Here is a 62,000-nt window from a genome sequence, read left to right as displayed (position 1 = left end):
CCACCTGTATAAAATGTTGTTTTGTGGGATAAATGCTATGATAACGTATATGTTTCTTTTTAACTAAGTAAGCAAGGGACTGGAGAGATGGTTCAGTAGTTATGATCGTACACTGCTTTTGAACGACCTGCGTTTAAGTCCCATCATGCACACTGGATGCCTCACAACCTCGTGGCCCCAGAAGGAGGGCACCCACACTCATTTGTCCATACACACACACAGATACACACGTGTAATTTAGGGGGAAAAAACAAAAACAAAAAAAAAAACAGCAATAACAGGAGAGTAAGACCAAATACAATTAACTATACTATAATTAATTATACTATGCATTACAGTTACAAGCATCACTGCTCCTGTGTTTGGAGCCCTTCAGTGTAGTCAGACTTGTCTTTGGAGCGACAACTCACAAATAATAACACAGAGTCTTGATATTAATTATGAAAGCTTTGCCTTTAGCTTAGGCTTTTATCCTAATTACAACTTAATTAACCAGCATTTATTAATCTACCTTTTGCCACGTGGCCCAGATACCTCTTCTCTGTACCATATGTCTGACATGCTCCAAGTCTCGTTGGTGTGATCTCAGTGCACAAGCCTAGAGTCCTTCACCTCTCCCTCTCTCTCTCTTAAGTCCCACTTATCCTCTCCTGCCTAGCTATTGGCCATTCAGCTCTTTAGTAAACCAATCAGAGGGAAGCATGGCTAAGGCACATCTTCAGCTCAGCATACAAAGAGATTATTTCACAACAATGAAGACCAAGATTACTTGAGCACAAGTATTGTAATACCATGACAGTCAGTCTGGTAGCTGAGATGACAATTTAGTGACTGACAGGCCGGTGCTGTAGTTGGAAGTCATGACCTGTGTATGTGCTAGAGGATGAACAATAAGTCCTAAAATTAGCCAGGCATGATAGCGCACACCTTTGAGTCCAGCATCCAGGACAAAGGCAGGCAGATCTCTGAGTTCAAGGACAGCCTAGTCTACATAGTGAGTTCTAGGACAGCCAGGGCTAAATAGACAGGCCCTGTCTAAAATTAATTAGTTAATTGAGTGGTTAAATAGGTTAATAAATAGATACGGGTCTATGGTTTGCAGTGTTGTACTGGTCCTTTTAAATACCTAAGGCTAAATAGCTTATATTAAAAAAAAAAAAGAAAAGAAGAAGAAGAAGTAGTAGTAGTAGTAGTAGTAGTAGTCGTCTGGCCTGGCATAGCAGGGTGTGCTTTTAATCCCAGAACTTAGAAAACTGAGGCAGAAGAATGTCTGAGATAGAGGCCAGCCTGGTCTACAGAGCGAGTTCAGGACAGCCAGGTATGGTGAGAGTTCCTGTAGTGATACTTTGTGTTCTGACAAACAAAGCTTGCCTGAAGATCATCGGGTGGAGCTAGCCACTAGCTTTTACCCCACTATCTGACTCCAGGTTTTTATTATTAAGACTAATTAGAATCAGTCTTCATCTGGCACCCAACATGGGGCACAAACTCACGAAAAAGCCACTTCCCTGTGACTTTGCAGCTGCTGACAAAGGCCGGAGCTGCACATGGCCTGAGTCAACACCCTGTTGGCTGGGTTCTCTCCCCCCCTCCCCCCAAACCCTCTGAGCTGGTCTGGGTTTTTCTGTTGTAGCCTCACTACAGAAAAACTCCACAGGTACTTGGGCTCCAAACACTGGTGGAGTTAGATCCTCACTATCAGTTGGGTCTGGATTTAGGCAGCTCCCGCTGCATGTGTTTCTTCCCCACAATCCCTTGTGTGCATTTTTCAGACAGTGGGCTCTTTCTCTTGGTGGGTTGTGGGCTTTTCCTGGACTCCCTCCTTGGGCTTCTGCCAAACTAAGTCACTGTCTTGACTATCGGCTCGGGCTTCTATGGTTCTCTGAAGCAGCGGTCAGGCTCATACTTCATCATCTTCATCTCCATTGTCAATAGATTAGGTCAGACAATTGGGAATTCTTAAAGGGGGGAATTTAAAAAAAGTTAAAAAGAGAGAACATTTTTCCCCATGTTGAAAAAATTGGAAACACTATTACAATGAAGGGAGTTAGGTCTCTGTGTGATTACACAATGAATGGTTTAAATGGAACGATTATATGAGAAGATAATTAACTTAGAAGGGATTTACATAATGTGAATTATAAACATTATCAGTTTGACTGTTCTTGTTTTATCCCTAAAAATGTTGCTAATATGAGTGCCAAGATACAAGTCTTAGGAAAGCTTATTAAAACAGATCATAGAAATATCCAGATTTAGACAGGAGTTTAAAAAGAACCAATCTCAACATTGCATTATAAGGTTAGAGAGGAACAGTCCAAGGACTTCAAACAATCAGCCCTAATTTATCCAATCACCTTACAGGAACTGACAGACGATGGGTATCCACAAAGCTATGCAAGATTCCTATGGAAGTGTTAGATTTGGGGAGTTTTAAGGAAGTGATAGTCTCATATGGTATGCATTCACCTTTTGGGAAGCAGATGTTCAATTCAAGGTCAACTTGTAACAGAATTTTCAATCAAGACTAGAGAGGCTTGGTTACAGCAGTATAGGAACCTGGTACTCAGTTACAGTGGAGGACCTGGTATAAAGATGAGGTTAGGACTGTTGAAGAATGAAGTAGGGTTAGAGGTATTGAAATCTCCCAAGACCAACTTCTTGGGGAGGGCATTTAATGATGACTAGTAAGCTGAGCAGTGATGGCTCATGCCTTTAATCTCAACAGTTGGGAGGCAGAGGTAGGCAGATCTCTGAGTTCAAGGCCAGCCTGGCCTACAGAGCAAATTTCAGGGCAACCAAACTGTTACACAGAAACCCTGTCTTAAAACAAACAAACAAATACAACTAGTAAAATAGGCACAGCATTCGGTATATTAACCTTATAGTATATATTTCAGTAGTATTAAATACATTCATGTTTGTGCAAGGCATTTCCAGAACTCTTGCCATCTCACACTTAAACCCTAGGAGCATCTTCCCTGCTTCCCTGAGCCATGACAGTCAGTATTCCATTTTCTGTCGCTATGAACTTGATTGTTCCATATATTTTACATATATATGTATATATATACATATATGAATATGCAAATAGTATATGGATATACAAAACATATGTGTATATGCATATAGTATATGTATTTTTGTGAATAATTTTTTTGATGTTTCAAGACAGGATTTTGTAGACAGTTCTGTCCAAACCTCCTGCTTCCAAATAACTGATACAGAGGCTTAATATTACTTATAAATGCTTGACCAATAGTTCAGGCTTGTTACTAGTTAACTCTTACATTTAAATTAACCCATATTTCTTATTTATGCTTCGCCACATGGCTCATGGTTTGTTACCTTATTTTCTACACATCCTGCTTCCTTGGTGGCCAGCTGGCATCTTCCCTGATTCTACCCTTCATCCCAGTATCCTCAGTTTGATTGTCCCACCTAACTTTATCCTGCCTTGCTATAAGTCAATCAGGTTCCTTATTCACCAATGAGAGTCATGCATATTCACAGTATGCAGAAGGATTATTTTACAGCAGGGTTTCTCTGTATGCATTTCTAACTCTCCTGGAACTTGCTCTGTAGCCCAGGCTGACCTCAAACTCACAGGGATCCACCTGCCTCTGCCTCCTGCGTGCTGGGGTTGAAGTCATGTGCCACCATAGCTCATCATGATTTCTCTCTTTTACTCAGCATTGTTTTCTCAAGGCTCACTCACATTGCAGCATGTGCCAAAAAACTTCCTTTAATGTTCTTTTAATATTACATCATGCATAGAATTCATCTTATGTTTAGATGCTTATTTTCTTTAAAACTGTGCTTCACAGATGCACTGACCCACAGCCAAGCTCTGGGCCGAGCTCCTGGAGTTCAGCTGAAGAGAGGGAGGAGGAATCATCTGAGCATGGGAGGTCAAGAGCATGATGGGGAAAACCACAGAGACAGCTGACCCAAGCTAGTGGGAGCTCACAGACTATGGACTGACATCTGGGGAACCTGAATGGACCAAACTAGGCCCTTTGAATGTGGGTGACAGTTGTGTGTCTTGATCTGTTGTGGAGTGCTAGCAGTGGCATGAGGACCTATCCCAGGTGCACGAACTGGCTTTTTGGAGCCTAATCCCTATGGTGAGATACCTTGCTCAGCCTTGATAGGGTAGGGGCTTAGTCTTTCCAAACATTCTTGACTTGCTAAGGAAGATCTTACCCATTCTGAGGAGTGAATGGGGAGTGGGAAGGGGGGAGGTGGGGGCAGAAAAAGGGATGGGAGGGGAAATGGGGTTGGTATGTAAGATGAAAAGTAAATTTTTTAAATAAAAAATATGAAAAAAAAATTGTGCTTTGGTTGGGTGCTGGAGGCATCTTCCAGCACTTGGGAGGCACAGGCAGGTAGATCTCTGTGAGTTCAAGACCAGCCTGGTCTACAGAGCGAGTTCTAGGACAGCCAGGTCTACACAAAAAAACTGTCTCAAAAAATACTTGTTTCACTTTTCATATTTTAGAGTTTTTTCCAATCATCTTCACTAACTGCCCAATTTTTTTATTTTCTGGTTTCATGAAGTTAATTGTTTAAAGCTCTGTTTCAGCTGTGCTGCACACAGAAACCTGTGAACACATCCCCCAACATTAAGATTAAAAGAACTTGAGCGAGCCTGAATTTGAGTCCTGGGACTCAGTTGTTTTCTTCAATCATTTAACCTAAGCCACGAAACTTGTAGGTCCTTGCTGTGTGACACATCCTTGTTCCTGTTTTCTCTCCTAGGCAGCTCCTGCTTTATCAGGGAAGGGGCAACACTATAGACTTAGTTTTTTAAAGATTTATTTATTATGTATACAACATTCTGCCTCCATGTATACCTGTATGCCAGAAGAGGGCGAGAGATCTCATTACAGATGGTTGTGAGCCACCATGTGGTTGCTGGGAATTGAACTCAGGACCTCTGGAAGAGCAGTCAGTGCTCTTAACCACTGAGCCATCTCTCCAGCTCCTAGACTTATTTTTTTAAAAAAAAATTTATTTATTTATTATGTATACAATATTCTGTCTGTGTGTATGCCTGCAGGCCAGAAGAGGGCATCAGACCTTATTACAGATGGCTGTGAGCCACCATGTGGTTGCTGGGAATTGAACTCAGGACCTTTGGAAGAGCAGGCAATGCTCTTAACCGCTGAGCCATCTCTCCAGCCCCCTAGACTTATTTTTAATATATGTATATTATGTATACCTTTACCTATATTAATCTCCCCACTAAACTAACCTCTATCATAATCCCTGACTACATTTGTCAAAAATCCATAATCATCAAAATTCTATCATTGTATAAAATCACTACTTTAGTTAAACAGTATTGCATAAGAGGAAATCGTCTTCATAATAATCTACAGGTATAAACCTCTAGTTGATGGAGAAGCTTTGTTAACCAATTTTCTTTAAGTGGCTTTCTGGGAACCAGGAGAAAAACGGGTGAGAGGCCCAGGTGTGCTCTCTCTCTCTCTCTCTAGTTCCCTCTCAGCACAGCTGAACTTGGACTTCTCGTTCCTGTTTTGTGAGTTTTCCCCTTATATTACTATATAATTGCTTTATATCTTTTAGCTAGCCTGGTTATTTCCTGAATCAAGCTAACTTCTACACCCAGTAGAATGGGATATTTCCATGAAATAATCACACTACATTAAAGGCAGTGGGGATCCCCCACCCCCATCCACACCATGCCAGGTACCAGAGAAAAATGGCAGCAGCAGCCAACATGTAAAGGCACAGCAGTAGCAAGAAGCATTCTGGAGCCGAAGCCCTCGGAGCCTTGCCTATGCGGGACTTACCCATCAGTGCCTTGCATTCTGTTGGCCTGTCTCCTGAAGCTCAATTGCTACCTGCTGCTCCTCTGACTTGGCCACTGGCATTTATTGATTGTTGCACAAAGTTGTTTTCTGAGTAAACAAGTTCCTCGTATGGGGCTGGAGAGATGGCTCAGAGGTTAAGAGCATTGCCTGCTCTTCCAAAGGTCCTGAGTTCAATTCCCAGCAACCACATGGTGGCTCACAACCATCTGTAAAGGGGTCTGTTGCCCTCTTCTGGCCTGCAGGCATACACACAGACAGAATATTGTATACATAATAAATAAATAAATATTATTAAAAAAAAAACAAGTTCCTCGTATGTCCCTGATCTGGAGGAAAGCAGCACACCCCGCCACTTTAGTCTTTATTGTGTACTGTTTGTAACCCAAAAGCTTCAGCTGTGCCAGAAGTCATGCAAAGATCGTGAAGCTCCCTAGAAAACAACTCTATAAATCACAGAAAACAATCACGGATTTCCACCAAGACTTCTTCAAGTTTAAAGTCTAGCAAAGACAATTCTGTTCTAATATTTATCTTTGATACAGTGACACTGCTGGATTCCTACAACACTTACTTCTAATTTTACATCTCTGGGAGCAAATACCTAGCAAAGCAACTTAATGGAAGACAAGTTTATTTTGGGTCTCAGTTCTATAGAATATGGTTCATCGGGACAAGGAAGGAGTGGCAGCTGGAGCATCTCCAATCGAAGCTGTTGTGTGAGCAGATCAAGAAGCAAAACACTTGGACTGTGACCAAGAGCAAAGACACCTCCCGCCCCAGCATTGCTTTCAAGGCCTCCTGTTGGGATCCACTTCCACTTGGCCATCATCCCCAAAGTGCCACAACTTTCACAGATTGTGCCACCAGAGGTGGAAGCCAAGTGTTCAATCAAAAGCTTGTGAGCAACATTTCAGATGCAAACTGAAGCAAGCATGCAGATTGGTTCACTTTGGGGCTGTTGTAAAGCCGCTATGATGATGGGCACATTTACATTCCAAAGCCTATTTCCAATTCTTTTATCTATTTATTTTTGAGACAAGGCCTCAAAGTATAGCCTTAGATGGTCTGGAACTTAACTACACAGACCTGGCTGGCCTCAGATTCACAGAGATGCACCTGTCTCTGCCTCCCTAGTGATAGGCTTAAAGGTGGCTCCAGCCTTTTTTTTTTTTTTCTTTGAGACAGGTTTTCTTTGTAGCTTTGGAGCCTGTCCTGGAACTAGCTCGCTCTGTAGACCAGGCTGGTCTCGAACTCACAGAGATACACCTGTCTCTCTGCCTCCCGAGTACTGGGATTAAAGGTGTGAGCCACCACCCCCTGGTGCTCCGGTCTTATATAATACAAACTTCATTGTCTATTCCAACTACATCCCTGCCACCTTCTCCCACCCTCAAGAATCTCCCACCCATAACTGCAGCTTTGGATCTCTAGATCTATGCAAGAGGACTTGGCCCCTGGTGACCCCTTGGTGCCTCAGCCGAACTTACCTCCCCCACGTTTCCATCGTCCTTCTGCAGCTTCCTTGACCTCCCAAATCTCATTGCCTAAATAGTTGTTGCCCTCCCCTAACTAGTGATAGTTCATTTGTATTTTAATAAATAGTGCTTGCCTGAAGATCAAAGAGTAAAACAGGCATAGTGGTCAGCCATACAGACGAGGCAGTGGTGGCACACACCTTTAATCCCAGTAGCCACAGTAGCTAGCCATAGAGGCTGGACAGTGGTGGTGCGTGCCTTTAATCCCAGCACTAGAGAGGAATATAAAATGGGAGGAGACAGTCTCATTCTAAGGGTTCACGGAGGCAGGGTCACCATTTCAGTCTGAGGTAGAGTAAGAGCCAGTGGCTGGCTGCTTTGCTTTTCTGATCTTCAGGTTGAACCTCAATATCTGTCTCTGGGTTCTTATTATTCGTGCTGCATCTCACCCTTCCTATATCTGCAGTTCTTTAGCGCACACACCCCCAAACATAGGTCCCTCCACGTTCAGGTTCAGATCATAAACTTGCTCCCATCCCTGCCATTTTAGTTCCTGTCTGGGACCGTCGCCAAACAATCTGTATAGGACAGCCCCTTCCCTGCTGAATTTCTTACTACATTAGCACAAAGAAGCCTAAACAACTTTTGCCTCACTAGATTTTTTGGTTATCTAAGGGGGGGGGGGCTGAGAAAACAACCCTGAAGGACAATCAGCAGCTGTACTCACACGCTGTCCCTAGAGAGGCAGCTGCCACTGATGGGGCCAAAGGACAGGAAGCCTGGGGGATGTGTTTGACAGATTGGGTGATGATGGAACTGAGCTTCTATGCAGCCTGGCCCTGTTGCAGCTGCTGGTTCTCACGGATTATAGTGGAAATTGTTTGAGGCTCACAGTTTGTCCAAGTACTTCATCTGGAAGATCTCCAGTGGCACAGTGGACCTACGTCTCTTGCCGTCCTGTATCTCAAAGGCTTGAAGGGGGATTAGATCTAGCTTTTCTGCTGCTTTTCCCCATCAGCCTTACTATAGTGCCCTCTGGATCTCCTGCTTTATGGAATCTCTGCATTATCAGCCTGTTCAGGAAATTTTCCAATCACTCTTGTCCGAGTCACAATGTGGGGCCCCTCTTCTTGCCTTGTGGACTTCCCTGCTTTCCTTATCTCTATCAACAGGCCTAGAGAGTGATGGGTATCCTTCAGGAACCCTACAGGCATGAAGGGGTTAACTCAATATCAGCACTAGGGAGGCAGAGGCAGAAGTATTTCTGAGTCAGCTTGGTCTACACATCAAGTGCCAGGCCAGCCAGGGTTACATAGGGAGACTTGGATGAGAAAGAAAAAAACAAGCTACAGTGCAACAAAGTATAAAAGTATTGGTGAGCAATAAACACAAGACAGAAACAAATAACAAATGCTAGGTATAAATCTAATCAATGATTAAATTATATGTGAATGGTATAAACTCTACAATTAAAAGGTAGAGATTGGCAGAGTGAATTTTTAGAGGCATGACTTAATTATGTTGCCCATAAGAGGTTCATTTTTTTATACAAGGACATAAATAAATTAAAAAGATACTAATGGAAAAGTATAGACCATGCACATCGTAACCAAAAGGGAGCAGGATGGCTGAACACAGCGCTGCATGCTTATATCCCAGCACTTGGGAGGCAGAGACATGCAGAACACTACAAATTTGAGGCCAGAGGGGTTTGCATGTAAGTTCTAGGTTAGGGAGACATACACAGCAAGACCCTGTCTCAAAACAAAGAAAAGTAAAGAGAGGTGGGGAGAGGGAGAGAGGATCGGGAAGACGGAAAGTTGTAATACTACTGGACGAAACAAGTACGAATCTTGCCTCTACTTATATTCGTTCTGCGACCTCAAAAACCTGCCTCGGTTTCACAATATATCAAAAGTCTGACAACCATTGTCAATCAACGCGCTATTTAGAGGAATCAAAGGAAAGCCTATCTTTTTGGAAATCTCATTGGCAACCTGTAGAAATCGGCCCCAATCAGGTACTGCCGCGCGGAGGCGTGGGGTATTTAGGGACTTGTAGTCCAGGCGGCGGAACTCGCAGTCCCGGCAGGCACCGCGGCGGCCTCCGCTGGGCTACGTGGCTCGGCCGTCTGCGCCTGCGCAGGCAGGTGGGGCAAGATGGCTACCGAGCTAGGCATGCGGGTTGTCGGGACCCCACCCGGACTATCGCTGGGAAGAGGGATGCGGGCTTTCCTGCTGCTGTTGTGGTTTGCAGCCCGTGGAGACGCGCTCTATTTCCACATTGGGGAGACAGAGAAGAAGTGCTTTATTGAGGAAATTCCGGACGAGACCATGGTCATCGGTGCGGGGGCGAAGGGGAACGTTTGGGACAAGTCAATGGTCTTGGGGCTGGGGGATGCGAACTGTCTGAGGTAGCTGGCCTGGCTCTGCCCTGTCGGGAGCCAACCCCGCGCCTCATCGAGCTCCTCTCATCTTCCCTTTTCCTCCTGTCTGCAGGAAATTACCGGACGCAGCTGTATGACAAACAGCGGGAGGAGTACCAGCCTGCCACCCCTGGGCTTGGCATGTTCGTGGAGGTAAAAGACCCGGAGGACAAGGTGAGCTGGCCCTTACCCGCGTCGAGCAAGCTTCGGCACTTCTTTTTGTTAGTTTCCATATCTGGTCGAGTGAGGGTAGACAGTTGGTGATGTGGAAAGATGCCGAGTTTTCACCACAAGCTTGGGCCGCGCGCGGTTGCTGGACAGGTAGCTGTTTTCAACTTCTCAGTGACTGCTGCCGGATTCCTCCAAGTCTTTTACTGGCCTTGAACCACTAACCTACCTCGTGAAATGGAAGTTCACTTCTCTTATACTAGTGACAAGTGGATTAATTGTAGTGATGGGTATCAAAAAGTTGCTAATGCTAAAACTGTTGTTAAGACCAGAACTCCGTAAAACAAAGCACTTTCCAAAAAAGGAGTACCTTTTAATTTTGACAAATAATTTTTTTAAAAACGAAAAACAAAGTAGTTTTGTTGTCAGCATCAGAATAGTTGTAGTAGTCAGTTATCGTCACTGTTCATCAAGGGCCTGGAGAGTTGGCTCAGTGACATTTAAGAATACTTGCTGTTCTTGTACAGGTCCTGAATTCAGTTCGTAGCACCCACATAATGGCTCACACCCACTCATAGGCATGTTGTAGAGCACATATATACATGTAGGCAAAATACATAAAGAAAAGACAGTCTTGCAACAAGGTGGGCGTGGTGGAGCATGCATTTAATCCCAGCCCCCAGGAGACAAAGGCGGGCAGACCAGATATTTCTGCACCAGCAAAGGATACATAATGAGATTCTGTCTGCACAACAGCAACAGGAACAGTGAAGTGACACGGAAGGAGCTAAAAAGGAGTAGAGTCAAGTCCTTCCTGGCAGCAGTCGCTGGCTAGCCTGATGATGGTCAGACCCTTCAACCCTGCTGGCAACTGCTGTTGAGAACTTTGGCTCTTTTGGTGTTGTGACATCATTTGTGGTACTTAGAAGAGCCTTTATCCTGTTTTTTTTCCCAGCCTCCCTATAGCATCACTAACTGAAACTCCTCCCCTGTCTCCAGGTCATCCTGGCCCGGCAGTATGGCTCTGAGGGCAGGTTCACCTTCACCTCCCATACCCCTGGTGAGCACCAGATCTGTCTTCACTCAAATTCTACCAAGTTCTCTCTCTTTGCTGGAGGCATGCTGGTAAGTACATCTGTGTGGGACTAAAGGCCAGCATAGCTTGGTCAAGGGACCAAGACAGGAACTTTTGGTACTGTAAAGTGGTGGGGTGGGTATTGGGTTTGTGTCTTTTATTTTTATTTATTTATTTTTTTTGGTTTTTTAAGACAGGGTTTCTCTGTGGTTTTGGAGTCTGTCCTGGAACTAGCTCTTGTAGACCAGGCTGGTCTCGAACTCACAGAGATCCACCTGCCTCTGCCTCCCGAGTGCTGGGATTAAAGGCGTGTGCCACCACCGCCCGGCGGGTTTGTGTCTTTTAAAGCCATTGGATTTCCAATGGACATAAAGAACAACAGTGACCGGTCAATTTGTATAGCTGTTCCTTAGGTCCCTAATAGTGTATTTTAATACAGTGCATACATATCCTGCTGTATGCTTTATCATCTCTAGATTACTTGTAGTTCCTAATGAAATTTTTATGATATCTATGTATCTATTTATCTATCTCATACTGAATTTAGAGAACGACCAGAAAAGTCTCTATACTTGGTACAGATATATGTATTTTTAGAGTACGTGTTTTTCCTTTTTGATGGGCTTCTGATCTTCAGAAGCCACACTTACAGAGAAGAAACTGTGCGAGCTTTAGTCAGAGCATGAGCCCACATGGACTCTTTTTGCTAGTATGCCCACAGCTCCGAGTGGGGTCTCAGTATGTGAGCTGATTAAAAAAGGCCAGGAGGTGGTGGCGCACGCCTTTAATCCCAGCACTCGGGAGGCAGAGGCAGGTGGATCTCTGTGAGTTCGAGACCAGCCTGGTCTACAAGAGCTAGTTCCAGGACAGACTCCAAAACCACAGAGAAACCCTGTCTCGAAAAACAAACAAACAAAAAAACCCAAAACAAACAAACAAAAAAGCAGGGAAGTAGAGGGCTCAGCTGCCAGTCAGGCATTCAGAGGCAACAGGACTGCCTGACGCCCTTATCTTGCTTTTGTGTCCCCAGAGAGTTCACCTTGACATCCAGGTAGGTGAGCACGCGAACGACTATGCAGAAATTGCTGCCAAAGACAAGCTGAGCGAGCTGCAGCTGAGAGTGCGACAGCTGGTGGAGCAAGTGGAGCAGATCCAGAAGGAGCAGAACTACCAGCGGGTGAGTGCTTGGTGGGGAGTGGCCAGCTTCTCAGAGGTTGCTGCTGGTCAGCCGGGACTTACAGGAAAGATTCAGTATCAGACCCCAGGGGACTTACCTATGGCAGAGTGCAGGTCTAAAAGGTGAGTGGCTGTTACAGAATCCATCTTGTAGTTGAGCTACGCTAAATGACAGTCACACAGAGAAGAACAGCCTGGCAATTAATACTAGCACCTTGTGCTGTTTTAAAGGTCCTAGGTGCTGCCAGAACCAAGAACCTCTAAATTATTTATGACTAGGAACCAGACAGGTACCTTGAATGAATCTGTCGCCTTAAGGAGTTGTGAGGCCGTGACCCATCTAAACAAGGAAAACTATAGTGCCTGCCAGGGCCTCCTTACAGAAAATGCGAATCTGAGTTTTCAGCATCCCACTCTCCTCCCAAGAGCTAAAGGTCTGGGGAGATCCACCTGCCTCTGCCTCCCAAGTACTGGTATTAAAGGCCAAGATCCAGATTTTTATGTGAAATTTTCCTGATTTTTTTTTTTTTTGAGACAGAGTTTCTCTGTGTAACATCCTTGACTGTCCTGGAACTCGCTCTGTAGACAAGGCTGGCCTCAAACTCAGAGAGATCTGCCTGCCTCTGCCTCCCAAGTGCTAGGATTCAAGGTGTGCGCCACCCTCCTGGCAAATTTTCCTGATTTTTAAATGTTGACAAAATGCTGTGTGGTGACAGGCATGGTGGCGTACACCTTTAATCTCAGCGTTCTAGAGGCAGAAGTTAAATCAGTTGCAGTTTGAGGCCAGCCTGGTCTGTATAATAAGTTCCAGGCCAGTCAGGGATACACAGTGAGACCACATCTTGAAAGAAAACAATACAAGCAAAAACAACAACAAAAGTATTGTGTAAACCAAACAGTCTGAATATATGACGTATATGATCTTGAAGGAGCAGATTGAGAGACCTGGACAGAAGTCCACACTAAGCACTCCAGGACACCTCTGTCCCTTGGGGTTGTCACCACCACCTTACTTCTCTAAGTGTCAGGAAGGGTCAAGTGAGGACTGTAGCTGACAGATGAACAGACAGACTTAGGAGAAATGCATTAGTCTGCTGGCAGTTACCTGCCTGTTGATGCTGAAGGTAGTCCATGCAGAGTGGGTGGCCCTGGGACATCCTTGCCAGCTGGGAACCCAGTGGCTTTAGCAGTCCTAAACCTAAGACTTGCTATCATTTCCCCGACAGTGGCGGGAGGAGCGCTTCCGACAAACCAGCGAGAGCACCAACCAGCGAGTGCTGTGGTGGTCCATCCTGCAAACGCTCATCCTTGTGGCCATTGGCGTCTGGCAGATGCGGCACCTCAAGAGTTTTTTTGAAGCCAAGAAGTTGGTGTAGCTGTCCCAAGCCTCGCAGGCAATCTTTCTTCCAGGCTCTTGGGAAGGACCTTCTGGAACTGGCTCCTCTGTGGGAGGAGGACTGGTTTTCAGCCGTAGATGTTCTGGAGGGAGAGGGACTGCAAGCATGCCCTCGCTGCTCAGGCTCCAGCCGAGGACAGTACTTGCCTGGCTAATGCTGAGTGGGGGTGGAGGGTAGGACAAGCCCTCCCCACCTCCACCTCTGGACCTTTCGCAGTAATCACTCAGGAGCTGGTGATGCCCTTGGTGTCTTAGATTCTCAGTGTTACTGATCAGGGATGTGGGGCTGCTTTCTGGGGTAGGATTGGGAGGGAAGTGGGTGGGCCAGCCAGCAGTTTTCCTTCTGTCTTCCTTTGTTACATGGGATTTTGAGCAGGTCATGGTGTATCAGTGCTTGTTATTCCAGGAACTTCGCTTTCCTTGCCTTTGGCGTAGACCAGCCTGCTGATCTAGGATGTATGTGTGTTGGTTTAAGGGTGGGGTAGAAGGATTGCAATGCAGGAAAGGGGCCCAGAGGTTGACTTGGGTGTCTTATAGTTGTCCTTTCTGGGGTTTGAGCAGCTGGCAACACGCCAAGCAGAGACTTTGGTGCTGGTTGGAAACGGAGCCTGCACTAAGTTACTGAGTTTATTTTCAATGAGTTCGGGTTTGTTACATTTGTTTCCCAATTAAAAAAAAAAGAGAAAAAATTGTCCTGTGTACAGTTAACTCTCAGCGGGTATGACAATACATGGACTTGCTGGGTGGTGGCAGCGCACACCTTTTGAATTCAAGGCAACTTCATCTACAGAGTGAGTTCCAGAACAGCCAGGGATACACAGAGAAACCCTGTCTTGAAAATGAAAAAAATTAAAAATAAATAAAAATGAGAAAGAGAGAGAGGAACCTCTTGCAGTGGACACAGGACTTCACATTCCAGGGTTACTCTCCACCTGTGAACATCACGCTCTCTATCCCTTGCATGTTTGCTTGTAGCAGATGTATGGTAATGAGCTTGTCAAAACCATTAACAAATTGTGAGGTTGCTGGTATTTTACTCCTAGTTTTTTGAAAGGAAGACCCAGAGTGCATTCTTACCATAATCATATCAAGGATGTTCACTATCAACATGACATAACTGAATGCTGTGATATAAAATGGGTTCATTTGGGTTTTATGTAAAATTTAATCTCTTGAGATACTGAGATCACATGGCCTTGTATCACTGCTCCTCAGCGGCCTTACCTAACTGGTCTCCACAGGAAGTCAGCCCTGCCTTCAAGGTCGACCACATCAAGAGCTGAATGCTGAGTTTGTGGTGTAGAATGCAGAGTCACAGGGTGGGCAAGAGTTGTGTTGCTTGTGTCAGGGCCTAAGAGGGGAAGGAGTTGAAGACAGCTGACTTCTCACCAATAGTGGAGATATCCTGAAGCAATGTGCTTGAGATTGTAGATGGTGGGTGGAAAAGATGCAGACAAGCCACCTGATTAGCCTGCGTCTTCACAGTGGAAACAGTGCCTGCTTGTAAGGACTGAATAAAAGGGTGCAGTAGTAAAGAATTAAGATAATGACTGCCAACTGGGCAGTGGTGGCACACGTCTTTAATCCCAGCAGAGAGGCAGAGATAGGCAGATCTCTGAGTTCAAGGCCAGCCTGGTCTACAAGAGCTAGTTCCAGGACAACAGGCTTAATAGACATTAAGTATTTATTAGGATATTAAATTTTGCTTGAAGAGCAGAGGTCAAGTCCAGTAACTGTCTCTCTTTTCCCAGGTAAAGGCTGGCAATGGGTAAGGGTGATGGAGTGGATATAGTCACACAAAGACGGGGCAGATAGGGAGCTCGGTCTCCTGCTCATTGTTTCAGCTCTCGTTAAATACTGGACAAAGCATTTATATAGTGGTGACTGTGCCAAGCACTGCACCAAATCTGTTTACATTTTCTACAATGACCATACAGAATGAGAACAATTTGGGCTGGAGAGAGAGATGGCTCAGCGGTTAAGAGCACCAAGTGCTCTTCAGACGTCCTGAGTGCAACTGCCAGCATCCACAGGGCAGCTCACAACCATCTCGTAATGAGATCTGGTGCCCTTGGCCCGCAGGGACACATGCAGGTAGAACATTGTATACATATACATAAATCATTTTTTAAAATGAGCAATTTATATCCCTAAGTGGTGAAACAGTTCCAGAAAAGTTGACTTGCCTCAGAACATAGTTGAATTGTCAGAGAGGGCTTGAATTGCAATCAAGCAGTCTTCAGAGCTCAGCTCCTATTTGGTGAGTCTACCGAACCCAGCTCTGAATCCTGAACTGATCTCTCCGTGCTCCAAGTTTATGTGCTTATTCTTCTGCGATGCTGCCAGCTTTTCCTGGGGAAGAGGAGGAAGCTGCTCCTTATCCCAGAAGTGCTGATCTGGAGTGCACGTCTAGTCCCAGCTGTGCTCAGCTCGTTTGGGGACCCTTGGCCTGGATGAGGGGAGGAAGCTGCCTTTTTTGTGACATCTAGTTGGTCCCTGAGACCCGCCGGCGGCGTGTTTCTCCTGGCAGCAGAACCTTCCAGGCGGCGGCGCTGGGGTGCAGCCGGCTCGGCCGGAGGAACGGACCTGACGGACCGCGGGGCGGGGCGGGGCGGGGCGGGGCGGAGGCGGAGACGCCGCGTAGGCCGGGCAGGCCGGGCGGCCGGGCTGGGAGCGAGAGCTCCATGTCCAGCCGTGTCTCCCCACGATGTTGCCCTCCCGGAGGAAAGCGGCGCAGCTGCCCTGGGAGGACGGCAGGTGAGCGGCGGCGACCAGTTGGAGCCGCGTCTTCTTGGGTGCCATTCTTTTCCTGAACGCCGATAGAATCCAGGAGCCTGACGCGGCCGCGTCTGAGGTTCTGGGGGTCACCCTGAGGGTCTCCGGTTCTTGGGGAAGGCGTCATTGGCATTTTCGCATTGACTGCATGGCTCTCTTTCTCTGCCAGCTTCCATTCCGCACGTGTGACCCTCTGTTCCTGTGTCTCGGTTACTCTCTCTGTGTCTTCCTCTCTGCCCTGATCTCTCTTTGTGTTTGTTCCTCTATCTAGTCTCTTTCTCCCATGTGGTGTGGTGTGGTGTGGTGTGGTGTGGTATGGGTGTGTTTCTCTCATTGCTTCGTCTGTTTTCCTGCGGCACGCTGGTTCCGTTCACGTCTTACAGAGGATCTCTCTATTTTATTGCACCGAGTGTCTTTATTTCTTTTCTGCCTGCCCCATCACATCCTTGTGACTTCAGATCCTACCTCCTTCCTTCATGCTTCTTCATATTTTGCGGTTAGCCCGGAAGATCACACCAGACAGAAGCTTCCTATGTTCTCTGCGTGGTTGGTTGGCCATTGCCTCGCTTATCCTAGACACACCCATTAGTTCATTTCCTGTGCTGTGGTACTTGCCTGGGTCCAGCCTCGAGTGTTAGGTGGTGAGTCAGGCCCGACCTGATGAGTTTAAGATATTTCTCCCAGAAGCAGAATAGGGGAGGTGATTTCTCTGCTTAGATTTATAGGGACAATATACTTCAGGCTTGAAATATGCTCCCCTCGGGGCTGGAGAGATGGCTCAGTGGTTAAGAGCATTGCCTGCTCTTCCAGAGGTCCTGAGTTCAATTCCCGGCAACCACATGGTGGCTCACAACCATCTGTAGAGAGGCCTTGTGCCCTCTTCCGGCCTGCGGGCATACACACAGACAGAATATTGTATACATAATAAATAAATAAAATAAATATTAAAAAAGAAAGAAATAAGCTCCCCTCCCCCATCCTTCTTCACCAAAACACACCTTAGTAGATATTCATTTAATGAGTGACACGTTTAGTAGGTATTATAAGATTCAAGTTTAGTGGACACAATTTTTTTTCCAGATTTGGTGTTAAAATGTGACGATAACATGTTGTCCAGAAACAGACCACTTAGTTTTTCTGACCTCAGTTTTCCATCTCTGAAGTGAGGAATCATATTATCTACTTGGAAGGGCTCTTTGAAGTTTAATGAAGATCATATATGGAGGAAATGGAGGAGAATTTCCATCTTACGATCTGTTTCTTTTATTGTGTTCTTAGAAAAATATATTGATGTCCATTCTGTGTTTTTGACACAATGGCAAAGATCCACGCAACAAGTATAAAGTTCTGTAGTAAATGGGTACTAGCTATTAAACAAGCCTGCTTGAGTTTGAAGCACCTCTAATTAGCCCTAGGCTTTGATTGATAAAGGAGACCAACCCTTTTTTAAAGTGTCCCTCAGAACCTGGGTGTGGGAGCACCTGGGACTGCAGTTCTGGAGACTGCCACCAGGTGGCACCAACAATATCTTCTCAATGTTCACTATCATCAGCTTTATTGATAGACTTGGGACCCTTAGTGGATTAGGCCTTTAGAGCACAGAGTGAGAGTGCCCTTGGGTACTGCGATCCTCGTAGAAAGGGCAAGTTGGATTGAAGAAACATCCCGAGCAAGTGCATGAAGTGTCCAGTCCAAGCCATACTCCTGGATAATGGCCATTGCTTATTCCCCTGAAGGAGGTCTGGTACCCATTGTCCCTCGTCCAAGTCTCAACCCCGCTCCCAGAAAGAGCTCAGAGTGCAAGAAAGACTCTGTAAAGATTCCAGGCTTGTCAGACCTTTTGCAGGTCTGGGCTCTACTGCTCCACAGTGGAAATCATCAACACAAGATGATGGGGGGTAAGTCAGAAAGCCTGGGAGGGCTGTCCTACTGGGCAACCTCACAGCTGCATGTGGGAGCTGGGCCTGGCTTCAGGGCTGCTGGCTTCCAGATTTGCACTTGTGTCTTTAGAGAGAAGGTAGGCGTGGTCGTGGCTCCAGTGTGTGACTTAAAGCATGCTTGAAGTGCTTCAACCCTTCCTTAACTCCTCGCTCCCTGACTGGGCCTGAGCCATAGAGAAGAATAGGACACGTGCTGAAAGTAGGCTCATGCAGCTCACCACACATGAGCGATGTAAAGAAGGAAGTGCCAGGTACCCTAGCAGCATAAAGCAGGGAACTTGGGAACTTGGTGCAGGCAGTGATGGCCATGACATGAATCTTTGGCCTTGAAAGATTGCAAGGGAACCGATACACGATTAAAGTAAGGGGGTGTCAAGTAGGAGAAGCAGGTGGGGTGAGAAAGGACTGGAGCAGGAAGGAATGTGGCAAGTGGAAAGGGCCCTTGTCGCTCAGGGTGAGCGGGAATGCTTGTGGAAAATGGAGAGGTGACAAAAGTCTCAGGCACTTTGTCAGAGGAGTCTGACTGCCAGACAAGGATCTTGACCTTGTAAACGGAGGCTGGACAGATTGAAAGTGAAGAACAGGGCAATGACCAGGAGTCAGGATGATTGCAGGAGAATTTGGGAGGTAGAGTCCAAGATCTGATACCCGGCCAGGTGGTGGTGGCACACACCTTTAATCCAAGCATTCGGGAAATAGAGACAGACAGATCTCTGTGATTCTGAGGCTAGCCTGGGCTACAGAGTGAGTTCTAGGACAGCCAGGGCTACACAGAAAAACCTTGTCTCAAAAAAACCAACCCTGCCCTCCTCAAAAGACCTGATAACTAATTCCTGACTCTTAGCCTCTGAACCATCTCTCCAGCAAAGATTTATTTGTTTATTATGTTCCAATTCCTGACTCTTAGAGTTTATAAAGTAGATTTCTTTACTGGTCACTTGGGCAGTAAGGCAGGAGCAACTGTAGAGGGAACTTCCTTAGATTTCTCAGAGCCATTCCTGGTATCCTCAGGAACTTCTAGAGAAGGCAGAGGTGAATTCCACCATTTCTTTTTTTGCTTATTTGTTTTGTTTGCTTTTGAGACAGTGTCACTATGTTACCCAGTTTGACCTTGAACTGGAAATGCAGGCAAGGCTTTCCACATGTTCTGTTGTAATTGTTACACTGAAGGGCAGTTTCCCAGCATCCCCCAGTGTCTGAGATATTCAGCTGTTTGTCCAGTTTCTGACACAGCCCTGTCCTCTATCTTTATCTCCCGTCCTATGGGCTACCTAGTGGTCTGCCACTATCCACTATCCCTTTGTACCTTATGTTGGGCAGTTTTGAGCTTCTTTAGACTAAATGCTGGCCATTTTGCCTGGGGCTTATGTCAGCACACACACCTTTTGTGGGGCTTTCTGAGTACCTTAGCAGTACGTTTAGAAATCAATGCATTGAATTTTTCTAAACTGGAACCCCTGCCATTGGCTAAGGACCTCAAAACACTGCCCTTGTGAGAACACATACGGCACGGTGAGTGTGTCCTTTCTCCTGAGCACTCTGACTGGAGTCCTCAGAGTGTGAGAAGTCATGAGAGAACTAGGGTAGCTGTAAGTGGTCTGAGAGTGTCCCGGGGTGGGGAGTGGGGGAGTCGAAGCCTGCTCCCACAAAGTCAGCTATGTTGGGGGGTCGTTAAGAGGAAATGTCAGATGAAAGAAACTGAGACAGAAAACACAGCATAGAATCAGGAGGTCTGTTTGGTCATGTCAAAACAGCCCAGAGTTTATTTCAGAACTTGCTTGTATGCAAAAGCAGAAGAAAGCACGGCACAGTCAGTCCGTCAGTTAGTATCCAACCACGATTCCTGGCCTTGAGTGAGCGGCCTCCTAACTAACATGTGCTTGCTGCTCGGAAGCAGCCTCGCTTTCTATCTTGATGTTCCTGAGGTTTGACAGCAGCAGTAGTCTTTCTGCTAGACAGAGTGTTCTTTTTCACGGGCAGAATGCTCTTTCCCATGGGCTAACTCAGAAGTTTCTCACAGTCCTCAAGGTTACTGGAAAAAGCAGGGCAGGCAAGCTTGACCTCAAGTGACTTAAAAGTCAAAACTGACTCCAGATGGAAACTGAGTTGCACGTGGGTTACCCCAGGACAATAGCACAGGCTAGACCTACAGAGGTAAATGGTCTGAAAGTGTCCCAGGGATAGCACAGGCTGGGCTTACAGAAGTGAATGTGCTGATCATAATTGGTAGTAGCATGAGCAAAAACATTAAACATTGCTTCTGCACTAATTGCCCGGTATTTAGGGAAGGCTAGTAATTTGGCCTTAGAGAAGGAGGCCAGAGAAAGGGCCTTGGAAGGATCTTAGCTGGCCTGTCCTCCTGACCTCCTTCCTGCTCTTATCCTAGGGCCCGGCTGCTTCCTGGAAGCCTCCGGCGGAAGTGCTCCATCTTCCACCTCTTCATTGCCTTTCTCCTGTTGGTCTTCTTCTCCCTGCTCTGGCTGCAGCTCAGCTGCTCTGGAGACATGGCCCAGGTGACCAGGGGACAAGGGCAGGAGACCTTGGGCCCACCTCGGGCTTGCCCTCCAGAGCCGCCCCCTGAGCACTGGGAAGAGGATGCGTCTTGGGGACCGCACCGCTTGGCAGTGTTGGTACCCTTCCGGGAACGCTTTGAGGAGCTCCTGGTCTTTGTGCCCCACATGCACCGCTTCCTAAGTAAGAAAAAGATCCAGCACCACATCTATGTGCTCAACCAGGTGGATCATTTCAGGTGAGGACCGGTCCCTGAGCCAGCGCCGCTGGTCCCAGTGCCTCTCCTTGCCCATGGCTTAGTGTTTATTCCTGTTGCTCAGTGGGCTCAGGCCTGTGAGGAGGGGCTACTGGGAGGAAGGGCCCAATGGTGGGAGGAGATCAGCCCCTTTCCCTGGGTATAGTGGGAGCCTTTGGGGTGGGCCCCGATCTGATGTCTTCTCCAGGAAGATCACTGTATGTGGAATAAGTTGTATAAGACCACAGGAAGGAGCGATGACATAGAGTCCCTGGAGGAGCACTTTCCTATGCCCCTTCCATCCCCACTCTCCTCCCAGCAAGCCCTGTCCCAGTCCTCTCTGCTCCTCCAGGTCAGTGCTCTAGCCACAGGGCCTCTTCTACAGAGTCTGCTCTGCTCTTTTGGTGATTCATGTCATCATGTGAGCACATAAATGCACAGAGATAATGCCCCCAAGACAATTGAGTGGAGAGTCGAGAAGCTTGCCACCAAGCTTGATGAATCCACACGGTGGTAGGAGAGGTCTGACTCTCACAAGCTGTCCTTTGACCTCCACCACTCTGGGACTTGCATATATACTCAATTAGTGTTTTAAAAGGAAGAATCCAGGAATGGCGATATACTCCTTTAATCCTGGCACTGGAGAGTCGGAGGAATGGTGGGTCTGGGAGTTTAAAGCTAGGTACATATCCAGTTCCAGGACAGCCAGGGCTGCACAGTGAGACCCTGTCTTTAAAGAGAGAGAGAGGAGAGAGAGAGGAAAAAGAAGGGAAAAAGGCTTCTCTGTCTGACACCCCCCATTGCTATCACCCCACTTTTTTATTCACGACAGGGTTTCTCAGCCGGCAGTGGTTGTGTACATCTTTAAATCCCAGCACTCAGGAGGCAGAGGCAGGTGGATCACTATGAGTTCGAGGCCAGCCTGGTCTACAGAGTAAGTTCCAGGACAGGCTCCAAAACTACAGAGAAACCCTGTCTCAAAAAAACAAACAAAACAAAAAAAAACCCAAAAAACCTGAAAACAAACAAAACAAAACAAACAAAAAAACAAGACATGGGGGCTGGAGAGATGGCTCAGAGGGTAAGAGCACTGGCTGCTCTTCCAGAGGTCCCGAGTTCAATTCCCAGCAACCACATGGTGGCTCACAACCATCTGTAATGAGACCTGGTTCCTTCCTTGCCTGCAGTACATTATATGCTTAGTAAATAAATTAAAAAAAAAAACAACAAAAACAAGACAGGGTTTCTCTGTAGCCCTAGATGACCTGGAAAACTCAATCTTGTAGACCAGGTGGCCTAGAACTCGATCCACCTGCCTCTGCATCCTGAGTGCTGAGATTATCTTCAATACTGTTTTTTGGTTTTTTTTTTTTTTAATTTTTCAAGACAGGGTTTCTCCGTAGCTTTTGGTTCCTGTCCTGGAACTAGCTCTTGTAGATCAGGCTGGCCTCGAACTCACAGAGATCCGCCTGCCTCTGCCTCCCGAGTGCTGGGATTAAAGACGTGTGCCACCACTGCCCGGCTTTTTTATCAGACTTCTTGGAAGATCTGCAACAGCCTTCATGAGGTCACGGTGACTCCCATAATCCCAGGCCCTCATTCTCTCCCATCACTGGCTCCTATTAAGTACACTTTTCCCTTCTAACGACTCTGCCTAACTTCCGGTTTTCTCCATCTCAGTGGCCGACCCTGCTCATCTCATTTCCCCTTGTGTCTCTGATCTCTCATTGTTTTCCCTGGAGCTCAGCGCTCCCCTCCCCTCAGCTGCAGTCTCCTGGAGAATCCCATCCCATCTCATCTCCTGGTAGTAAATCACTGGGAACTCCCTAGTTTGAACATTCATACCCTTTTTTTCTTGAATTCCGGGCTTGTATATTCTGCCTCCCCTCATGATGAGACCACCAGATAGAGGTCTTAGCAACAGCCCGAGCCTGATAGGATCATGGCTGAATTCCTGATTGCTATTCCCTCAGACCTGATAGGATCATGGCTGAATTCCTGATTGCTATTCCCTCAGACCTGCTTTCTTTCCTGTCTTCCCCATTTCAGAAAGTGGAAACTACATACTTCAAGTTACGCAAGTCAGACTTTGCCTGTCACAGCCTCCAGGCTGTCAGCAAATCGTGTCTAGAGTCTGCCCACTTCTCACCATTCCTTTTGCTACCAGGCCACCCCCCCTCTCCCCTCTCAGTGTCTACCTCATCCCCTAGTCTCGTCTCAGTGTACTGACTGGAGCTTCCTGGTGTCTGGTCTTGGTGGCCTTGGAGTTACTCTCCTGTGTGTGGAGCCCTGTCCCCAGCTTCCATATAATCATTCCCTCAGGCTTTCAAGTTCTAACTCAAATATCGCCCTGGTACCCTGATGTCCAGACAGCCCTTTGTGGGAGAAAAGCTGCCCACCTCCCCTTCCCATTCCCTTCCACCCTGTTTGACTTGCTTCTTCCTATCTGAAGGCCCTTGAGAACAGGGATTTGTTTCCCAATGCTATTTCTTTCAGTGTGGGTTTGAACAGTTGCGGGCATATACTAGGTGTTCTATAAACACTTGTACAGCAAGCAGAAGGGACAGTGTCCCTATCGTGATGTCAGTGTTGGGTGGTGACAGAGAGAAACTCTCACGCACAGCGAGGGCTAGAGCTAGGTCGATGAACAAGCTGGCTTCCTCTACCTGGCATCATTTATCTTGTGTAGGTTCAACCGGGCGGCACTCATCAATGTGGGCTTCCTGGAGAGCAGCAACAGCACAGACTACATTGCCATGCATGACGTCGATCTGCTCCCTCTCAATGAGGAGCTGGATTATGGCTTCCCGGAGGCTGGGCCCTTCCACGTGGCCTCCCCAGAACTCCACCCTCTCTACCACTACAAGACCTATGTGGGCGGCATCCTGCTGCTCTCTAAGCAGCACTACCAGCTGGTGAGGCCCAGCTCTACTCATTTGCTGGGGACCTTCCACCCTGGGTCTAGGCAGTTGTGGGGGTAGAGCAGCCTTCCTGGGGCCTAGCAGAGCGAGTCTTGCCTGAGCCTGACAGGGGACTCAGAGACATGAAGGAGGACAGGAGCGAGCACATTAGCCGGGGAGAGCTCTGCTGTGAGCACAGAAGCCCCGCGCCTGCTGGCCAGAGAGAGCTGGTGATGTGCTGACTGCAGACTCTCCCTCGGCAGTGTCACTGGCCCTCCTTTCTCTTTACATGCCACTACTTTACATCTGTCTCTCATGTGAGAAGGTTGTGTCACTATGGCCTGTGAAATGTGGCCCGGCTGGTGGGCGATGGAGCCCCTCCTCCTCCGAAGTCTAGACAGGAGTCCCAAACTAAAGCATACTGGTTCTCGATGGGACCCAGGGACACTCGGGTGAGAAGATTGGAGTGACTGTTCTCTGTTCTTCATGGCTGCAGTCCCTGAGCAGATGCTAATCAGGCTTGCCCCTCAGACACACAGGAAAGACCTGGGCAGAGCCGCCGCAGGAGAACAGCTCTGAGAGGAAGGCAGAAGCCGTAGCAGTTGGCATTTTTGCCCCCTGAAGGGAGCTTGCCCTCGAGATATTTACCACATTCAAGTTCAAGGCCCTGTGAGGAGCGGGGAGGGCCTAATATGTGCTGACCCTTGCGTTCAGCCTCACGTTCCCATCGCAGAGTAAAGGGACCAGTCAGTGCCCTGTATCACTCAGAACAGTCAGGGCAGGAAGAAGAAGGGGGAGCCCGGCTGGCTGGGCTCAGGCTTGATTCTTCTAAGCAGTAAGAGAAAAAAGTGCACCCCTGGGAGGAGGGGCATGTGACAGACACTGCCTGTCTTTGTGTCAGTGCAATGGGATGTCCAACCGCTTCTGGGGCTGGGGCCGAGAGGATGATGAATTCTACCGGCGCATCAAGGGAGCTGGCCTCCAGGTAAGGCTCCTCCCACGCTGCCTGCCCCTGGGCTACATGGCTGTCCCGAGGGTCCCTTTCCTTGTTGCACCTTGGGGTTTGTAGTGGTTGCCCTGGTTCTGATCCCTGCTTTCATGCTGACTTGCAGGGCTTTCTGCCAGAGACTCCTGTCCTGCAGGATGGCAGTAAGAGCCCCTGCCTGTGGCAGCCAATGGGATCCCAGAAGAGTTAGTGGTAAGGGCCAAGATGACAAGAGAGGCAGCCTGACCCCTACTTCCTTTGTTTTCCTTAGCTTTTCCGCCCCTCAGGAATCACAACTGGGTACCAGACATTTCGCCACTTGCATGACCCAGCCTGGCGGAAGAGGGACCAGAAACGCATTGCAGCTCAGAAACAGGTGGTAGCCAGTCCCCTCATGGGGGGCGGGGGGGGGCGCAGTAGGAATTAGTAGGCTTTATCATCCCACCAAGCTCCCCTTTGGCCCAAACGGTGCCATCCTCCCAATTGATGGGCATTCTCTGTGGGCACCCTGCCCTGCTTGGTGGCTGCAGTGTGCATCTGGGCCCTGTGGATCAGCCCAGACCTGATCCATAAAGGCTGGGTGAGAAGGGTTAACTAAAGGTGCAGCCTCCTATAGACTGGGTGGGAAGGGTTAACTGAAGGTGCAGCCTCCCTTTCTGGGAGGTATATAGTCCCATAGAGAAGTCTGAATTTTCCTTAGGTGCAGGCTTGGACAAGATGGCAGCTTTGGGCTCTTCTCTTTTAATGGAGATGGGTGAACAGTTGGCACCATGAAGCGTGAGTTCATATTCTTCTCTTCTTCCCAGGAACAATTCAAGGTGGACCGGGAGGGCGGCCTGAACACTGTGAAGTACCGGGTGGATTCCCGCACAGCGTTGTCTGTAGGAGGGGCCCCCTGCACTGTCCTCAACATCATGTTGGATTGTGACAAGGCAGCCACCCCATGGTGCATATTTGGCTGAACTGGCTGAACAGTAAGGAAGCTTGTGCTTCCAGACCTCAGTGCTGCTCAGGCTCAGGAAACCTCAGGCCTTAGGCCCAGCTTGAGAGGATGCAGAGTGACCTGAAGGACTAGTCAGCCCCCTATCTACAGCCACCTGGGCCAGCTCCCTCCGTAGCTGCAGCCACCTGGCCCCAGCCAGGCTCAAGACTGGACACTGGGAGTTCTGGGATGCTGCAGGAAAATCGCCGGAGAAGTTGGAAGTGTGGCTTGACGGGGATCAGCCTTCCAGCCCACCCTGCTCTTCCTGACCGCCCACGCCCCCCGAGGCCTGAGGCCAAGAAAGATGGCTGGGGTTGTCCTAGCCCTTCTGTTCCTTTGGAAGAGAAGCCTCACACAGATGTAGTCGAAAGCCACAGAGCCAGTGTGTAAGGCAGCTGCTATTAGGAGGCTTAGAACTTCAGAAGGCAGAATATAGCCCCGAGCAAAGGAGCAGCTAAAACTAGCTCTAGCTGGCTGTCACCCTGAAGAAACGGGGTTGGCAGTGGGCCGTTTGTGCCACCAGATCTCCCTTTTCAATCGGAACTAGAACGCTGGATTCTTATGCAGAATTTTCTGATTTTTAAATGGTAGCAGCTAACTAAAACTTTCAAAAGCTATGGCAGGCCAAACAAAATGTTTTGTGGACCACTGGTTTGTCACCTTTGTTGACCAGACAGGGTGCAAAAGATGACACTGTAAAGATTTTTCGGCCCAATAAGCCTTTTTGCCGAGGCAATAGTCCAAATCAGACCAAATCAAACCAAATTAGAAAAAGCCCAGGTTTACTGTTTGCCAGCGCTCCTGGGTGGCCCTCCAGGAGGGCAAAGGAGAACCGGAAAGACCATGTGTTCATCTGGAGAGAGAGAGAGAGAGAGAGAGAGAGAGAGAGAGAGAGAGAGAGAGTGTGTGTGTGTGTGTGTGTGTGTGTGTGTGTGTAAATAGCCTGTGGGCGTGGCCTTGACCCTCTCTGTGGAGGGGTCACCATTTGGCGGGCTTTCTCGGAGGTGGAGTCTAGATTGTGGCAACTCCCAAGGGAGGGGGCTTGGAATGGATTTTCCACCAAACATTCCAAAGTGGATGCCAGGGGGCTAGGGTGACGCATTCAACCAAACATCCCAGACTCCTTGGATAAAGGGGTGCCAGGGAGCTGAGGTGACACTTCCAACCAGACAGACACCTTTCACTTATACACCGGCAGGGAGCTGGACTGGGGCAGGGGTGAAGGTGGCAGGTGTAGGTAGGAAGAAAAGCCAAAGGCGCAGGTTCCTACACTTCCTTCCCGGCTCCTGAGCTCACTTTACCCTGGGATGGCGAGTCACTTCTGTCTGCTTGCTGCTACATCCTGCCTTCCTGGGAAGAAAGGTGACTGGGGAGGCAGGAGTGCCGACCCTGGCTGAGGATGGACAGGACAGCCCGGAAGGCACCGTGTTCCTGGGGTGGGAGAAACTGAGGAGACATTGCAGAATCCCGAGAGTATTCTGGCTGGAATGAAGGATGTGCTGAGGTAGACCGTGGGACTGGGGAGTGGTCTGGGAGGAAACCTAGTGTTAACCCCACTAGGAGAGAACGAGACCACTACCACAATTTTTGAGCCAAATTTGAGGCCAGCTTTATTAAATGCTGGCCAGGACAATGGACACTGGCCAGGTCCATACTTGGGATTCGCAGAGTATGGCACAGGATGACATTTTTTGCTTGTAAAGACAAACCCTACCTTCATCCAATCACGGGCAAGCACACATCCTGTGCAGTTGGGGCAACCAAGCTTATTTACTGAAGTGAGAATGCCTGGCTGGTTAGCTTACGCCAGGAAGTAATCTGTCCTTGGGCAAGTGGGGCTTGCAGATTAGAGGCATTTCTGTTTTCGAGATCTCTTAAGTACAGTAATTTAGACTTAAAACAAAATGTTAGCCCTCGCACCCAGCACCAACAGAGGAGGAAATGAGTGGTTCCACAATGCAGTCCTCTAGCAAGGTGTGCCTCACCCTGGGAGCAGGAGCTAGAGGGGCATTTGGTGCAGTTGAGGGTAGAATCCACAGCTTCAGTTCAAAGACTTGGGATGTTTTTGGACCTGCTATGCGCAGTTGGGAAGACTGCTTGTGTACTGCACAACCTGATTTCAGGCGGGGGGGGGGGGTGTAGGTGTGTGAAGCTTCAGGTTCCAAAGTCTAATTTGGGATCATTGTGATTCTAAGTTGAGGCTGCCAGAACTGAGCCTCACCCACTGCAGTGAGACACCTGCCTGGCTTACAGTACAGGCTGTGGAGACAGAGAGGCCTTGCCTCTGAGCTCTAGTCTTCTCAGCTTGGGTTTATGTGACCTGGGTAATGACTCACGCCCCTTGGGGATGTGACAGCAAAGCCCTCAGTTCTACATCTACCTGGCATGTAGAAGAAACTGAAAAGGTGAGGGTCCTATCTATCTGTACCTATGGAAGGAAGGCCAAGATGATGCTCTCTCTGCTCCACAGTCCCTGTGGCTGCTATCATCACCATTGTGCTGGTGGGCACCCCTGGCAGGAGCTGATGCACCCCCCCCCATCTGCAGCCTCCCTTCCTTGCTCCCAATTCTCTTCCATTCCTGCAGGATGGAAGTGTTGAAACCTGGTAGGCCGGGGTGAAGCAGGTGACAGTCTGCCTCTGTTTTCTCTGCCACTTTATGCACTGGACCCAGCTAACATTCCTACCTTGTTACTGGGGATGCGGATAAAATGTGCCAGGACATAAGCTTGCCTGGCCGGTGTGGGTGGGAGAGCAGTCGCTACTTCTCTACCTCTGCTAGGGTTTTCTAGCGGAAAAGAACTGATAGAATGGGGCTGGAGAGATGGCTCAGAGGTTAAGGACGCAGACTGTTCTTCCAGAGGTCCTGAGTTCAATTCCCAGCAACCACACGGTGGCTCACAACCATCTACAATGAGATCTGGTGCCCTCTTCTGGCATGCAGGCATACATGGAGGCAGCACACTGTGTTGTATACATAATAAATAAAATCTTAAAAAAAAAACCTGATAGAATGAATCCATATATATTAAACAAGGATATACTAGAGTGACTTACAGGCTATGATCCAGCTAGTCCAAAAATGGCTGTGTCTGAAGAATCTGATAGTTGTTCAGTCTGTTGAGATTCCAAAGAAGTTAAGTTCTAATATCAGCGAAGGAGTGCCGCAGCAGGATGATGAACTTTCCAGCATGAGTGAGGACAAAAAGCAAAGCGTCCTTCTTCCATGCCCTTTTATGTAGGCGCCACAAGAATTTGTGGCTGTGATTTGGGGTGCGCCTTCCTGCTTCAAATCTGCAAAGTCCTCACAGGAGTGGCCAGTCACTTGGATTTTAGTGAATGGTCATCATACTACCTAAGAGCTAAGTGTTTATTTCTGTATTGATGTCAAAGCAGGGGCATACAGAGGCAAGGAGTTTACCTGACTTACAGGTGACAAATGCTGGGGCTTGGGATGGAACTCCCTGGCCTCCAGAGCTTACCTGACAAGTGCCCCAGCCTCCTATCCTTGAGGACTCCCTGCCTTCTCGGTGGGAGAGGGCCCACCGGGAGGGCTGCCACAGAGGGATGAAAGTTGGCCACAGGAGATGCAGAGTATTAGACCCCACGGCTCTTCTGTCTCAAGGAAGATGATTGGTTTGACCAGCAGGGAGGTTCCTTGAGGTAACAGCCTGCCCAGAGCACTGCACAGTGATGGCTAACAAACCTGGGGAAGGCTTGCTGGTGGAGTGGGAATTGGCAGAATGAGGAAAGCTTCTATGTAGTGAGCCGGACAGGATCGCCATTACAAGATGGCGCCGACATCCTGTCTTGTTTGTTACAAACAACTCCATATTTGGCTATTCACTGAGAGCTGCATGTCCCCGCTTCCCGCATGCGCGGTGGATGTGGATTCTTGAGCCTATCCCGATGCGGTCTGGTGTCAGCTGTTGGTGGCAGCCAATCACAGGGCGACCCGTGTGCCAATTCCCTATTTAAGCGGCTGCCTAAGTGCACCCCCTTCCCTTCGCTTCCTGCTCTCCCTTCCCTTCGCTTCCTGCTCCCCTTCGCTTCCTGCTGCCTCTCCCCTGTGCTCCCTGCCCCTTCGCTCCCTGTCCCTCGTTTTCCTGCCCCCTCGTTCCTTGCCCCCCATCAATCAAGGGCACTCCAGTAAAGCGTGATCTGAGTGGAATCCTGGTGTGGTGGTCGTTCTTCCGTCACCGGTCAAGAAGTCCGCCGCAACTGGTGCCGAAATCCCGGGAACTTCGGTCGCCAGGCGAAGGGCCGAAGAGGATTCTGAACTCAACACGCGGAGTGGCGACGTCGGTAAGTTTCTCCCAGTATGCTGATTTCAGTCTCCCCAAGTATGCTGTTTGCGGGAGTGGGTTCTTGGGTGTTTGGTCTCGTGTTCGTGGCGTTTGTGGTACTAGCCTGCTTTCTCTGGTTGTACTGCCGTGAGTCTGGCCGCAACCTCAGAGCGGGGAACAACGTGGACGTTCCGAGAGAGGGGCGAAAGGCCCAAATTAAACACAAGAACGGTTTTTCAGATTCAAAGGGAGGAAACTTGGAAAGGCCTGAAAGAAAAAAAGTAAAAGAAAAGGATCCTGATACAATCCTCTCTAAAAGAGAGGCTAATGAGAAGAGGGAAGGTCCCCTCTATCCAGTGCTCGAGGAATTTGCGGGCCTGGATCGGTCTGAGGAGGAGTTAGACCCTCAGGAGGAGAAAGAGCTGGAGAAAGCCACCTCTGGTAATCTTAATGTTTCATCCTATGATAGGCTTGGTAGAGATCTGGCCACTAAACAAGATATGCTAAGGAAGGGAATTATATTCTTCTGGTTCGAGTTACCGAGGCCTCCAGATTTTGTAGAATGTGAACAGCTGTGGCTCTAAGATGCAAAGCTACAAACACAGGACCTGCCTTGAGGACCCACTAGGCTAGAACGCTAGGCCACTCCCAGCATGGGCCTCAGGGCATAGAAGTGCAGCACGACCGTGGTAAGGCTCACCAGCTTAAACGGTCGGGCCCAGCCGCTCTGCTCAGCCACATCTCCAAGCAAGGCTGAACGGCTGAGCGCATATTCTTGTGGTTAAACAACTTTGTATTTAGGCTCAAAAAAGGGTATTGCTAAGTTTTGAGGTAGATATTTGCCTAATTTTAAAAAATAGACATAGTGGGAGACTCCCAATTCTGGGGAAACTCTCACTCGGGTCTTGGGATGGCGCGGGCCCCCGCATGGCTCGCGGGAGACCATCCTTGCGGAGGTCACGCGCACGTGGCCTTGGTTGGCGGGGGAGGAGTTCAACCCCGAGTACCAGGAAAAAGAATTTTTAAAAAAAAGAGGCCACTGCCCAGTGGTCCAAAAGGGTCATAAATTCCAAAAAATCCACGGGTGGTTGCCTTGGGACCACTCCCAAGGTCGTAATCTGTTAGTTCCTAAAACACAGCAAGCTGATAATCACAAGGAGGACTCACTGTTTCTTGGGATTGTTATCAAAATTGCAGTCTGGTTTTGTCTTCAGCTAATTCCTGATACAGGGTCGCTGTACAGGCTGGCCCTGGATTTTTTGGTTCTTCTCTTCCTGCTGGGAGAGTCTGGTTTGTTCAGGTTTTTCAATTCCTTGTGTGATCCAAAGGTGACTGTGTCGGTTTACACTTCCAGCAATGGAGTTTTTTCTTTACCCACATTTTCTTAAGCATAAATTGTTAACAGTAATTTTTAATCTTGGTCATTTTTACAAGGATAAGGTAAAATCTCAGAGTTTTGGTTTGCATTTCTCTGATGGCTAAAGGATATTATGTTTAAAAGTTTTTAGATGTCTCAGTCATTTTTAAGCTCATCTGCTGAGAGTTTTCAGTTTAGGTCTGTAACAAATATTTTTTGGGATTAAAATTTTTAATAACTAATTTCCTGAGTTCTTCATATATTTTTAAAATGGATTTATGATAAGTAAAGATCTTTTCCCACTATATAGCCTTGTTATACAAAAGTTTCTCAGTTCAGGAGATTTATGGTTTCTCCAAATGTTTATGCCACTGAGGCTATGTTTGAGACGTGGCAAAATATGCTTCAAAAATTTTTTCTCTGTGAGGTTCAACATAATTTTTATATGCTAAGGCCTTTGGCTCATTTAAACTTAAGTTTTGTACATAAAGATGGATATAGATCTATTTTCATTTTTCTACATGTTGGGGCCTGGTCTTGGCACCAGATAAGATCCAACAGACTACTGCTATAAAATTTCTGGGGGCAGTTATATCCCCTTTGACGGTGACCCCTCAAAAGATTTCCATTCGCACCCATCATTTGAGGACACTTAATGATTTTCAACAATTATTGGGGGATATTAATTGGATTAGGGGGTATTTAAACATCTCCCGGGCAAAGTTGTTGCCCTTGTTTTCTATTTTGGAAGGTGATCCAAATGTTAATTCGAACAAAAATTTGACCCCCTTGGCTGAAAAGGCTTTAAAACAGGTGGAGAAAGCAATAACTAAGGCACAATTGTGCCGAGTCGATCCTGATTTGCCTATATTCTTATGCATCTTAAAAACTGCACATTACCCTACTGGAGTGCTATGGCAAGATGGCCCCTTGTGGTGGATCCATGGCAATTCTTCAGGTACCAAAACCATTCAATATTATCCCGAGTTGGTTGCTTCTCAAGCGGTATTGGGGATAAAACATTGTTTAACATCTTTTGCAACCATGCCAGATAAATTGATTATTCCCTATACCAAGGGACAGGTGGAGACATTGGCAGCTACAGTAAATGAATGGGCTGTTTTGGTTTGCGCTTTTCCTAACCTTATTGATAATCATTATCCAAGACATCCCCTATTAAATTTTGTGGAAAGGAACTTAATGTATTTTCCTAAGGTTACCTTTAAAAAGCCCATTAATATGGCCTTGACTGTTTTTACTGATGGCTCCAAAACTGGCAGAGGTGCCATAGTAATTCAAGGTAGGGATCCCATTTTGCTTGATTTTCGACCTGATTCCCCACAAGTCACGGAATGTATGACTGTGCTGGAAGTTTTTAAAAGATTTTCAGAACCCTTCAATTTATTTTCAGATTCTAAATATGTGGTGAATGCTGTTGCCTCATTGGAGGTGGCTGCCTTTGTTAGAAATTCAAGTACAGTTTCCAATATTTTGTGTCAAATTCAAGCATGCATTTTACAAAGAGATAATCCTTTTTTCATTGGACATATTCGGGCTCATACTTTGCTTCCAGGACCCATGTCTGAGGCCAATGATTTGGCTGACTGCCTTACCCGGTCCATGGCTTTGGTCGTCTCGGACCCTGTAGAATTAGCACGAGATTTTCATAAGCTTTGGCATGTGCCTGCCAATACCCTTAAAAAAAAATTTCATATTTCCAGACAGATAGCCAGAGAAATAGTTAAAGCCTGTTCTTCATGTGTGACCTTTTTTTTTTTTTTTTTTTTTTTTTTTTTTTTTTTTTTTTGGTTTTTCGAGACAGGGTTTCTCTGTGGCTTTGGAGCCTGTCCTGGAACTAGCTCTTGTAGACCAGACTGGTCTCGAACTCACAGAGATCCGCCTGCCTCTGCCTCCCGAGTGCTGGGATTAAAGGCGTGCGCCACCACCGCCCGGCTATGTGTGACCTTTTTATACCCCCCTAATGTTGGGGTCAACCCTAGAGGGCTGCAACCTAACGCGTTGTGGCAAATGGATGTTACCCATCTGCCTGATTTTGGCAAATTAAAATATTTACATGTATCAGTGGATACCTTTTCGGGCATTATTCATGCCACGCCCCTAGCGGGAGAAAGGGTAACTCATGTAAAAACACATTGCCTGGAGGCCTGGGCCGCCTGGGGAAAACCCCTACGCCTGAAGACAGACAATGGCCCGGCATATACCTCCCATGGATTTCGTGCCTTTTGTGCACAGCTCCAAGTGACCCACATTACGGGTCTTCCATACAATCCACAAGGACAAGGTATTGTGGAGAGAGCCAACAAAAATATTAAAGAAATTCTACAAAAACAAAAAGGGGGAATAGCTGAATCCGCTTCCCCCAGGGAAAGAATCTCCCTTGCTCTCTTCACACTCAATTTTTTAAACCTGAATGAGTCGGGTGCTGCAGCAGCTGAAAAGCATGCAGCAGGCCCTATGGAACAAAAGGAATATGTGAAATGGAAAGATGTATTGGATAACAAATGGTATGGACCGGATCTTGTGTTGGCAAGATCCAGGGGAGCTGTATGTGTTTTTCCACAGGGCCAAGAGGCTCCGCTTTGGGTTCCGAGCCAGCTGACACGCATGATCAAGGAAGTTCCTAAGGATGAGGCTGAGTCTCTGGAGAAAGTTCCTGCAGACATCCCTGATGACGTGGATCCAGTGGAAGGCGGAACACTAAAGGGAAATCCTGTCAGCCTTCCCAAAGGCGATGCCTGTTCGGCATGATGCCACAGTTCTCCCCAGATTCTTACCTTTTAGGAGTAGCACGTAACTTTACAGAGAAAGGGTCCCTATGCTTTCAGTTGCGTGGGCATGTTTTTTTGGCAAGCTGCCTGGGTGGCTGTGTGTTGTGCCTGTGGTTGGTTTGCTGCCTTCGAGCCCAGACCAATAGGGATAAGGCTATATTGGGATAAAGTTATAATCTCTCAGGCATTAGCTACTCTGGAATGTGGCTCCTTCCCCCAGATATGGTTGTTAGCACTAAGAGACGCTTAGAGCTTCCATCCTGCACAGCCTTTGCACCCCATGGGATCTGTCGATCCATTGCACTTGGGAAGGTGTGTGGTTGTAGGTTCCTGCGACACAGCCTTTGCACCCCCGGGGTTCCTCGAATACCCATTGCACAGGGGAAGGTGTGTCCATGGAAAATATCTTCCATCCTCGATCGACCAACACATCATGAGGTGGGGGTCAGTTTGGATGACGTTAGTCCTGCGCTCATTGCTTACAAACAATAAGGGGGAACTGTAGTGAGCCGGACAGGATCGCCATTACAAGATGGCGCCGACATCCTGTCTTGTTTGTTACAAACAACTCCATATTTGGCTATTCACTGAGAGCTGCATGTCCCCGCTTCCCGCATGCGCGGTGGATGTGGATTCTTGAGCCTATCCCGATGCGGTCTGGTGTCAGCTGTTGGTGGCAGCCAATCACAGGGCGACCCATGTGCCAATTCCCTATTTAAGCGGCTGCCTAAGTGCACCCCCTTCCCTTCGCTTCCTGCTCTCCCTTCCCTTCGCTTCCTGCTCCCCTTCGCTTCCTGCTGCCTCTCCCCTGTGCTCCCTGCCCCTTCGCTCCCTGTCCCTCGTTTTCCTGCCCCCTCGTTCCTTGCCCCCCATCAATCAAGGGCACTCCAGTAAAGCGTGATCTGAGTGGAATCCTGGTGTGGTGGTCGTTCTTCCGTCACCGGTCAAGAAGTCCGCCGCACTTCTAGGGGAATTTACATGCACAGAGGGGCTGGAGAGAGCACTGGGCTCAGGAACCAGGGAGAGGTTCTTTCCAGCCTCCAGCCTCCCCGCCCCCCGAGCGTCAGGAGGATGGGCAGAGGGAAGGCTATAGTGAGTCACGATCTGGGAATGCCACACTAAACAATTGGTTTTTTGATTCTAGAGGTGCACGGTTTTCACACAGAATCTGGGCAGATTTTGATCTGTGTTCTAGAGATCATTTGAGGTTTAATACCTTACCTCCAGGGTAAGGACTGGGCATGGTGGCACACACCTTTAATCCCGGCACTCAGGAGGCAGAAGCAGGCAGATCTCTGAGTCTGAAGCCAGCCTGGTCTGCAGAGTGGGTTCCAGGATAGCCAGGGCTACACAGAGGAACCCTGTCTCTGAAAAAATAAAAAAACCTATTTTTCTCAGACACATAGTGTGGCACATGTTTTTAGTCCCAGCACTTGGGAGGCTAGAGGTAGGTGGATCTCTGTGAGTTCAAGGCCAGCCTGGTCTACATAATAAGTTCCAGCACAGCCAGAGCTACATAGTGAGACCCTGTCTTAAAATGCTGCCCCTCCAATTTAAAAAAATCTATTTTTCTGTTATGTGTTGATTTTTTTATTCTTTGGAAATTTTATGCATGAAGACAATGAAATATGATCATATGCATCCCCATTCCCCCTCCAACTCCCTCTGTATCCCCAAACACCTGCCCCTCCTGACTTTATGACTTTTTTCTTTTTTGTATAGTCTTTCTCATTTCTTTCTTTTTTTAAAAGATATTTATTTATTATGTATACAATATTCTGTCTGTGTGTTTGCTTGAAGGCAAGAAGAGGGCATCAGTTCTCATTTCAGATGGTTGTGAGCCACCATGTGGTTGCTGGGAATTGAACGCAGGACCTTTGGAAGAGCAGGCAATGCTCTTAACCACTGAGCCATCTCTCCAGCCCCTCTTTCTCATTTTTTAAATTGATAACTCACTAAATCCAATTAGTATAACTCACATGTGCATGCAGGCTGGGGGGCATCCACCGGAGCAGGGGAACCACCGTTGTCCACACCCTCAAAGAATGATTTTCTCTTCCCCAGCAGCTATCAAGTACCAAAAGCTCCTCGGTATGAGACTTGGAGATCATCTACCCTATCTATGTGGGCTGTTAGTTGGCTTGCTCTCGTGTAGACCATGTTCAGGTAACCACAGCTGCTGTGAGTCCATGGATGAATGCAAGGGCCACTCCTTCCCATTTAGCAGGGTGGGGTGGGGAGGACAGCAGTTATAAGGATGGCCTTAGCAGGAGTGGGGGAAGAATAGCAGTTATAACAATGGCCCATTTAAAGTTGAGAACTCAATGCATTCTCCAGGTTTCTCCAGGTATGGGTTTTAGCTGAGTGAAGAGAACCTGGCATAAAATCCCTCCTGTGAATCAGGCCTCAGATCCAATCAGAAAGCTGTAGTTACCCCGTAACAGTCATGCCAGTACTGCATCAGTGGGCATGTCTTACCTGGCAGGTCAGTATTGTGGCATGCAGGGTCTAGCATTCATCCAGCAAGCTACACAGTCCCGCTGACACTATGGAAGCTAGCCAGTGGTGAGGAGTTTCCCAGTCACTTTGAGACTGATGTATATCCTGCAGCCAAAATGTGTGGTGTCTTCGGCAATAAGAGCTTCCGTGTAGACACGGTGGGTAAGCAGGAGCCATGGCAATAACCATCACTTCAGAGACCTCCAGAGCCTCCTGCCCACTGACTTGTAAGGAGGCATCTCAAGCTCTGCACTTCAGTTTTTCTTTAATAATCCAGTCTGGTCTACAGAGTGAGTTCTAGGACAGCCAGGGCTACAGAGAGAAACACCCCATCTCAAACCTTCACCCCCCAAAAAAAGTGACAAAGAAAATGAACTATGTCCAACAAGAACAAATTTAAATACATTTTAAGATCTACTGGTGTGCCTCAGTGATTCTAAGCAATTGCTTGAAGTTAAGTAAGGTTCAAAAGCCACTCAGAACCTGTGGTGCCTATTAGCATACTAAAATGCTGGCCTCCAGTTTTTTCCCCTCTCATTGCTCTATGAGGGGCTGCCACCCAGCTCCCAAATACATACCTGGAGACTTATTTATGAATGCCCAACCTTAGCTTGGCTCATTTCTCACAAACTTTTCTTAAATTATCTCATCTACCTTTTGCCTCTGAACTCTTACCTTTATATAGCTTTCCATCCTTCTTGCTCCTTGGCTGGCTATGTTGCTGGGTGGCTGGTCCCTGGTGACCTCCTCACCTTCTCCTCTTTTCTGTCTTCCCTCTTCTCATTCTTCTCTACTATTTATTCTGTCTGCCTGGCAGCCCTGCTTATCCTCTCTCTCCTGCCTAGCCATTGGCTGTCCAGTTGTTTATCAGACCAATCAGGTGTTTTAGGCAGGCAAAGTAACACAGTTTCACAGAGTTAAACAAATGGAGTTAAATAAAAGTTAAATAAAAGAATGCAATAAATTGTTGATGGAAGTTTTGCTGTCCCGCAGCTGCTCTCAAATAAACACACAGAGGCTTATATTAACTATAAATGCTCAGCTGATAGCTCAGGTTTATCACTAGCTATTCCACGACTCCTGAACCTGCCCTTCTTCCTCCCATTATTTTCTCTGCACCAAGCTTCTCACCCAATCTCTTTTGTCCCTGCTATCAGCCAATCAGTTTTTTATTTACAATGAACATAATCCATAGTGACACATCTTTACATCATTATATATTCCACAGCATAAACGAATGTAACACATCTTCAACTACTATCCCATAACACCAGACTTCCTCAGGATCACAGCTACCTGGACTCTTTTCATCCTGCCCCATACCCTGAACTTCTGCTCATAGGCTTCCCTCCCTCCTCATTTCCCTACAGCACTGCCGTTTCAGTTATGTTCCCCCACTTTGTCTTACTCTCATGCCTCCCCCCCCCCCGGCCTTGGTCTTTCCTCTCTACTGTCTGTCTTCCTCTCTCCCTCCCCCACCCCCACATGGCCTGCTTCAATCTGCTGGCCATGTTGAATTTACTACTCTTCTCTCTGTTCTGAACGATTCTAGATGCCTCTGGATTTATTTTCCCTCACAACTACAATAAAAAACCTTCCCCTCAACCATTCTTGGTAGAGGGAAACAGGTACCAGACTATGGGGGACTAGAGTTTCCTTTGGACCTGACATAGGTAAAGCCTTCCACAGCTAGCTGTGGGGAGTCTAGCATCACTTGGCTGCTTTTTGTGTTCTTTGGTGAGTCCTGGAGCACAAGGAGGACTCTAGGGAAAGAGATAGGGGCTGTGGTTTGAATACTGGCTTCTTCATGTTGGGTAGCCATTTCTTTCCAATTGAAACTTTCCCTCCTTGAAGAGGACAGAAGCTCATACAACTCACAGACTCGGGGAGCTCAAGAGAGTTACAGGACCACAAGGCCCTTTCCCAAGATTTAGAAGCAGTGACAGCTACTGGGAACAGGAGACTCCCTCTTGTAGAGCATACTGCATCCAAAAAGGGAGACTATAGTTGACACCATGCTGGAGGACCAAGGGTGGTTGATGACATCATCCATGCTCTGTAAGTAACCCCAATAAACTCACTGGTTCACTAGGCCACACATGGATACAGTCATTCCTTTGGGCAGTTATTGGTGCCTTATCCAGGGTAAAAAAATGTCTTCCAGGTGTGGTAGCATACTCGGGAGGCAGAGGCAGGTGGATCTCTGTGAGTTCAAGGCCAGTCTGATCTAGGTAGTGAGTTCCAAGACAACCAAGGCTACAAAGTTAGACCCTGTCTTAATAATAATGATAATAATAATAATAATAAAATAAATAATACTAGATGTCTGTTCGCATCTTCCCAGGAAAATTAGTATAACATTCATTTTCCTTTGATTTCACCTCAATATGTAGCACGAACTGACTTTGACCTCCAGATTCTCCTGTTTCAGCATCCAAGTGCTGGGATTAAAGATGTGCACCATCATGCCATGCTGTTCGTCGAATTATTTTCTGCAGCATATTGACAGCGATTAGGAGTAATTTCTTCCTTAAGGGTTAGATAAAGAAGAGACAGAGGAAAACCGTTATAGCTGCTGTTATCTCGTAAGAAGGAGATATCGGCAGGACTGGCTTCCTGACAAGCCTTATCAGAAAGTCAACATAGTCAACTCCTCTGCTGGAAACACAGCTCAAACGCTGCAGTTTAACCCAGGGGTGTGAATTTTAGGATGTTCTGCCTTGCTAAGATAATGGCCAGATTGACAGCCAGCCTTGGCTCTCCTCATTTGACTTTTTTCCCTCTCTCATCTTGAAACCTGGTCTCTCTTCCAACCGGAGGCTTTTCCTGGGCAGGGCTCGCCTATCTTATCTCTCACCCAGAGTTGCCGACACCCACTCAGTTCAGAGCCTCTCAGCTCAATCCCTACTTGACAAACAGGCCCAGCTCATCAGACTCATACTGGGGACAGATGGACCCAGTCAAGGAACCAGGGGTAGCTCACTTTCAAGTCCCCTCCCGTGAGCAGGGAGAGAACTCTGCTTGTTCCCTTACTATCCTTGCTCATCATTTTTCACAGCTGTGAGCTGCTGGCTCAGAATGACTTGGATGGATGTTGAGTTTCCTGAACTCTAGTTCTCTAGGCTAAGAGCATCTGAGTTCAGTTTTCTCAGAGAATCCTCAAATGCTATGTCAGATTTAAGAACAACTCTGTGGAGGCAAAATTTATATCATATATTTTATGACTCAGTGGTTTTTAATAGAGACAGAATCCAGGGCTTGAGATGGCTCAGTGGTTAAGAGCACTTGCTGTTCTTACAGAGAACCCAGGTTCCTTGCATCCACGTAGTGGCTCACAACTATATAACTCCAGGTGCAGGGATCTGACACCTCTTCTGGCCTCCATTCACACCAGACACTCAGAGGCAGGGGCAGAGGCAGGCAAGATCTCTGTGAGTTTGCAGCCAGTCTGGTACACAGTGAGTCCCAGGCCGGCCAGAGCTACTGAGACCCTGTCTCAACCTCCCACAAAAGACCCCCACAACTCCAATATGACACAATTCTCTGACTAAACAAGGTAAACAAGGGGGTTTTGTGTTTTGTTTTTTGTTGTTTACTTTTTTTGAGACAGGGTTTCTCTATGTAGCCCTAGCTGTCCTGGAACTTGCTCTGTAGAGCAGGCTGGTCTCAAACTCAAGATTCACCTGCTTTTGCTTCCTGAGTGCCGGAATTAAAGGTGTGAGCCACCACTACCCAATTTAGTATTCAAGTAGTTTTATGTTTTGGGGATTTTTGTTGTTAAGAAAATAATTTACTAGGCTGGAGAGATGGCTCAGAGGTTAAGAGCATTAACTGTTCTTCAAGAAGTCCTAAGTTCAATTTCCAGCAACCACATGGAGACTCACAACCATCTATAATGAGAACTGATGCCTTCTTTTGGCCTGCAGGCATACAGGCAGACAGAATAAAAAGAGAAAAAAGTAATTTACCACCAGGTGGTGCTGGCAAATCTCTACACAAAGAAACCCTGTCTCGAAAAACAACAACAACAAAAAGAAAATAATTTGAGGCAGAGGCAAGAGAATCTCTGCATTTGAGGCCAGCCTGGATTACAGAGCGAGTTCCAGGACAGCCAGGGCTAAAGAGAGAGAACCTGTGTCAAGAAGAACAAGAGCTGAATGAGGGGACTGGAGAGACGGTTCAACGGTAAAGAGCATTTGTTGCTTTTTCAGGGGACTGGAATTCAGCCCCCAGTACCCACGTCACGGTAACTGAAAGTCATTTATACATTTGTCTTTTTGGGGATGGAAGGAGGTGAGACAGGGTTTCTCTATGTAGCTTTGGAGCCTGTCCTAGAACTTGCTTTGTGGACTATGCTGGCTTCTAATTCACAAAGATCTGCCTGTCTCTGCCTCCTGAGTACTGAGATTAAGGGTGGGTGCCACTATCGCAAGGCTGATATTTTCAATGTCCGGTCTTAGCTTGGCTTGTTTCTTGCTTCTCTTATCTTAAATTATCCTGACTACCCTTTGCCTCTGGGCTTTTATCTTCCTCTATTTCTGTAAGCTTTGCTTGCTGTATAGCTGAGTGCCTGGCCCATGATGTACTTCTCTCCTCGTTCATTGACTCTTCTTTCTCGTTTCTCCTTCTATTTCTCTCTGCCTGCCTGCTAGCCCTGCCTATTCTTGTTCCTGCCTTGCTATTGGCCATTCAGCTCTTTTTTTTTTTTTAGGACCATCAGGTGTTTTAGACAAGCACAGTAAGACAGCTTCACAGAGTTAAACAAATGCAGTGTAAACAAAACTCACACACCTGGAAAAGCAAAGGACATGGTCAATAAGACAAAACATCAGCCTACGAAATGGGAAAAGATCTTCACCAACCCCACATCAGACAGAGGGCTGATCTCCAAAATATACAAAGAACTCAAAAAATTGATCATCAAAAGATCACATAATCCAATAAAAAATGGAGTACAGACCTAAACAGAGAACTCTCAACAGAGGAATCTAAAATGGCTGAAAGACACTTAATGAAATGCTCAACATCCTTAGTCATCAGAGAAATGCAAATCAAAACAACTCTGAGATTCCATCTTACACCTGTCAGAATGGCCAAGATCAAAAACCCTGATGACAACTTATGCTGGAGAGGTGGTGGGGAAAAGGGAACACTTCTGCATTGCTGGTGGGAGTGCAAACTGGTACAGCCCCTTTGGAAATCAGTATGGTGATTTCTCAGAAAGTTCTTTAACCACTGAGCCATCTCTAGCATACAATTTTTTTGTTTTGTTTTGTTTTTGTTTTTCGAGACAGGGTTTCTCTGTGGCTTTGGAGCCTGTCCTGGAACTAGCTCTGTAGACCAGGCTGGTCTCGAACTCACAGAGATCCGCCTGCCTCTGCCTCCCGAGTGCTGGGATTAAAGGCGTGCGCCACCACCGCCCGGCTTGACTGAGGTTTTTGTCCCACCCAGTCCCCCAGCTGTTTAGTACTAAGAAATTACACAGAGGTCTACCTTAGTTATAAACTGGTTGGCCTAGTAGCACAGACCTCTTATTAACTCTTATAATTTATATTAGCCCATTATTCTTGTCTATGTTAGCCACGTGGCTCAGTACCTTATTTGGCAAGGCAGTTACATCTTGCTTCTTCTGTGGCTGGGTCATGACTGCAGAAAGCTGAGTCCTCTTCCCAGAATTCTCCTGTTCTTGTGGCCCTGCCTCTACTTCTTGCCTGGTTTACCTGCCTATACTTCCTGCCTGGCTACTGGCCAATCAGCATTTGTTCAAAATAAAATTGAGGGGGCTGGAGAGATGGCTCAGAGGTTAAGAGCACTGACTGCTCTTCTAGAGGTCCTGAGTTCAATTCCCAGCAACCACACTGTGGCTCACAACCATCTGTAATGAGATCTGGTGCCCTCTTCTGGTCTGCAAGTATACATGCAAGTGCACCAAAGCTACAGAGAAACCCTGTCTCAAAAAACCAAAAAAAAAAAAAAAAAAAAAGTATACATGCAAGCAGAACATTGAATATGTAATAAATAAATATTTATTTAAAATAAAATAAAATTGACAGGATACAGACCATCGTCCCACAGCATAACCTACCTCAAGACCCAGTAATACCACTTTTGGGTATATACCCAAAGGATGCTTAATCGTATCACAAGGACATGTGCTCAACTATGTTCATAGCAGCATTATTTATCATACCCAGAACCTGGAAACAACCTAAATGCTCCTCAACAAAAGAATGGATGAAGATGTGGTACATTCACACAATGAAGTACTACACAACGGAAAAAAATAATAACATCTTGAATTTTGCGGGCAAATGGATAGATCTAGAAAACATCATATTGAGTGCGGTAACCCAGACCCAGAAAGATAAATATCATTATGTACTCACTCATAAGTGGCTTTAGACATAAAGCAAAGAAAAACCAGCCTACAATTCACAATCCCAGAGAACATAGACAACAAAGAGGATCCCAAGAGAGACATACATAGATCTAATCTACAGGGAAGTAGAAAAAGACAAAGTCTTCTGAGTGTGGGAATCCTGGGAGAAGGTAGAAGATGAGGAAGAAGAAGGGAAGTGGAGAAAATATATAGCTCAGTAAAACAATTTTAAAATGTATAAAAATAAATGAAAAACTTTAAAAATAATAAAAATAATTTAAAAATAACATTGGGTATTTAGCTTTTTTTAAATTTAATTTATTTATTATGTATACAGTGTATGTATCCCTGCAGGCCAGAAGAGGGCACCAAATCTCATTACTGATGGTTGTGAGCCACCATGTGATTGCTGGGAATTAAACTCAGGACCTTTGGAAGAGCAGGCAGAGCTCTTAACCACTGAGCCATCTCTCCAGCCCGGGTGTTTAGCTTTTTTAAAGCACAATATTCCTGTACACATACACCAGTTACTCTCTCCAGTAAAGGAACTGGAAAAGGAAATTATGAGAAAAAACTGTGCCGTAGTTCTCAGGATGGAGTGGAACCAAATAGCAGCCTTTTGTTTTGTTTCTGTTTTCTTGAGACAGGGTCTCACTATGTAGCCCTGGAGAGTCTAAATCACTCTGTAGACCAGGCTGGCCTCAATCCCATGGAGATGCAACTGCCTCTTCCTCACCTGTGCTGAGATTAAAGGTGAGCACCACCATGCCAGGCAAATGACTGGTTTCCAACTGATAACCTATTGGTGCAGAACACAATTCTGGAGTAAAGTAGCAAGTTTCATTTTAGTATACACCTCTGGTTGGCTGATGGAACATATCAATTGTATCTTGAGTCTCCATTTCCATCTGTGTGGGGGAGGGTTTTGCATTGATTGGCTGCTCATCAAATGGGAACCTGATCTGCCTTGCTGACAAATATTGTTGTTCCTAAGAGGCTTTACTAAATGCTTCTACTCTTAAGCTGTAAGGCAGAGCCATATTGCCCCATCGCCTTCAAATGAATCCGATCACTGTGCTCAAACTTGACTCTGGCTGTCCTGGAACTCTCTTTGTAGTCCAGGCTTGCCTCAGACACATGGAAATCCACCTGCCCCTGCCTCCCAAGTGCTGGGATTAAAGGCTTGCGCCACCAACGCTCATCTTCCTTGGGATTTTCATTGGCCATGGTGAGCACTGGGGCTTCTCTTCTGCTGCTCCTTCACAAAAGAGGAACCAGGTCTATACTGAAGAAACACAAAAGTAGCAAAACAACCCAATGTAACACATTCCCCTTGAGCCGGGGGGTGGGAGGCAGAGGCAGGCAGATCTCTGTGAGTTTGAGGCCAGCCTGATCTACAAGAGCTAGTTCCAGGACAGGCTCCAAAACCACAGAGAAACCCTGTCTCGAAAAACAAAAAGCAAGCAAACAAACAAACAAAAAAAACCAAAAAAAATTCCCCTTGCCTCCCAAACATCTGCTGTATAGTCGGCCCATGTTCATCAGGGTTGTAGATGACACTCAGCACAGGCAAAGCCAATTAGTACCTACGTGCCTGCATTTTCTGAATTTCCCCTAGAAATACACTTAGTTTGTTGTAGTTAATTCATGAATGTTTGTGCCAACTTGGTTCCAAGTAAATGATATAATTAAAAGTCACAGGATAAGCCAGGCAGTGGTGGCGCACGCCTTTAACCCCAGCACTTGGGAGACAGAGGAAGGCGGATCTCTGTGAGTTTGAGGCCAGCCTGGCCTACAGAGCAAGTTCTAAAACAGGCTCCAAAGCTGAAAAACTCTGTCTCGATAACCAAAAAAACCCCAAACAACAGAAAAAACACCCCCCCATCAAAAGTCACAGAATACAGACAATTATAAATAGTTTAAAAAATAGTCAAGACATTGTAACTTTAAGATTTATCATTTATCAGGTATTTTCTTTGTTTCTTTTGCTATTGCTGATTTTTAAAAAATTACTTATTATTTCTGTGTATGGGTGTTTTACTTGCATGTCTATGCCCTATGTACATGCAGAGCCCACAGTGGCCAGAAGAGGGCACTGGATACTGTGGAAATGGAGTTACCTTTAACAGGGAATGGAACTCTGTTGCTGATTTATGAAACAGGGTCTCAGTATACAGCCCAAGCTGGCCTAGAATTTACTAAGTGGACCACACCAGCAGAAATGATAGATATAAACCTGCTTGCTTCTTTTTTCCTGTTGCTGGGTTTAAAAAGCTTCTGACATATCTCTCCAGCCCAGCCACCTGCATTTGGCCAGGGTAATACTCCTAGACATGAATTTCCCCATGTTATTTCAAAGATTCAGTTTTCTCTCTTTCTTTTCTTTTCTTTCTTTCTCCCTCTTTCCTTCCTTCTCTCCCCCCCCTTCTCTTCCTCCTTTGCGGCACACCACACCTGTCTGCGCTTTATGAGCTACCATACAGTTTGTGAACCGGGCAAGGGGCTGGAGATTGAAACACACAAAGACTCACAGAGACACTGATCATCCCTAATGCCAGAATGCCCCCTTTATTGTGTCCAGGGGCAGCTTATATAGGGATAGCCATGCCCCAGCCAAACACTCCAGAAACCATTCCCCTGCCATCAGGAACTCCTGAGGATCTCGTGCTCAGAGCAGCTGTAGGCACTCAGATCAGGGGAAAACAAGTTGTTTACAAGAAATTCAGGATCTGGGGGTCCACTGCTCCCAACACTTCGCCTCCTTGGTTTTTCCAGACAGAGTTTCTCTGTGTAGCCCTGGCTGTCATGGAACTTGCTCTGTAGACGAGGCTTTCTTCAAACTCAGAGATCCACCTGCCTCTGCCTCCAGAGTGCTGGGATTAAAGCTCTGGGCCATCACCACTCAGTGATTATTTATTTTTCTTTTTCTTTTTTTTTTGGTTTTTCGAGACAGGGTTTCTCTGCGGCTTTGGAGCCTGTCCTGGAACTAGCTCTTGTAGACCAGGCTGGTCTTGAACTCACAGAGATCCGCCTGCCTCTGCCTCCCGAGTGCTGGGATTAAAGGCATGCGCCACCACCGCCCGGCTGATTATTTATTTTTCTGTTTAAATTGTTCCATCTTTGGGTAGTAGGAGCCAGTTAGGTTCCTTGATCATTCTGACATTTGAAAACTTTCTTGCATGTCGATATGACAAGATATTCCACCTAATAAAAGGTCTTTTAGATAACAAGAAAATTTAGGTAAACAGTATGTTATGTTTTGACCTCTGGGGTATGTGTCTTTTTTTTAAATTTTAACTTTTGTTTTTATCTTATATTGAGACAGTGTATCTCAATATACAGTATATCACTGTATAATTTGCTACAGAGACGAGAGAGAGAGAGAGAGAGAGAGAGAGAGAGAGAGAGAGAGAGAGAAATGTATCTGAGTGGTGTTGATTGGCGCATGCCTTTAATAACAGCACTCAGGAGGCAGAGGCAGGCGGATCTCTGTGTTTGAGGCCAGCCTGGTATGCAGAGCAAGTTCTAGGACAGCCATGGCGGTTACACGGAGAAACCTTGTCTCGAACCTCGTTCTCCCCGCAAAAGGGGCAAGTTTCTGGTAACAAGTGCCTGCCGCTGCAACTTCCACTTTGCTTCCTGGCATTAGTATAAAATGAGCCGGCTCCTTACTGGCATTTCATCCATCAGGCAGGGTGTTGGCTCTCTTCACCTATGAGAAAACAGAACGCACTTGGTGGACAAGGTGCACTTTATTCAAAGGGAAAGTGATCTGAGAACACTGAGGGTTATAATTCTTTAAAAAACTGATTTAACACTCCATGTCAAGCTGCCATGAAAAAGCTTTACAGGGAACAAAACAGGTATTTTTAAGTGCTCAAGCAGCTTGCGCTTTCCGAAATACTATATCTGGCTACTATTGAACGGTTTTAAATCTGCACTCCTTCAGCGCTCCACCACCAACAAACCGCTATGAGTAATACACGCATGCAGTACAACTCAGAAGAAACCACTAGTGTATGCTGCAGGTTCCTTTCTATAGCATAACACAAAGTTCTCCTCTACGAGGGCATGCTAGGCATGCAGCATGATTGCAAATGAGAAGAGTAAGGACACGGAAGTGCCTGGGAAAACCTGGCAGAAGTACTGGGAAGAACAATCACTAGCACCCACCACCAAATCCCTGGACTAAGTTCCCGGAAAGCGTCGCACCCGCAATTACGTATCCTAGGAGCACAGACTGGCAGCAAGCGCCTGCCGCTGCAACCTCCATTTTGCTTCCTGGCAGAGAATAAAACGGATCTGTACCTCCCTGGCATTTTACACATCAGGGGAGTGTCGGTCTCTTCAAGTGCTTCGAGATCACCCGTGAGGTAAGCTGGTGGTGAGGAACCAGAGCACTGCCAACCTAAGTCGCCAGAAACCTTGAACTCGGGATGCCCTCACCCAACATGGCGCCTGGGAGGCCATCGGCGCATACTCACTCCTCAGTCCCCGCCCCCATGGGCGGGACTACAGTGGGAGTGGGGCCGAACTCCGCGGCCCTTCCCTAAGTCCAACTGGCCTTTGGCGTCACCGTGCCCCAGCCCGTGGAGAAAGCATGGAGCCCGGGACTGTATCCACCGACGGCGGGGACAGGCCAGCGGGCCTCTCGGGGCTGTCCGCTTCTCAGCGTCGAGCGGAGCTGCGGAGGAGAAAGCTGCTCATGAACTCCGAGCAGCGCATCAACCGCATCATGGGCTTTCACAGGCCCGGGAGCGGCGCGGGTGAGAGCCTCGGTTTCGCGTCTCCCGCTCACCCTTTTAAATCTTCAAGATCCTTCTGCCCCCTCCGGCCCGCAAACCTTTTGACCCAAAAATGCACTCTGTAGTACTCTGTCCCCGCCCCCTAGGTGACGAACCGTTTTATATTGTCATTTAACCCCAGGACGTTCCTTACTGCTTCCTATTTTCTTGGATCCTTGCCCTGAGATTGTGTCTCCATCCTGGTTATGGAGCCTCTGTTCCTCATTTTCCGAGTCCAGTTATCCGAGACTCTCTGCTCTTTTGCCTTATTCCTCGCCTTTCTTGAAGGCTACATCTTTTATCCCCATACTTCCAATCCCATTGCGCCCCATATGCCCCAAATGCTTTTCTTTCCAGTTCCTCCCCTGACGCCTACCTTTTGCCGTTTGCTTTGTAACTCTTGACCGCCCACATCAGTTTGTCGTTGCTCAACCGTTGGCTGGTACATCCTTTGTGGATATGGGTCCCTATGGTCATATCTTGGTGGCTCTGCTCAGTGCCTTCAACACTGTCACCTACAGAACTTCTAGGAGAGGTGACTGTGTATGTGGGGACTTTCTTTATAGGCCTTTTCTAAAGAGGTGATGGCCCCACTGAGATTTCCTTTCACTAGCTGAGGTTACATCACTCATTTCAATAACTGCATTTGCCCTAAAGGAAACATCATCTTTCATGCAAAGTTGTGTCCAGTGTATGGTTTTCTGATGATCAAGTTCCTACGTGAGCATTGCCTGTAGTAATTGGCTTTTTCGTCATTGGTTGCAAGCTTGGTAGAACTCTTGGGATTCCTATGAGGTGTTAGTGATGAAGTTCTGAACTTCTAGATGATACAAGTGAGAGGCATGGGTATCATTTTCACCTCATTCAAAACAGTACAAGAAACATTTTCTGTAGTGATTAATCTGAAGATATTCCTTAAGTATTTGTGTGTTTCTTTCTTGGGGTGCTTTCTTAATCTATTCTCTTGCTTTGCAGAATTTTATCATTTTTAGAGTTCTTTCTTTAAAAACCAGAACAGCATCCTAAAAGTGCCTGTTCACGGCTGCCCAAGGATGGCAGCTGTGGGCATGCCACACCCTGTGCAGTCTGGACTCAGAAATGTAACTGTAAAATAGAAACTGTAAGAAACTTCAGTGATTTTGTATGTTTATCCATACCGGCTAGTGCAAGAAATTCAGTCATATCTTTGGGATATTTTGTCTGTGAAAGATTCGGTCTTTACTCCTTGCCCCATCCCTTACTATCTTTGTTTGCTTAGCAGTTGTATTTCCTGTCCACGGAGGTGGAACGCTTTCCCCGCCAGAATCTCCTTTTAGGGTGGTCTATTTTAAAGGTGAAGAAGAAAGAGCTGGTTTTGTTTTCTGCAGAGTCAGTATTTATTTTGATGTAGAGACAAAGTTCTAGCAGCACATTTTTGAGTATTAATGTTTAAGATGTTTGTAAGTATTGTAATGCATAAGGCTTTAATTTTTCTTTCCTCAGAAGAAGAAAATCAAACAAAATCAAAGTCCCAGGACAGTGACAAACTGAACTCCCTCAATGTTCCTTCAGTTTCAAAGAGGGTGGTGCTTGGCGATTCGATCAGTGGCGGAACGACTGACCAGCCCAGTGGTGTGGCAGATGTTCAGGGTACCCAGCTGGGAGACAAACTGGACTCATTCATTCAACCAGCAGAGTGCAGTAGTAACACTGGCGGGGAGCTCCGCCAGCGGAGCAGAGGTGACCCCACAGCAGGCGCAGGCCAGAGGGCTTCTCACCACGGCCTCGAACAGTACCTTTCCAGGTTTGAGGAAGCCATGAAACTGCGCAAACAGCTCATCAGTGAGAAGCCCAGCCAGGAGGACGGAAGCACAGCAGAGGAATTTGACTCTTTTCGAATATTCAGATTGGTGGGGTGTGCTCTTCTTGCTCTTGGCGTCAGAGCTTTCGTTTGCAAATATTTGGTAAGAGCTGCAAGGTACTATCTGGGAAAATGCGAGTTGAATTATAAAAATGGGATTTCTTGCCAGTGTCAACAGACCTATAGGGCTATTGGAAAGTGTATTACAGATCCTGTTTTTAGCCTAGTTACAGAATGGGAGCCCATTAGTAGTGATTGCTAAGCTCTGTCTGCATACCAGGCGGGTACCTTTAAGTGCTTTCCTAGCCTGCGTTCATTTCCGTTCCATCTGGATGCACTATTTGTTGTCAGAGCCCACGAAGGACTGGAGACTCAGACTAAGTCATTTATCCAAGGTCACACAGCAACTAACAGGTTGGGTGAAACCAAGAGAGTTGCATCCCAGAACTGAAAGTCCAGATGACTATATGTAAGTATGTATTAGCTAGTAATTTTCCAGGTAGTTTGAGACATTAAGATAGTCTTCTTGTGGGCCTCTCTGGAGGTAATTGTCTGCAGTTCAGAGGGGGTTTCGGTGTGGTACAATGTGGAAGCTTTATAATGACAGCCCACTGTGGGGTACGGAACAGTACAGAAGGCTCAACCGTAGTTCAGTGTCATGATTGAAATTTCTTTCAAAAGATTATTAACTTATTTTTGTGTTTTACCTCTGTGTATGTATGTGTACCACATGCATATTTAGTGCCCCCTCAAGCCAGAAAAGGAAGTTAGATTCTCTGAAACTGAAATCCCAGGCGGTTGTGAGCCACCATGTGGGAGCTGGGAACTGAATTTACCTGACCCAGCCACTGCTCCAGCCTCCCAGTGCCTTGATTTGAAGCAGGTCCATTCAGAAGACTTTTTTTTTTTTTTTTTTTTTTTTTTTTTTTTTTTGTGGTTTTTCGAGACAGGGTTTCTCTGGTTTTTTGGAGCCTGTCCTGGAACTAGCTCTTGTAGACCAGGCTGGTCTCGAACTCACAGAGATCCGCCTGCCTCTGCCTCCCGAGTGCTGGGATTAAAGGCGTGCGCCCGGCCCTCAGAAGACGTTTTGAGAATACTTACTATGTACCAGATTCATATATGCAATTTTCAGATTACTAAGATCTTATATCATTAGGCAAAACAGGTTTTAAAGTCTGCTTTTATGCGGTTAGACATGGTGGTACACACCTTTAATCCTGGTATTAGGGAGGCAGAGGCAGGTGGATCTCTTGAGTTCGAGGCCAGCATATTCTTCAAAGTGATTTCTAGGACAGCCAGAGCTACACAATGAAACTCTGTCTTGAAAAACAAAAAACCAAAAAATAAAAAACAGAAAACTGCTTTTATGCGAATATTTTCTTAAATTTAATCTGTTCAACAGATTTGATTATCTTCCCCTGACAATAAATTGTCACCAAAGCAAAGATCAGCGGTGCTTTTAACGTCCAGTGAGCCAAGAGCTGCTCTTTTTATCCAAGGGCTCTGTGTTGTCATACATTAAAAGCTGTGCCTTGCCAGGTGGTAGTGGCGCACACCTTCATCCCAGCATTCTGGAGGCAGAGATAGGAGGATCTCTGTGGGTTTGAGGCCAGCCTGTTCTATAGAGCTTGGTCCAGGACAGGCTTGAAAGCTGCACAGGGAAATCCTGTCTCGAAAAACAAACAAACAAACAAACAAACAAACAACAACAAAACCAACAAAAAAAGCTATGCCTCTTTTTTAAAAAATAGATTTATTTATTGTATTTGTGTGAGTACTTTACCTAACTGTGTGTATGCACGTTTACTTTGTGTATACTGCGTACCTGCAGAGTCAGAAGAAGGTGACAGAGCTCACTAGAACCAGAGTTACAGGTGTTTGTGAGTCACCACGTGGGGCCTGGGAATTGAACCTCGGTCCTCTACAAGAGCAGTAAGTGCTCTTTCCAGCCCCATACCTCATTTGGATTTTAGTTGCTTTGGTTTTATGGTTATCTTCACTACCAGTTATTCAATTACTTGTTTCTTGCCATACAATGGTGTTTGTTCTTCTGCCCCCTTCATAACCTTTTACATCTTAGAAATACATAAATTAAGTGCCATTTTGTTTTTTGTTTTGTTTTGTTGAAGATGTCATACTGACAAACTGTTTAAGATAGTATGTCAACCAGCACTCGGGAGGCAGAGGCAGGCAGATCTCTGAGTTCGAGGCCAGCTTGATCTGTAGAGTGAGTTCTAGCATAGCCAGGACTATACAGAGAAATCCTGTCTCAATAAAACAAAACAAAGAGGGCTGGAGAGATGGCTCAGCAGTTAAGAGCATTGCCTGCTCTTCCAAAGGTCCTGAGTTCAATTCCCAGCAACCACATGGTGGCTCACAACCATCTGTAATGAGGTCTGGTGCCCTCTTCTGGCCTGCAAGCATATACACAGACAGAATATTGTATACATAATAAATAAATAAATATTAAAAAAAAAACAAAACAAAGACAAACAAAAAACCAAAAAAAAGAGAAAAAAAGTATAGCCTGCCATTTGAGAAGCAAGTTATCTGTGTCGACATGAATCACTTCTGCCCCAATTTTGAGGGTTATGTGGCTTTTACTTTGAGTACTGTGCTTTTTGTTTTGTTTTGTTTTTTGAGACAGGGTTTCTTTGTGTAGCCCTAAATGTTTTTGGAATGGTTCTGTGGACTAGGCTGACTTGGAATTCACAGAGGTCTGCCTGCCTGCCTGGCAAGTACTGGGATTAAAGACATGTGCCACCACCTCCTGGACTTTTAATGCACGCTTTTAGCTGTTTGTTAACTTCCGCTAGGTGAGGGAGAAGTAACTGCAGTTTTAATTCTCTAAGTTTGGGCTGGGTACGGTAGTGCAGCCTTTAATGCCAGCACTGTGGGCTGGGTATGGGAGTGCAGCCTTTAGTGTTAGCACTCTGAAGTCTGAGGCAGTAAAATAGTGAGTTCAAGGCTAGCTTCTACATAGTGAGTCTACATAGTGAGCCGTCTCATAAAAAGAAAAGGCTAGAGAACACATTCAGGGAGGAGGAGCACCAAGAGAATCTCGTGACTTGGATATGTTTTATGGCTAGAGACGAAGATTCTGTTTCTCTTACTCTCCTTCAGAAACAACAACACTTTCAGCCGCTGCATTAAATATTTTCCTGTAATGTTTTGCTTGGAATCTATAGCTTTTGTTAAGTTGACTTATTATGTCAATGATTTTATTGGAAACACTTAATTTTATTTTCTCTTTTCACAGTCTATATTCGCTCCATTTCTTACTTTGCAACTTGCGTACATGGGACTATACAAATATTTTCCTAAGGTAAATTTAAATCTTAATTATGATGTATTTAGATTGACTCGTGACTAAGTAATTGTTAACAATCTATTTGTGTGTATGCATGTGAATGTGTTGACTTGTGACTGTTAACAATCTAACTTATTTGTATATGTGTGCATGTGTGTTAACTTGTGACAGTTAACAATCTATTTGTGTGTGCGTGCGTGTGTGTGCATGTGAGTGTGTTGACTCGTGACTAATTGTAACAGTCTGTGTGTGCGTGCGTGTGTGTGCATGTGAGTGTGTTGACTTGTGACTGTTAACAATCTATTTGTGTGTGCGTGCGTGTGTGTGCATGTGAGTGTGTTGACTTGTGACTGTTAACAATCTATTTGTGTGTGCGTGCGTGTGTGTGCATGTGAGTGTGTTGACTTGTGACTAATTGTTAACAGTCTGTTTGTGTGTGCATGCTCTGGTGTGCATGACAGTTTTCAGGAGTTGGTTCTCCTGCCTTAGCTTCCAGGGATCAAACTCAGCTTCCAAGCTTGCAAGCAAGTGATTCTACCCGCTGGGCTATCTGGATGGCTCATGACTAAAGGGCTGCTTGGTGGTGGTGGTGCACACCTTTAATCTCAGCACTTTGGAGGCAGAGGCAGGCAGATCTGTGTGAGTTCAAGGCCAGCCTGGTCTACTGGTCTACAAAGCGAGTTCCAGGACAGCCAAGACTACTAGGGAAATCCTGTCTCGGGGGAAAAAAGAAGTTAAGGGCTGTGAAGATGGCTCAGTGGTTAAGAACACATAATACTCCAGAGGACTCAGGTTTGTTTCGAAGCACCCACATTGGGTGGTTCACAATTGTAATTCCAGCTATAGTGGGACTCAACTCCTCCAGCCACTGTGGGTACCTGCACTCATGCACAGACACAGACACATATACATAGTTAAAAAATAAAAATAGTGTTTAATGTTTTTTAAATTGAAAAAAAAATTCTAAAAAACAAATAGAACTTCAAGGAAGCATTAGTTACACTCGATCTGAGTCAGTGCTACAGGATTAGAACCAGCAAGATGGTGCACAGGTAGAGATGATTCTCATCAAGCTGTCTCCAATTGGATAGTCAGGACCCACGTGGAGGAACAGAGAAAGGCATCTATGTATAGTGGTATAGCATTTGTGTTTCAATAAGTAAAGCTTGTCTGACAATCAGAGTGCAAAGCTAACCACCTAATCAACCATACAGGCTGTGGTGGCACGCACCTTTAATCTCAGCAGCCACCCTGGTTAGCCATAGAGGTCGAGCGGTGGTGGTGCGCGCCTTTAATCCCAGCACTAGAAAGGGATATAAAGCGGGATGAGACAGGAACTTGCTCTCTTTTCAGCCTGAAGATTTTGTAGAGGTAAGAGCTCTCTATTGGCTGGCTGCTTTGCTTTTCTGATCTTCAGTTGGAGCCCCAATATCTGTCTATGGGTTTTTATTATTCATGCTACATCTATGCAAGATGCCTTCCACACCCATACACAAATAATCAGTCAATCAATCAGTGTAATGAAGACATTCAAAGTGGCTTAACCGATCATATTCTTTAGCAAATTTAATCATTCTGTTGGTAAGAAAGTAAACGAATTTGACTATTTTACTGTGCCCCTTTTTGGACGCATGATAGCAGTCACTTTAATGTTGAGAATGAGAAATATTTGACAACAACTACAGAGGGAAATGATGCTGAGAGCTGATGTTTTCCTAGTCTGCTTGACCACAGATGGATACATCATCTCCCTGAACTTGGTTTGTCTGACGTCAAAGATAAACTTCCTTGTAGGTCAGGCGGATGCTTGCAGGTAATTTTATCATTCAGAAGGTACAGTCAGAGGAGCATGAGTTTGAGACTAGCCTGGGCTATACAGTGAGGCCCTATCTCAAATAAGTAAAAATAATGTTATTTGTGTATCAGATTTTTGATATGTGGTTCAGAGCAGCTTAGAACTCTGTTCTCCTGCCTCAGCTTCCTGGGATTACAGGCAGAGGCTACCATACCCAGCATATGATCAAAATTTATGTCAAGTTCTTGGGCAAAAAATGATGGTTTGCCTGTTTGCTTAGTCATATCTATATCTATGGCTTTATATGGGTGGGGGAGGGGAGCAATTTTGCATCAAACCCGGGGCCTAACACAGGCAAGGCAAGTGTTTTTGCATGTGGAGCAACCTCATAGGAGGAGGTTTTGGAAAAAAAGACAGATTTGGCTGGAGAGATGACTCAGTGGTTAAGAGCACTAGCTTCTCTTCCAGAGGTCCTGAGTTCAATTCCCAGCACCCACATGGTGGCTCACAATTGTCTATGGGATCTGATGTGCATTTATATATGCAGACAAGTATACATAAAATAAACAAATCTTTATTTGCTATCAGGCAAATAAATAAAATCTAAAAAAAAAAAAGAGCTGGGCAGAGCATGCTTTAATTCCAGCACTTGGGAGGCAGAGGCAGGCAGATCTCTGTGAGTTCGAGACCAGCCTGGTCTACAAGAGCTAGTTCCAGGACAGGCTCCAAAACCACAAAGAAACCCTGTCTCGAAAAACCAAAAAAAGGGGGGGGAGGGGTTAATCTGTTGTAATTGAGATAGCAGCGTGATAGCTGAGGAGACCCTGTGTAGCTGTTTCTTCAAGGACAACAAGAGACTGCCTATAAAAGCCCACTTTTGAGTCACTCTTGCTCAGGACTTTTAGGTGGGAAAATATGGCTCACAGATAACGTTTTGATTGTGTGTGTGTGTGCACGTGCGCACGTGTGTGTCCGTGTATGTGTGCGTGATGGTGTTTGGACCCAGCACCTTGCTAAGCATGCCCTCCACTTCTTTTCTCTTCCTTCCTTCCTTCCTTCCTTCCTTCCTTCCTTCCTTCCTTCCTTCCTTCCTCCCTCCCTCCCTCCCTCCCTCCCTTCCTTCCTTTCTTTTTTCTTTTTTTTTTAAATTTTTCGAGATAGAGTTTCTCTGTGTATCAGCCCTAGCTGCCCTAGACCTAGCTCTTGTAGACCTGGCTGGCCTCAAACTCACAGAGATCTGTCTGCCTCTCTCTCTCAACTGCCGAGATTAAAGACATGCACTACCACTGACCGACAACCACATAGCTTTTCATGTCTTTAAAATTGGTGAATCATGAGTGGCTATCTAGTGGTACTAAATGTCTCCTCTGGCCTCTGCGGGTACCAGGCATTCATGAAGCCGTGGGTTTGAGCCTCATCACCACCACATGATCTGGGCATGGTGGCACATGACTCTGCTTCCTGCCATTGGGAGGTGGAAGTAGAGGGTCAGTAAAGTCTTAGATGTGTAGCTAGCTTGAGGCCAGTCTGGGATCATGGCACTGTGCCTCAAAAGACTATTTTAAAATGAGACCAGGAAATTAAGAAATAAATGTTCTGTCTCCCCTTAGAAGTGTTCTGAACTGTCCAGTGACATCCCATCACAAGAGTGACCAGTGTCTGCTTCTGTGTATAGCAGTCAGGGTCCTCTAGGATGTCCCTGTGGTTTTGTTTGTAATAACACACCTAGCGTTCTTCTGCTTCTGGCTTTTGTTGTCCTGAGACTTAGTTTACAGTAGTTTTCTCCCCTGTCTCTGATATGATTCTGCCCGTCCGCGAAGGCTGGGTTCCTCCCTACTCTGAAATCTTCCTTCGACCTTATTGCATGTGGTAGTGTGCTGGCCGTCAAAGCTTCTGGAGCCCTTGCTGTGCTCTGCTTACAAAGACCCCAGAGCAGTCTCTGTGCCAGTGACTCCTATCACACATCAGTTCATCCATGGGTCGGTGTTTATAGGCTCTAGTAATACTTTCCTTGTTTCTTACCTTGTGTTATTATATGTCTCTAAAGTGGTTATGTCTTGCTTCCAAAATAACATTTACTTGTTTATTTGTTTATTTGGGGGGCAGGGTCCCTTTACAGAGCCTTGACTGTTCTGGAACTCACTATGATACTAAACTGACTTCAGATTTAGAGATCTGCCTGCCTCTGCCTCCCAAGTGCTAGGGTTAAAAGTATGCACCAACATGCCTGGCCAAAACGACATAGTTATAAAACTTGCTGGGGGTCCTGTTGTCTGCTATCGCCTAAAATGGACTGATTTACCTCTTTGATGCTCAGTAAATGTTGGTGTGTTGTTTTTTTTTTTTTTGTTGTTTTTTTGTTTTTCGAGACAGGGTTTCTCTGTGGCTTTGGAGCCTGTCCTGGAACTAGCTCTGTAGACCAGGCTGGTCTCGAACTCACAGAAATCCACCTGCCTCGGCCTCCCAAGTGCTGGGATTAAAGGCGTGCGCCACCACCGCCCGGCTTGGTGTGTTGTTTTGGGATCAGTGGGGGGAGAGAGAGCAGCAGCAGTTGTGTTTGTGTAGACCACGTGGTATGCTGAGGGCTGTGTGTGTAGACCACATGTGTGCTGAGGGCTGTGTCTGTGTAGACCACATGTGTGCTGAGGGCTGTCTGTGTAGACCACATGTGTGCTGAGGGCTGTGTTTGTGTAGACCACATGTGTGCTGAGGGCTGTGTGTGTAGACCACATGTGTGCTGATGGCTGTGTGTGTGTAGACCACATGTGTGCTGAGGGCTGTGTGTGTGTAGACCACATGTGTGCTGAGGGCTGTGTGTGTAGACCACATGTGTGCTGAGGGCTGTGTGTGTGTAGACCACATGTGTGCTGATGGCTGTGTGTGTAGACCACATGTGTGCTGAGGGCTGTGTGTGTAGACCACATGTGTGCTGAGGGCTGTGTGTGTAGACCACATGTGTGCTGAGGGCTGTGTGTGTAGACCACATGTGTGCTGAGGGCTGTGTCTGTGTAGACCACATGTGTGCTGATGGCTGTGTTTGTGTAGACCACATGTGTGCTGAGGGCTGTGTTTGTGTAGACCACGTGGTATGCTGAGGGCTGTGTGTGTGTAGACCACATGTGTGCTGATGGCTGTGTCTGTGTAGACCACATGTGTGCTGAGGGCTGTGTTTGTGTAGACCACGTGGTATGCTGAGGGCTGTGTGTGTGTAGACCACATGTGTGCTGATGGCTGTGTGTGTAGACCACATGTGTGCTGAGGGCTGTGTGTGTAGACCACATGTATGCTGAGGGCTGTGTTTGTGTAGACCACATGTGTGCTGAGGGCTGTGTTTGTGTAGACCACGTGGTATGCTGAGGGCTGTGTGTGTGTAGACCACATGTGTGCTGATGGCTGTGTCTGTGTAGACCACATGTGTGCTGAGGGCTGTGTTTGTGTAGACCACGTGGTATGCTGAGGGCTGTGTGTGTGTAGACCACATGTGTGCTGATGGCTGTGTGTGTAGACCACATGTGTGCTGAGGGCTGTGTGTGTAGACCACATGTATGCTGAGGGCTGTGTGTGTGTAGACCACATGTGTGCTGAGGGCTGTGTGTGTAGACCACATGTGTGCTGAGGGCTGTGTGTGTAGACCACGTGTGTGCTGAGGGCTGTGTGTGTAGACCACATGTGTGCTGAGGGCTGTGTGTGTAGACCACATGTGTGCTGAGGGCTGTGTGTGTGTAGACCACATGTGTGCTGAGGGCTGTGTGTGTAGACCACATGTGTGCTGAGGGCTGTGTGTGTGTAGACCACATGTGTGCTGAGGGCTGTGTGTGTGTAGACCACATGTGTGCTGAGGGCTGTGTGTGTAGACCACATGTGTGCTGAGGGCTGTGTCTGTGTAGACCACATGTGTGCTGAGGGCCTGAGGTTAACTTGTCTTTTCCTTGTTCCAGGGTGAGAAGAAGGTCAAGACCACAGTGCTGGCAGCTGCACTCTTGCTGTCTGGCATTCCTGCTGAAGTGATCAATCGCTCCATGGAGACCTATAGCAAGATGGGCGAGGTTTTCACGGATCTCTGTGTCTACTTTTTCACTTTCATTTTTTGTCATGAACTGCTTGATTATTGGGGTTCTGAAGTACCCTGAAACTCAAGGAACTCAGAAGAAGTTTACAAGTGAACACAGTTTCCCTTCTACATTGCACTCACTGTCTCTAATGGGGACAAATTGGTTTATACCTTTATGAAATTCTTTTTCTTTACTGAAGACCAATTGATTAGTTTCCCTGGTTTAAAAGGGTTGAGTTTGTATCAGTACAGGTATGAGTAACTAAATAGGGTAACAATGTCATTAATGGTTTTTCTTGTTTAATTAGAAATCCAGTCTTCTCTCTTTCCCCTGACTTCTGTGGGACCCGGCTAGTACTTGTAGGGGAGTAGATGAGCGTGGTGTCAGCCTGCCTAGAGGACCGTGACGTGTATCTGTATCATCCTGTCCTGAGAAGTGAAAGAAAGCATCCTAAAAATAAAACGAATGGAACTGAATTGTCTAGTGTTGAGACTGCACATTTTATTTTTAAAAATTTTAACACAAGGCCTGTATGAGGTAGCCATCCTCATCCTTCCTTGGGTTAATGTACAAATAGTAAAGAAAGAAACAGTTAAAGTTTACATGTGACTGTAGTGTAGCTCAGTGACAGAATGCTTGCCTAGCATCGAATCTGACATCTGTGTGGTGACGGAGTTACACAAATGAATGATTTTTTTTAAAGTTCATATTCTGTGCACCTTGTATTTATCTCTTTTTTTGTTTAGATTTATTGACTTTTATTGTATGTGTATGCATGTTTGCCTGCATATCTGTGTACCATGTGCATATCTGGGACCTGCAGAGGCCAGAAGAGGGAATATGATCCCCTGGAGTTCTAGGCATTAAGAGCTTCCCCGTGGGTGCTGGGAACTGTGCAAGAGCAGACAGCAGTTGCTCTTAGCTGTTTAGCATCTCTCAAGTTCCCAAAAAATTGTACTTTCTCTGTGCATAAGCACAGTTGCAAATTTTCACAAGTATTTTTTGTTGGCCCTGTCTTGCTGTGCTGCAAACTCCAGCCTTGTGCATCCTAGCTTAGTGCTTGGACATTGAGCTACATGCCTAAGAATTTTTAAGGATTTTTAAAATGAGATTTATTAAATTTATGTGTTTTGTGTATGTGTATATGTATACCATGTATGTACTTGGTACCTATGGAGGTAAGAGGGCATTGGATCCTTAGGAGCTAGAGTAATGGATGGTTGTGAGTCACCATGTGAATGGTGGGAATTGGACCCAGGGTCTCTACAAGAGCATCAAATGCTCTTAGCCCCTGAGCCATTCTTCAGCTCTTCAGAAGTACCTTTTAAAAGCGAGTTAGAAGAGAAATGTTCAAGTGGGATCCGAGTCATTTAGCCAGCAGTGCAATAGTGCAAACATGTGTAACTAGTGATCATATCTCTTGTTCTTCTAGTGATGTAACAAAACACCATGATCAAGGCAATTTATAAAGGAAGAGTTTATTTGGGTTTATGCTTCTAGAGAGAGTGCAGATGGTAGACATGGTAGCTGGAGCAGAAGCTAATGGCTCATATCATTTAAATATATATATACATACATATGTATATATGTATATATATATATATGAGTGTTTTGTGTGTGCTTATACATGTACACTGCATGCTGCTGGTGCCCTTGGAAATCAGAAGGTGGTGTCGGATTCCTTGGGACTGGAGCTATGGACGGTTGTAAACCATCATGTGGATGCTGGGAACTAAACTGAGTCTTCTGCAAGAGCAACAAGTGCTCTTTACTACTGAGCCATCTCTCTGTAAGCTGATGGTGTCTCTCTGAGTCCAACTACTCTTTCTTTCTCTGTTCAGATTTCCCACCTGGTTTTATTCTGCCCTGTTATAGGCCAAAGCAACTTCTTTATTAACCAATGATTCCCCTCTGTATGCTGTGAATTGAATTTAAGACACTAATCAAACGTTCTACTTTTTTTTTAAATAATGATTTTCTTTTTTTTCTTTTTTAAAGATTTGATTTATTTATTATGTATACAGTATTCTCAGTATTCTGTCTGCATGTATGCCTGCAGGCCAGAAGAGGGCACCAGATCCCATTACAGATGGTTGTGAGCCACCATGTGGTTGCTGGGAATTGAACTCAGGACCTTTGGAAGAGTAGGCAGTGCTCTTAACAACTGAGCCATCTCTCCAGCCCCCTCAAACGTTCTACTTTACACAGCCCCCCCTTTTCTTCCTTCCTTCCTTCCTTCCTTCCTTCCTTCCTTCCTTCCTTCCTTCCTTCCTTCCTTCCTTCCTTCCTTCCTTTCTCCCTCCACTCCCGAGACAGGGTTTCTCTGTATCACAGCTCTGGCTGTCCTGGAACGTACTCTGTAGATCAGTTTGGCCTCAAACTCACAGATATTCTCCTTCTTTTCTGCCTCCTGAGTACTGGAATTAAAGGCATGCATCACCACTGACCGGCCCCTTTTCTTGAGACACATTTAAATTCTGTTTTCCAAGATGGCCTCTGCCCTCTGGTGATCTTTCTGCCTCAGCCTCCCAAGTAGATGAACCTGTGGGATCAGATATGGTGTGTTCTGCTATTGTGTCTGTCTATATCCTGTGTCTTTCTGCATCCTGTGTCTGTCTATATCCTGTGTTTGTCTATATACTGTGTCTGTCTGTATCCTGTGTCTGTCTATATCCTGTGTCTTGTCTGTCTATATCCTGTGTCTGTCTGTATCCTGTGTCTGTCTATATCCCATGTCTGTTCTGCTATTGTGTCTGTCTGTATCCTGTGTCTGTCTGTCTATATCCTGTGTCTCTATATCCTGTGTCTCTCTCTATACTGTGTCTGTCTATATCCTGTGTCTATCTACATCCAAGCTAACCACGTGTTTCTGAAGCTTGCCACTCCTTAGTGACCACGTGTCACACTAGTGTAGAGGGCCGCTGACCACCCCAGCTGGGTATGGGGTTTATTGGGACGTGGTTTCTCAAAGACCAGGTAGGTAAGGATTCGGTGGTGACAAACAGAGGCAGTTTGAAGCTGAGTGTA

The 62,000-nt window shown here is 46.4% G+C and overlaps 3 protein-coding genes across 3 annotated transcripts; all 3 read left to right on the top strand.

Moving 5' to 3' along the window:
• Window positions 1-9,443: 9,443 nt before the first annotated feature.
• On the top strand, window positions 9,444-13,850 carry Tmed9 (transmembrane p24 trafficking protein 9). Its single transcript, XM_075969491.1, has 5 exons — window positions 9,444-9,658; window positions 9,814-9,914; window positions 10,908-11,033; window positions 12,014-12,160; window positions 13,386-13,850. Exons 1-5 carry the CDS (start codon window positions 9,475-9,477, stop codon window positions 13,533-13,535), a joined length of 708 nt encoding a protein of 235 aa, XP_075825606.1. The 5' UTR covers window positions 9,444-9,474; the 3' UTR covers window positions 13,536-13,850.
• Window positions 13,851-16,170: 2,320 nt separating this feature from the next.
• B4galt7 (beta-1,4-galactosyltransferase 7) lies at window positions 16,171-26,531 on the top strand. The gene is made up of 6 exons (XM_075969490.1): window positions 16,171-16,312; window positions 20,657-21,019; window positions 23,706-23,931; window positions 24,818-24,901; window positions 25,173-25,277; window positions 25,708-26,531. Exons 1-6 carry the CDS (start codon window positions 16,263-16,265, stop codon window positions 25,861-25,863), a joined length of 984 nt encoding a protein of 327 aa, XP_075825605.1. The 5' UTR covers window positions 16,171-16,262; the 3' UTR covers window positions 25,864-26,531.
• Window positions 26,532-47,655: 21,124 nt separating this feature from the next.
• Camlg (calcium modulating ligand) lies at window positions 47,656-59,449 on the top strand. Its single transcript, XM_075969489.1, has 4 exons — window positions 47,656-47,958; window positions 49,459-49,919; window positions 53,076-53,141; window positions 58,860-59,449. Exons 1-4 carry the CDS (start codon window positions 47,793-47,795, stop codon window positions 59,049-59,051), a joined length of 885 nt encoding a protein of 294 aa, XP_075825604.1. The 5' UTR covers window positions 47,656-47,792; the 3' UTR covers window positions 59,052-59,449.
• The last annotated feature ends 2,551 nt before the right edge of the window (window positions 59,450-62,000 follow it).

Source organism: Microtus pennsylvanicus, chromosome 4 (assembly GCF_037038515.1).
Source record: "Microtus pennsylvanicus isolate mMicPen1 chromosome 4, mMicPen1.hap1, whole genome shotgun sequence".
NCBI lineage: Eukaryota > Metazoa > Chordata > Mammalia > Rodentia > Cricetidae > Microtus > Microtus pennsylvanicus.
The sequence above is the reverse complement of the archived record's forward strand: the minus strand, read 5'-3'. Positions and strand labels throughout refer to the sequence as shown.

What these genes read in the sequence shown, in the direction of transcription:
- Tmed9 (XM_075969491.1), top strand. Translation starts at nt 9,475, where the DNA reads ATGGCTACCGAGCTAGGCATGCGGGTTGTCGGGACCCCACCCGGACTA. An exon ending in TCTTTGCTGGAGGCATGCTG is followed by an intron (nt 11,034 to 12,013) that starts GTAAGTACATCT and finishes TTGTGTCCCCAG; the next exon opens with AGAGTTCACCTTGACATCCA. An exon ending in AGGAGCAGAACTACCAGCGG is followed by an intron (nt 12,161 to 13,385) that starts GTGAGTGCTTGG and finishes TTTCCCCGACAG; the next exon opens with TGGCGGGAGGAGCGCTTCCG.
- B4galt7 (XM_075969490.1), top strand. Translation starts at nt 16,263, where the DNA reads ATGTTGCCCTCCCGGAGGAAAGCGGCGCAGCTGCCCTGGGAGGACGGC. An exon ending in CTAAGCAGCACTACCAGCTG is followed by an intron (nt 23,932 to 24,817) that starts GTGAGGCCCAGC and finishes TCTTTGTGTCAG; the next exon opens with TGCAATGGGATGTCCAACCG. An exon ending in GCATTGCAGCTCAGAAACAG is followed by an intron (nt 25,278 to 25,707) that starts GTGGTAGCCAGT and finishes TCTTCTTCCCAG; the next exon opens with GAACAATTCAAGGTGGACCG.
- Camlg (XM_075969489.1), top strand. Translation starts at nt 47,793, where the DNA reads ATGGAGCCCGGGACTGTATCCACCGACGGCGGGGACAGGCCAGCGGGC. An exon ending in CAGGCCCGGGAGCGGCGCGG is followed by an intron (nt 47,959 to 49,458) that starts GTGAGAGCCTCG and finishes TTCTTTCCTCAG; the next exon opens with AAGAAGAAAATCAAACAAAA. An exon ending in CTTTCGTTTGCAAATATTTG is followed by an intron (nt 49,920 to 53,075) that starts GTAAGAGCTGCA and finishes CTCTTTTCACAG; the next exon opens with TCTATATTCGCTCCATTTCT.